The sequence below is a fragment of the Vanellus vanellus genome (genome assembly GCF_965231255.1).
Source record: "Vanellus vanellus genome assembly, chromosome: 7".
NCBI lineage: Eukaryota > Metazoa > Chordata > Aves > Charadriiformes > Charadriidae > Vanellus > Vanellus vanellus.
Window position 1 is genome coordinate 39,259,610 of NC_138912.1, and position 72,089 is coordinate 39,331,698.

A 72,089-nucleotide genomic window follows, 5' to 3' on the forward strand; every position below is an offset into this window, starting at 1 on the left:
CTTGTATAATGTATAGGAAGAGGTACTTCCAGAGGGTGATTTCAAAAAAGCAATTAGGAGCCTAGTGAAGACTTGCCCTGGATCTCTGTGTAACCTCCTGGAGAGGTCTGGCTCCCCCCACTATACAGGGCGACTAGATAGAGGCTTGTAAGTGGGGACCTGACTTTCTTCCACTCAGTCTTCCTGTGTGCCGTTGGGTGTGATGGTGTATTGAGATTGCCACCCTGACCTGGCCTGAGACTCACCGTGAGGTGGAGCTGTGACCTTGCAAGCGCAGCTTCTCCTGTGGGGACAGTCAACAAAACTGGCTGTCACAAGGGGGAAAAATCTTTGTCTTTGTACCTGCCTAGTGTGGGGTCTAGCAGCCCACAAAGTACTGTCTGTGTAAATGCTGTGATGTGTCTCTCTGCCATGATCACACTCAGGCTTCCTAAGATCTAGCTACCACTCTTGTACGCTTCTGTGTAACATCACTCCTATATGTCTCTGTATTTGAGTACAGCAGCATTGCCTACCATTGACTGAAGTGCTGCTGCTGCTGAGCTCCTTCAACATAGATGCATACAATAACATAATTCTATGGGTAGGCTCAAAGAAACTTTCTTGTATGCAAAATTATTGACCTTCCTTTAGATCACGTTTAATTAGCTTTGTATTGCCATTTGCCTGTCTTTTCCTGATGGCCATTGTATCTGGAAATGGTGATGAATGAGGGGCATACCACACACTAGTAGTGTGTAAGGGGTGGGTGTAAAGAGCGGTTGTTTTGTAGAAAATATTCCAGATGTTTGACTGGATCTGTAATTCATGGTGATCTGGGGTTTTAGCAAAGTGTTTCAGTCCTCCTAGGGGGTTGGCTTCATAATGTCTCAATGAAGTGAGTTTTCCTTCATTAGTGGCAGTAGTTTGCTAGACAGAACTAAAGGACTTCTCCATTTTTCAGTGAAAATACTGCAAGTTCTGCGCTATGACCTGAGTCATGGCATAAGGTTACAGTTCACTCCATTATTTCCAGCTGTATAACTGATTTTCATGCAATTTTATTGCTTATATTGAATGTTTTATAATTATAGAGTGAGTTTAGGCAATTCTTCCAGCAATATCTACTTCCACTGATTTGTGTTTTGTATTATGGCATACAAATATCTAAAGGGTGGGTTGAAGGAGGATGGAGCCAGGCTCTTTTCAGTGGTTCCCAGTGACAGGACGAGGGGTAATGGGCACAAGTTAGAACACAGGAAGTTCCGTTCAAATACACGGAAAAACTTCTTTATGGTTCGGGTGACAGAGCACTGGCACAGGCTGCCCAGGGAGGTTGTGGAGTCCCCTTCTCTGGAGATTTTCAAGACCCGCCTGGATGCAGTCCTGAGTAACGTGCTCTGGGCAATCCTGCTTTTGCAGGGGAGTTGGACTAGATGATCTCTAGAGGTCCCTTCCAACTCTGAAAATTCCGTGATTCCGTGTCAAACTTATATAGCTCCCTCTGGTCATTGAATTAACTACAGAATTCTGTGCAGAATTCTCACAAATATTTTCCAGGTTCTCATAGAAAGGTTAATTTTTTTTCATATGCTAATTTAATCAGTTTTTAAAAACTAGTTTTATTAAATTGTTTTTCCTTTGCAGTTCCAATTAACAAAGAGAATGGGGTTTCCTAAAGTAAAGGAGCTAATTTCTTTTTGCCTCTTACCCATTTAGCTATGAGGAATGAAAGAAATAAAAATTTGAACGTTTTTCTGTAAGAAAAAAAGAACAGTAGAACGTAGCAGCATGACAGCGATGCTAATTACAGATGAGGTAGAGAAAGGGGTTGTGTCAAATTAGTCTCAATTGCACGACTTTGAATTTTTCATTTATGTAGAATAGTGCAATAGTGGAAGAAGTATCCTGCAAGAATATTTGTTTCAATCTGCTGCTTGAAAACAAAGCTGAAGCTGTTCAGGAGTGTAACTCAAGTCAGGACTCATCTCTCTGAGATACCACATTATTGTTAGATGTTTTTTATGTGTGATGAGCAGAGTGGAATGTTACAAAGAGCTGTCTTCCACCATCTTTCTCCTCTCTGCACTTTTACGCAGTTATATTTACATACATGGATAATGTGCATGTACAACACACAAGTCCTGCTAAAGTTTCTACAAAAACACGATCACGATCTATTGTGAAAAAGTTTGAATACTATAATTGTATGGAATATAAAAATAAGTCTGAGCCATACATTACAATGTAAGACTCAAATGTCCATAGTTGTATAAGATTAAAATGTTGATAGTACATTATTATTCCTGAGGTAATACGGATTTAATTCTATAATTATTAAGATAACAGCAACATAGCATTAGATGTCTTAAGCATCTGTAATTAACTTTTAGGCTTGTTTGGATTTTTTATATTCTGCCTATATATAATTTATGAGGGACATAGATTATTCTGGTACTCTGGAGATCCTATGATCAATGCAGGTAGAGCTGGAGGGAGCCTCAGGAGGTCAGGTAGTTCAGCCTTCTGCCCCAGCAGGAGCAATTATACCTAAACTATGCCTGACAGTTAATTAGCTAGCCTGTTCTTAAAACCCTCCTGTGATTGAGATTCCACTCTCCCTTGGCAATTGATTTCAGTGCTGAACTATCTTGACAGCTAGAAAGATTTCCCTAATGTCTAAAGTAAATTTCCCTTGCTGCAGTTTAACCCTTCCTGTCCCACCCTGTGAAGAATAGTTTTGTCCCTTTCCCTTGACAGCAACCTTTTGCATAATTGAAAGCTGTTATTATGGAGGGTTCACATCATTTTAAATTAAAAAATCCCAGAATCTTCAGTCTTTTCTTCTAGCTCATGCTTTCTAGCTCACTGATTCTTCTTGTTGCTTTCCTCTTGGCGCTTTCTGAATTACCTGACTTACTGGCCTGCTGTGAAGCCTTAGAGAAGCTATGGCAGTCCTCAGCATGGTGCTGTGTGTGGGGTGGGGAAGTGCCATGGGCTGGTTGGAGCCCCCGCAGACACTCTGGGCTGGGGCTGGGATGGGCACCTCCTGGTTGCGGACAAGCTCAGATGTAAAGACAGTGCCTGTTTGCTGGTACGGCAAGGCAGGCTGTGCAGCACACAGCAGTCCTGTGCCAAGCCATGACACCAGCATGGTCTCCGCTGGCTCCTGCGCCTCTGCACCATGTTTCCCTTTGCAGAAGCAACATGCCCACTTACCTACTTCCTTGGAAGACTTTGAAATCTATAGATGAAATGTACTTTGAGAGGTGTTGTAATTTTTCTCTTACAAAACCATGGGTCTGTAATTTACATCACTTAATGTGACAAGTACAAATCAATCCACATACTGTATATTTTTAAAATGTTCTTGGTTTATAATTTTATATAGTTAGGGCGTATTTCAAAAGCATTTATTAGGACAAAATGCCAGCGGTTAGAAAATGCCAGCCCCACTCTTTGTTTCATCCACATGAAAAGCGGTGAAAGATCAAGATTATTTAAGTAGGACCTTGCTTTGGTGAGGCTGCTTGGTTTACTATCACTGTTTGGATCTGTGGCTTTTCCTTCTGAGCTCTATGTTGAGACCTAAGGACCTTTCTTTCACTGTTTACAGAGCTGAGGTTTTCTAATGGCCTGCTGCAAGCCCACAGAGGTCAGTGGCAATGAGTTTAAGTGATGCTTTTGAGCCCCATCTATTGCTACTTCAGTAAATCAGCTTTGGCCCATTTGTTTCATTTGGAATTGAACAATCCTTGCATGTAGCAGGAACAGAAGCAATTTAGTAGCCTTGACAATCTTTTTCTGATGTTTTTAGTGATTTCTTAAGATTAAAAAATAGATTAAAACCATCTCAAAGACCAAAGGGAGGACTGTCTTCATTGCAGGGTTTGTTTACAATACGTGTTTTTCCAACTTTTCCCACTATTATGCTAAAAGGAGGAGAAACTCAGACTGTCACCACTAGAACCCAAATTTCTTATCAGTTGTTCTCAAAAGCTTGCTGTAAACGCAGTCCCAAGCTGCTTGTCTCAGCAAGCAGGCTACAGGAATTTTGATGAAAGGTGCAGTTGCTAACACCTGTGGTGTTTGCATTTTCTAGAGTGATGCAGTTTTTCAAACAGGTCAGTCAACATCTGAATACTCAGCGTCCACTAAAGTTCCTCTCAGCTTCAACAAATCCTCTGCTGGCAGTTGCATACTTTGTTGTATACATATGAATATATATAAAACAGAATAAAGAGCAAGGAAATGGAGAGGAAAGGGAAAATAAGAACAAAAATGCCTATTCCTTAGTGAAATAATAGGATTAAGCATTGTCTCACTATACATGTTATTTAAATATTACAAAAGACAAGTTTTATATTTTTCATTTTAAATAGATCACAGATTATCTTGCTTTATTCATGTATCTGACACGTAATACTAACAAATATATTAGTAATCCATATTTTAACCTCTGAGTTTCCCAGTCTATCCTTGCATATCTACATTTTTTCAGCACCTCAGCATAATTAAGCACCCCAACTGCATAATGTGCTGTGTTGGGTAAGTGTGAGAGGACATACAGTACGTTTCTTCAGGAACTGAGCTCTCCATTGCTTTTATTGTTCTGTGTCACAATCTTAATGCTTTTTTAATGTAGTTTTCAGAGGGTGAACACCGTCAGCCCATCGTCTGCTATGCTCAGCATAGAGGAATGAGAAGTATATGCTTTATAGAAGCAGGGTAGAAAATTGAGGAAGGATATCATTAAAGTGTGGGAGAAAGTTTTTTGATGAAATGATGATGCTTTCTGTTCACAGGCATGACTTCTGCCAGTTTAGCAGTGATTTAGACCAAAAATATTTTTCATTATGTTCCTACCAGTCAGGTGGCCTGCTGTAAAGACTTGGAACAAAGTCATTCCAGAAAAAACAGTCAAGTAGTTTATGAGTAACTGAAATCACTGCATAACTCATGAATCATTTGGATGATCCCTCTCATTTCACTGCATATTTTCTCACTTAGTTTTCATTGATAGGAAAATCAATGCTGACTTCTAAGGATTCATATGATCTAGAATATTTCACAGGAAGGCCTTATGGAACAAATCTGTTTTTAAATGAAATAATAAATCTGGTTTATTTAGTTCCCTTTCCAGCAAATCACTTAAGCTCTTGACTCCTGTTTGACAACTCATGTATTTAAAGTTCTGCTCAAACTCCTGCGTGTTGCTGGAGTGCTGCCATATTTGGGTGAATAGGTCTGTAATACATGATCGATTCCTTTGTTTTGCCTTTTTCCTTGCTTTTTTTTCTGTTGTTTCTTGTGCGACAAGTCTTGTTCCCATTTTAAGGTTTTTTTTGGTTTCCTGAGCATAATGCTTCTGCCCCTATGTTTGGAACAGCGTTTAACAAAATTAAAAACATTTTACATTGCTCGTATATTAGATACAGGCATGTGGAAGATGAATTTACAGCAATAGGTAAGGGTCAGAATTTCAGGGCACAGCTGTCTGACAAAAAGCTGAAAGTGATTAGATTTGGTACAAAGTGAGCACGAGGTGAGAGAGCAAAACGGATTGCTTTTAATGGCCCCGTGTGATATTTCTAGATTACACTTTAGGAAAATTCACTGCACAAGCTAGCCTTCATAGCTGAAAATCACAGGTTAATTAATCAAACCCAACACACATATGTACAGGCATATCCATAATTCTCATACAAACCTTGACTGGAGAATATAGGAAAATTCCAGTGGTCTTGACTGGGCTTGATAAGTCTGACACATAATTCACTTGTTTGGGCAGTTGTTTGTAACTAGTGATTATTTCACTCTGAATCAAAAACTGACCATCTCTCAAGTGGCATTAACTTCATTGCAAATAATTGCTGCAATGAGGCAGAGCTAGAGAGATTAAGAATATAATTACTTAAAATTTAGATGAGAAAATGAAACGACCTAAAAAAGTTGTACAAGCCTTCAGTTACAGACTGTACATAGTTACCATTTATCCATTACATAGACGAAAGGTTTAATCAATACCAGAACAATGTTACCTGTACTGGGTGGCAATTCTTAAATACGAATTAGGACATTATCTACCCAAGATCTATATTTAAGGATATTGCTCTTATACTAATGAAGAGATGGAAGTTTGCTGGCTAGACGCCTCTCCTCCTCCCCCAAAAGGAATACGGATGGAGAGGAGACAGTAAGTGAAGCAGTGCTGCAGAGGAGAGGTAACAAAATATTCTGCATGTTTGCTGCTCGCAGGACAGGAAGTGTTGGGTTGAAATTGCAACGGGAGAGCTTGGTATTAGGGAAACTAATGCTAGTAGGGATAGTGACCCACAGGAGTGGGCTGGCTAGAGAAGACAGAGAGGACGGAGCACACCTTCAGGCAGGGACCTAGACAAGGTAGCGTCTTAAGATCCACCTCTCTGACCTTTAGGGGCAATTCTTTAACTGAATTCTTTAGGTTGTAACTGCAGTAGGAGCTATGCAGAGAAGATGCAAGTATGTGCACATGCGTGTGAATGGAAATACAAGTGGAACAAGGTTGAGTTTTAGAAATGAAATGACAATTATTTGTTTCATTATGTTAAGTTCGTGGACGCAGCAATTTTATATTTCCACTATTTTCTTGTGTTTGTTGTTACTTTAAATAGAGGAGCCTACCCTTCTCCCCAAGAAGAGTCCCCCCTCAAGAATGAAAAGCTTCTACCCTAACTTAAATACCACTTGAAGCTTTAGAAATGCTAATGCATGAGCATTTTGTGACTAGCTGCATATGTCCATGACTGAAACATGTCGTGAATTGCTTGTTTACCAATCTTGAAACCAGTGTTATTTCTTTCTCCTTATATTCTCTCTGAATAAATAAAAAAAATGCAGATTGCAAGTGCAGGTTCTGGGAAAAAAAACCAAACCACAGTGATGTGGAAGGCCCTGCAAAAGTTTTTCAAAGACATCCTGGAGGCATATGTTGGTGCATACACATATTCTGTGTTTCCTCTCTCATCAATCTTGGTTTCTGTATCTTTTGAAGAAGTACATAGGCATGCCTTTCCTATGACCTTGTTTCCGCTTTTCTGCAAGGAAAAAGAAAATATGGAAGTTATTTCAGCAAGAAGAAATCTCTATGCGGGATATCTTTGTCGATACCTCCTACATCTCTGAAAAGGCTATGGGACCAATTCCTAAACTAGACAAGTCTCTAGTTTGTTTTCTGTAATTGCTTGTTCAGTCTCACCTAACCTAATTATCATCTAACAGCTGGCCTTGGCAAGTGCTCTGGGCTTGCTCAATAATCAATAGAAAAGAATAGGCACCTCCAGAGGATGGCTTATATCATCCTAAGGTAGTTATCTAAAATTGGTGGGCTGAATCACCTCTGGTGGTATTTATCTCTTTCCATCAATTATAGCAAGAGTCCAGATGACTGGCTTAAACTGGGTGATTAAAGAGATGAATCCTGCTCTCAGGTAATGTTACAAGAGGTCTGCTTCCTACAGTGTCTAATTTCTCAGCATTGTGGAAAATCACCTTTCCTGTAGCTCAACAATAGGTTACAGTGGCCTCTTGTATAAGCTTCTTTGAAATGCAGTCCTCCACTCCCAGCTCTGGGTACTGCCAGTTTCCACTCAGTCCTTCCAGCTTGCTGTGAGTTGGCATCCACTTGATCCCTGCGAGCAGTGCCCTGTGTCATTGCAGCTGCTCCCCAGACCTTCAGAGGGGGATGAAAAAGGAGGATGCAGTGTTCCAGCTCCAATCCTGAGATATTGAGATAGAGAGAGAAAATAAGCAACGCCACAAAGCTTCAGTCACATCTGCTTCCCCTTTATTAGTCCCAAATGCTGGAATAGACGTTTCTTTTGCATGGCAGCAAGTTGCGGTGTAACTTAACATCTTCACTGAGCCACTCCTCTGCTGCTTCTGGTGATCTGATTTGATCCTCTATTCTTCCTCCTGGACTCTTTCTTACTTCTCATGGGTTTTGTTTTCAAGCTACTAGTGCAGCTTTTGGATCAAACTTCTCTTAATACTGTAGGTGAATTTATCCCACTTAACAGCAGCTATTTAAAAGTTAGATGCTTGTTTTAAACCAGCAATCTGCGTTCCCTGATAATCAGCAGATATCACCAGAGGACATTCATCTTGTGTCATGGTCTGACTTGCTGGGAATACCAGCCTATCACCTACAGAGCAAGTGGGTTGGCTGAACACCTCTTACATGGCTATTGAGTTGAGAGTGTTGTGCCCTATATGCTGATCCTTCAGGATGGAATGGCCGTACAGAATTCTTTGTCAACCCTCTTGTAAGGCTGTGCTAAGTGCAGAACAGAGGGGTGAGGAAAATGTTTTTCACCTTTTCTGTCCTAATCACAGAGATGCCACAAGTATCTATGGGGAAGCTGCTGCAAGTTGGAGCAGCCACTGATGTTCAGTAAGTTATACCTGTAAGTGTACTGGGGGCTCGCAACAAAGAGGTATGAAAAGGACTTTTGTTCCCTGTGTCTTACATTTTCTGTTCTCCTTCTCTTTCATGCAATTCCCCAAAAAATCGTGAAAGAGCCTAGCTTTCATGTTTCACTGTTCATGAGAGTTATGTTGGAAGGGTAGTTTTTCTGCCCACTGTAGGTTGTCCAGTAGAACACTGTTAATTGTTTTCAGTGACCTATTGTAGACGTAGTGACCCAAAGCAGTATTGTCAAAGGTAAACATCAGTTGTGTTTCTGCTAGAATATATTTCAAAGGTTTGTTCAGATAATTTGTTTCAAATTCAGACGAGGGACAAAATAATCTCAAATGAGTTTTTCCTCACTCTGGGTTTTCTTGCAGATGTTAAAAACTGGGCATGCACATAAAAGTCAAAAGAAGTTACACAGTCCCTGCGGTAGATTTTTATCGTTAAATATTGCCATGCATGGCAGCAATCAGTTCTTACTGGTGTCTTAAAGTTTCTGAATTTACCTGGACTGGAATCATAAAATCAGATTTCTGAATGCATTTTGTTTCCACGTGCATTACATTATAAATCAGTTTCATTTTGTTCTTGATGCTATCCTGCTGCAAAACACAGAGAAAACACTCAATAAATGAAATTGCATCTGTCTGATTCCACAAATATGAGTAATACTAAAGGTCTTCAGCTGAAATATATCTATTTCTGCTAGAAAGGGTTTTCAAACCTTCTTCCCCCAGTAAATTCTGACTGCTATTTTAGCACAGATAAGATAATACTTTCAAAATATGATTGCAAGAAAATCCATGACTGGTATGACAAACCTTGCGTACTTCAAGAAATTATTTTTTTCCAGCAAAAACAAATATACAGTATACTGTATGTCATCCAAATGGCAAGAGGAAGGAATTGTGTTTCATGAAGTAAAAATCTACCATCAGCAAGTTCATATATTTCTTAGTGGCATCATTGGGCTTTGTGAATTTGGAGTTGGGGGATCATAAAACCCCAATGTGTGCACAGTGAATTTTCTACTGAGCAGCACAGCATTCAAATTCTGAATATTTTCACCAGTATGTGTGATAATATATCAGTTTGTAATGTTTTAGTGACTTGGTAAGAAATAAGAGGAGGAGGATTAGCTACTAAACTTGTCAGAAATACATTCTTAGTAAATATTGGGGGGGGGGGGGGGGGGGAATAAATTGAATTTGCTGATTTTCCACAGCAACTGCACAGTGAATTCTATCAGATTTACAACTGCCTTTTCTAATATGGAAGCAAAACTGTTAATCTTATGAAGGAAGGATCTTAGGTAACTTCCACACAGAAGCGTTTTCTGAGCAGCTAGCACTTCAGGTGCATGTTCAGTGACATACTTCACTTTTCTGTTTCTTTTTCAGTAACTTTTTTGTTTGGAAGTCAATTTATATTTATTTAATGTGGCTCATGTATATGTGTGTGTATTAAGACTGCAGTAAGTTGAGAGTTCTTCCTTAATAAAGGCTAAAATTGCCTTCTACTGGCATATTCTTCAAATGCCTTGGTTGTTTGAAGCTGATGCTGTATTTCTAAAGGAAAAGAGTATTTCTGTAAGTTCTCAAAATTTGTCAAAAACCCTGCTTTTACAATCTTAATTTTCTTACATAATTTTGGCTCAGTTTAGGAATAAAAAATAAGTCAGTTATATGTAATTTCTTCAAATGTCATCTAGCTAAATCCCTTTGAGAATTGATGCCATTGCTCTGGGATGCTAAATATAAAAGAAATAAGCAAAAATGCGTAATACTCGTTTGCATATTTCATGTTTCAAAAGAAATAACATTTCTGTTGATGATAAACTCATTTAAGGTAGTATCAAAGGTCCGTGTTGTTTTGTTTTTCAGTTATCAACACTAAGAGCAAAATGAGGCTGTGCTAAGGATGAGTAATTTAGCCATGTAACCATCCTCAGTTGGAAATTTTAAAGGCAGAAGTTCTTCTTCTTATAATCCTGTTAAATCTTCTATATAACTAATGCTGTAGAGTTCATGCAGAACAATAATGGATGTCAAGTAGAAAGAAGAGGAAAAAAAGAGGGACATAAGATAATGTTCAAGCAATTTTGCTTGAAGTTTACTGATAAAGGATAAAATGAACCTAGAAGTAATACTCTTCTAAAAAACTCATATTCCATCTCTTACATAGTTGGACCACAGATACTTGGTCGTGGTTGTCCTCTCTGAGTAGTACATCTTCTGTTTAACTAATGTCTTGAATAGTATATTGTGATTGTTAGGGTCTTCCTAAAAAGTATTTTTCAAAAGTGGCCATTTTTCCAGCCTGTGGTTTATTTCTAGGCTTCCTGGACGGAAAGCCTCCTGTGCATTTCACAGAGATTTCAATAGGTTTGGTATTAAAATCTTCTGCTTTTTGAGTGTTCAGGGTTAATATTCAAATACACAGAGCAAGTAAACCAAAAGCAATAGTAACACATGTTACAAAGCTGTAAAGAAAATACAGACTTCAAATGCAGTGACATTTGCATAGGTATGGAAAGACTCCATCTAGGCTCTGATTAATTCTAGCAAAATTACCCATTGTGCCAATTCCTGCCAATATAATTACTATTCTCTCTCGAGATAGGTTTTCTTATCAGCTATTTTGCTAGGTTAAGGACCTGGGAAAGTCATTGGGGTAAGTTAGATTCAAACTTTTATAAGTGTGCTTCTAAAATCAAATCTTTGCTTTACAGGAGAAAAAAACCCAAAGCACTTCTTGGTCTCTCTTCCTGATCTCTGGCTGTTTCAGGACAAAGCAGGTGCTTTGAATATATATATATATATATATATATATATTTTTTTTTTTTTTTTTAAGATTATAGACAGACCAGCATCTGGACTGTAAGCTGTATTTGCGAGCTGTTCTTTACAAACATTGATTTATACATACTTCTCATTTCTGAGAAAGTTGCTGAAATAGCTTTTCCAGAATGCAGTAGAAGTGCTACACTGACAGAAAATCACAAATCTCACATGGGCAATGGACAGAGAGAATCTTGAAAAAAATAAAATCCTTATTGAAATATTATAAGAAAGTTATGCCTGCACAGGAGAAGCAAGTGAAAATGAGGCTTTTAGCTTTCAAAAACATCCTCAGATTTTCCTGCGAGTTCCATTTTTCAATTTAATAGCTATGTGACATGTACTTGACACATCTATCCTGTAATATAGGATGATCTCCCAACTTTATTTTCTGGGAAATATGTCTCTCTGGTGGAGTTACATTTAAGATAGATGCAATGGAATCTGGATTTGTATAATTTTGCACAAAGAAGGATTGAAAAAATCTGCCTAAAATTCCTTCTGTTAAACATCGCTTGGTGTGCATTATTCTCTTGAAGCATGAAACAAGTTTCTTTTTCAAAGGTGGAATTTATAGCACTCTCTTATGCAGAGAGTGTATTGTGTTCTTTGGAGGGAGCTCAGAAGTGCTGTCTGAGCACAGTTTGGAGAAGAGGTCTTAACGAAGTTGCATCCGCACACACTGTTTCTGAATTTGGCTGTTTCTTCCTGTGTCTGTATTTCTAGATGTTAGTGTTACATTTGGCTAAATTGCCTTCAGGTCTAAGGGTTCCTGCTGCCTGGGAATTGACTTCGTTCCCCTGCAATTCTCTCTCTTCAACTGCAGTGAATAGGCAAAGCCCAGTGATAAATCTGTGCATATACTTAAAGAAATACCAAGTGTGTTTTGGCTGCATTATTATTTTCAGTTGTGTAATACTAACTTAATATTGCCAACATAGCAATGCTTTTTCACAGGAGAAAATAGTACTGAATAGTACAGAATAATTGGTGAATCGCTGAATAATAGCAATAGCAGTTGTAGCTGTGGGGTACTTGGGCCAGAAGTGAGGCCAGTTGTGCAGCAGCAGATCTCCTCTGTTATTAGACCACCTTTGGAGTGATGCATGGTAGTCAGAGGGTCTAGAGATTGTAAATCCTTTGGGGAAAATTCTGTATTAATTGCTTAAGCTTAGGAAGTCGATGTCTCATTAAATCTATCATCTTTTCTTCTTCGGGTTCTGCAGTCTCTGTTTCAAAAGGTACTTTACAATATCTACTGGGTTAGATTAGTTTTCTTACATCCACAGCAGTCAATGTAAAATTACTCATCACACATTACATTCAGCGGAATCAGTGGCATTACCTGAGACAAAACAGTTTTTCATGGGAGTTTAGATAACACCATCTGTTATAGAAGCTCTTTTATGAAATTGTTCCTAGCAAGTGTCTATCATGTATCTATAGGATGTAAGTGTGTTCGCTACTTACTTTATTTTAAGGTTCTTGAGATCTTTTATTTGTAGCCTGGGAAAAAAGGAGATTACAGGTTTTTTTTAATGGTCTTTAAAAAAGTTGAGTAAACAACATATGTAATGACTCTGTAGGGAAATACTGCTTAATTAAAACATAAAGTCATTCTATTAGCATACGCACCTGCTGCTCATGTGGTTCATTTCTTCCAGAAATAACCAAATTACTGAATAGAGATTGTTCTGTAGTTCAACTACCTAGAATGTGTGCTTCAGCGTTTTGTCTTGTCCTCCTGCTGGTGATTCATTGTTGGCTTAAAAATAGTCACACTACATGCAGGCAGAGATCTGCTGGGGCTCAGCAACCAGCTGTGAAAGAATACAGTTTATCTTGACTGTTTAAGGAAAAAAAAAAATCCCCCACAGCCAATATAGTTTTCATAGACGTTATCTGTGGGGGAAACTTGCACTTCAGATTGGACACAAAAGAATATCTACTTCCCTCATGCACTATGCCATCATCCAAAAAGTGTGGGAAACTCTGGAAAAGCTTGAAATTGCTTTGAAAAGTTGTGGCTACTTTATAGGACTAAGGTTTCTTATTACTTAGGGGCCTCACAATGTATTTTGATTAACTTAATTATAGTCTATCTGTCAGACAAAACACTCCTGGAAAATTTGAATATGTCCCAGTATGTGCCAGGAGTGCCTTTTCTGTGCATGTACATGATAGCATTGATCTGTAAAAGAGTTAGACTTGTTCTTGTAATACGATGGGATTTAATTCACATCATCCACTCTTACTTTTTTTTTTCCCCCTCGCAATTTTAAAGTGAATGTAATATGCATAGAAAGGAGCAGACCAATAGGGAATGAAGTTCTCATTTCTTCCATGCTATATAGAGCTGGGTGTATTTGCTTTACATGAGACTCTATCTCCTCTGAAGAGCCTTAAATAAAGAGTACAAGAGGTAGGGCAGGTATGAAGTGATCCTTTCCTGATGCTTCTTTCTGGTTTCTGGTCATCAGAACCGCAGAGGTCTCTGGACCTGGCAGTCACATTTCGAGTACTAGGAGTAATAGCTGTCAGTATATCATCTTCCTTTAAATAGATGCACAAGCTTTCTATAGAAGGTCTTGCTCCTTATTTGTGGCTTTGTCTTCTTTCCATACCGGGGTGCATTAAATATTGTAAAGAGTTTGACTTAGCTGTTCCCTGCAGATTTATACAAGAAAACAGAGACAAAACCCAGCATGCTTAAGGTTCTGGGTTTGGTCAATTTGTATGCCTGTTCATATGCCTCTAGGGTTGTGAAACTATCAGTATGTCAATGTCACTCTTAAAACTTACATTATCAAAGTTTGTATTCTTTCTATCTCATCCTCCATTTACTAAATGGGTCTCTATCTAGTTATGATTACAGTAGCGTGACAGCCAGCTATGAAGAATAAATTGTTTACCTACTGAATGTGGTTTAATATAGGTATGTGGCAGACCTCATTGGGAAATCTATTCTAAGTACAAAATGTAAAAGTGCCTCGTATCCCAGCCAGCCACCCCAGAACTAGATTAACAGTTTAATCCTGGTCCAGAGTGAAGGCCACAGAAAATGTTAGTTTCCTAATCAGGATATAATTTAACACGTCCTTTGTATTTAAAACTCTACATAGCTTTGGTGTGGATTCTTCAAATACTGGCAAGAATAAATGACTTGAGTCATGGTTTACATGACTCCATGCCACAGAATGTATGAACACAGGCTTCCTTTTGATTTCTCATTGGAGGTTGCATAACCCTCCTGATCTATTTTTAAGAGACTTTTCTTCTCTGCTCTTCATTTCTAGAAGAGAGAAAGCAATCAGGAACAGCAGCATGAATTTCGGGTAGCGCTCAGTCCATGACAGCTTCACTCCTCTCCAGTTAGTTAACGCATGCAGTTAAGCCCTTCACATTTCACGTTATCACTAAACTCCACAGTGCTAGTGAAGTATGAGCATATCTCTGGTCCTTCTTCCCCCTTCAGCACCTGAGTTACGTTGGAGTGATGAAGCCAAAATTCCTAGGAAAGGTCCTCTGAAAAGCAGGCTTCCTTGGGAACTAAGACAAAGTTTTCACGTGTGCTGCGAAAATAGATTAGAGCCTCTAAAAATTTGTCTAGAAAGTTGTGCCAAATTTATGCTTACACTTTGGGCTGCAGCCTAGTTAAGAGGAAAAAGCAATGGAAAGGTGGGGCAGACAGTGAGGTATGATAGGGGAAGACCATTTTCATATTCAGAATACTTGCTGCTAGCAGATGATTCAAATCCCCCACATTACTTTTAGATGCATGTTTAAAAAGGACAAATAAATAGACAGATACCTTGCTCTGCAAACATCTTCCAGCCTACCCTTTTTTTAGTTGCGTGGTATGATAGTAACTAAGCCTGTAGTTCCTGGAAAAACATATTTAACAAGTGTGTCTGCCTGTCACACAGAGGGGCCTTGAAGTTCTAGCTTTTAGTTGCAAAAGCAAGCTAAATTTTATTAATTGTACAGGATGCTTTTAATTCACTTTCAAAAGGTTGAGGCATGTCATTGTTTCATTGTTATGAGGTATTAATAAGGACAGGAAAGTTTCTAGAAAAAGAGTAGGAGTCAGAGAAAATGTATTATGCAAATTTGGAGTGTTAAAAGTATCAAGAACAAAAATAATTGAGGGAGAAAAGGGGGACAGGGAGGAATCTGATTTATAGAAAGAAAATAACTAGTAAACTTTTTAATAATACACTTTACTCAACAACAAACTCCACCCCAGGATGATGCTGTACTGCTGAAGTGGAAGGTGTCAGGAAAAGCTCCAACTTGTGATTAAATACCTATGCATGAGCTTTTCTGTGCTTTGCATTCTTTTGTACAGGACCTGGTGCCAAATCTGGTGGGCCTGATTAAAGATTGGAAATCCAAAACAGGTTTCTGTTGTGCTCTCAGGTTATTCATGAGTTCCATTGTGATTTCTGAGGCTTCCTGTTGTTCAGCAGGATTGATGAACGTGGTGTCTCCCTCCCCAGCTAACATCTCATTGTTGAAGCTGTCACATGTGGATAATGTCAACATTAAGCATCCTGACATACCACAAAATATCTGAGTAGTAGTCAATGTTTGCTAACTAGCCAAGTCATCCATTTATCCATGGAAAAAGTGGAATTCTTTAAAACTGCAAGTCATGCTGCACCTTATAATTTTCTTTCTTTTCTACAATTTTTCATCATAAGTGTTTTAAATGAAAATTTCATAGGCTGGATTGTAGAAGCTCCCTTCCTTTGAGGTACCCTGCATATGACTGAAGGCTTTCCTGGATGAAGGAAGAATGATCATGTGCTTCAGATGTGGAAAAGTCTGCTCAGGCATACCAAAATAGGTGGGCGATTGTAGTCTAAGTATGCAGAAATGGCGTGAAGCCTAAACTTGCATTTAGGCCTCCTCATAAGACTGGTTGACTTCCAGCAGGTAGTCCAGCCTACCTCTGTTAGGCATTTTGGAATGTAATTAAGTGACCCTTGGAAGTGCATTCTGTTCATTAGCTTTTGAGGGAGCTTTAACAATTGGCTTGGGGTAGATGCCTAGCTCTTACATGGTAGCGCTAGTTCAGTGAAATTAAATCCACCCTTAAGCTCTCTGTAACTGAGATCTATGTCTGTAAGATAAAGACTATACTTCAGAGACTGTTCATTAATTTTTTCTGAGGTTCTTGGGTGTTATGATCGTGGCGGCATATAAAAATATTATCTTTCAGGTCAAGTAACTTGAAAAATGCCTGGTGAAATCATTGCTTGTGATGGATACCCTAGCAAGAAAATACAGGGACAAGTATGTTTATTGTGTTCTGAAAGAACATGACAACAGAATTGGGTAAAAGATAATCACTTATGATATGTGGTTATCATAAACCACCGAACAGATCCATGCATCATTGTACATGTTAAATTCTTTTAGATGTCTGTATGTTGATTTTGTGGATGCCGCTAAGGCTGTCTTGTTCTGCTGATACTACTATGACTATGCTAGAAATGACTATGTGTCAAAGGAGGAAATGTAGAAAAAGATACTAAAATGACAAAAAGTTAAGGCATAGGTCGTTGTTACAAGGTGGTGGCAGAGGGAGGGAGGAGTTATTTGCTATGCAAACACCAAGTATTCATGCACAGAAAAATCTCTGAGCAGTACCTCTCCCCTTGGCGTTGGCCTTGGGAGCTGGGATGCTCTGAGACAGTGCAAGGTGCCTGTGCCAAGGTGCCAAACCTGCTGAGTCAAGAGAATTATTCTGGTTTATATCTGTCGTATGTCCTCTAAACACACCTTCTCCTCCACAAGGAGTAGGCTGAGTCACCAGCCTGGAGTCTTACCCAAGAATTCATCCCCCAAACACTAGGCGTTTTGGATATAGTCAGCATTTACTTCCTCTTGTGAGGACTCTCTGGGGCAATCTTTGCATTCACTCTTTAAGTCATCTACAGACTTGACTTTTCTATGGTCTTTTGATACATTTGTTTTACGCTCTGCCATAATGAAATTACGGTATAATTTTGAAATATCTAGGGTGGCATTTTAATGCATTCATTACAGACCACGTTTCTTAATGTATTTCCCCCTGCGTTGTGAGGCTAATTCTTACCTGTGACTTTAGAGAGGCCTCATTTGGGGGCACAGACCAATTCTGCACAGTCCTTTTGACCTACAGTATACGTGAACACTGTGAAGATTTGTTCTTTTTCTCCTGCCCCTGTTTATTGTTTCATTTCACTAGCTGTAAAAGCCAGTGGCAGATCAGCGTTTTCCTCTCCTCGCGTAAGAAAGCTGCCCAAGGCAATGTTTTAGTGCTGAAACTGGCCTTACTCTAATATACAGGTTTAATGCTTTATAATGTTCGCAAGAATAAAGTCTATCATCATGCTCCAAACTGCATTGAATTGGAGCTGTATAATGCTGAAACATTTCTTTGTTATTTCACTCTCTGTCATGCTCTCTAAGTTCATGTAGAAGAAAAGTTATCCTTAGTGCCCGAGTTTGTCACGACGGTGCTTTTCTTTCCAAAACAGAGATTGGATAGTTTGTCCTGGTATTTCCATCCTGTATCCTCTTGTGTGCGTGTCTCAGGTTTGGTGGTATAGGTGATGTGCTGAACTAAAAAATGGGAGCAAGGCTGTTTTCTCAAGTGCCATGACAGGTTTCAAAACACCAGAGACAAACTTGACTATGAATTTTTCTCCCCAAACTACATCTGTATTTGTCTGCCACTCAGGAATCGGGTGATATTTTGCAGTCATTCATATACTGAATTTTCACGTGCTGGGGGCTGCACAGAAATGCTTTGTGGATTTTGCTGTTAAATTGCATTGAATAGAAGGCTACTGCTGCTATTAGGGAAAGCTTTTTACTCCAACCCATAGTATTAAGTTTCCCTGTGGCTTTGTCAGTCTGTCATCCAAATACAGTGAGTCCAGCACACCTCTCATTGGTGTCAGAAGTGAAGTGTAATGTACAAGCAGTGGTAGAAGTGGCACAACGTTATTCCTGGAGCAGAGATCCAAGCTCACTTGCGGTAATTAGTTTAAGTTTCTTCCAGTTATTTCAACTAAGCAAGAGGCTGCAGAGGAAAGTGTGTTCCTCAGCATGCAGAGAACTTCAAAACCCATAACAATGTTGAGCATTACATCTGATTTCATTCAGCCGACCTTCTCACCGTTTACTCTAATGTGAGCATTTCAAGCCTTCTGTCAATATTAGATGACTCTGTACAGCATATAATGTCAAATTTTACCTTACTGTAGATATTCAAGGATCCCTGACATACTTGAAAGTATTTTAAGTCAACAGATAAGTATGATTCACCCATTAAGTCTATTTCTCTTAAGTTAATTAATAGAAAAAATATTCTTTCCCTTTGAAAAGGGAAGGCTCAAGTAGTGATTTATGGCATGTTGACTTCACAGTTGTGTAGTTGCAGTATTATCCTTTATTGAGGTAAATGTTGGATTAGAGATACATTTCTTCTCAGAGATGGGAATTACTGATTTGTTTTATGGTTTGTGATGTAGTTGCATACAAAGCAGTCTCAAAAGGTTACATGCTCTGTGTAATAATGCTGCGAAACTGCTTTCCCACACCTTATTTTGGCACTCCCTCTGTCTTGCTGGCTGTGTGCGGAAGGTGATTTGTTTAAAGCCTGTGTTATGAAATGCACATGACAGGAGATAAACCACCTATCAGCCCACATGTCACTTCCAGCAAAAAGATAATCAGTTAGCCAGAACCAGGTTCATATCTGATGCTGTGTGTTACTGGTGTGTCTGCTATGTAGAATAAGAAAGGTTCGCAGGACCTAGGGGTGGGCCCTTCGTTTCCCACCTGTCGGCTAATGAAATCCCTTTCAGCAGCACAGTCATGGTACATGCTAGCTGGTTTTGCAGCAAATCTATAATCTTGTCAAAGTTTTGGGAAGTTGATCAGATTTTTGCTCTGACACATGTTGTCAAGCATCACTTCACCAGTTTGCTGAATGCAGTCTCAGGAATGCATGTTTCTGCAGTTGTCTGCAGCTCTGAGCAGGCAACTCGGCAACTTTTTTTTTTTTTTCTTCAAATATTCTGGTGTTTTCTGGCCATTGGTACAGGTTAATTTTTTTATTAAGAGTTGCAGACAGCTTAGGAGTTTTCTGTAAATAATAGTTTATTTGATTATTTGCTTTTCTCAAAGCATCTGATGGACAGGTTTTCTTAGGTACATATTTCTGATATCTCAGCTGAATGTGGTTGTTTAAACTCATCTGTTTTGAAGGCAAATTCAGAAATTAATTCAGTTCAAAATTGAAAAATTCTTCAGTAATGTCTTGGCTGGAGCATGTGTAGCCCCTCTGATTAAATTAAAGGTTTTTTTTAAAGGTTATGCTTAATTTTAAAGATTATCTTGCCTTCTGCTAGGTTGATTTATTTGGGGACTATGAAGTCTGGAGGCTGCTCTGAAGCCTGTTAAGAGTGGAGAAAAGAGAAGTGCAGTATTTTCCTTTCTCCAGTGCATCCAGGTCTTTGCTTCAAAGAGAAAAACACCTATGAGCTCCATATCAAGAGACGGCAATTGCCACTAAGCTGCTGAGGAGAGAAACATGTAGCTGAGTTGAGTGATATCACGTTAATTGGGTCTGATGGCTTTAATTAGATAGGATTTCTTAAAGTGTCTAAAGCAATCTCAGATCCACTAGTAAGTTTATTTGAAATCTTAATGAGTGGGATTCAGTAAACAAATATGTTGGTAGTCTAGCGACTATCATAAAAGGAGGGAACGGATGAGCAGGAGAAAATTCAGGCTTGTCTGCTTACCTTCAATTCCTGAAAAAATACTGGCATAACTAAACTATTTGTGAGCACCTCGGAGGCAATTAACCTCTGATAGGTGATCAATAAGAGGCAGCATAGTTTTGTCAAAAGCAAATTAAACCACTATTTGATTTCTTTCAATAAAAACGCAGAAGGCCTTCCTAGAGGAAAAGCAAATGAAGTCCTATGCTTAGATTCCAGCAGAGGTGAACCTTTGGCAGTGTTGCATATGGCATTCCCGTAAGGAAAATAAAAGAACATAGATAAATTAATATAAGATGAATGCAGTATCCATACTTGGAGCAGTTGTCAGTGGGTCTTTTCTAAAATGCAAGGCCTCTTATAAGCATGATTCCTCCAGAGTCTAGTCTTGGATCGTTTTCATGAATGACGAGTGTGCTGGAATAGGTAGCACATTTAGGCAGTTGCAGAAAGTGCTAGTTTAAAGGGCCTATAAGATAAAAATTCAGAAGAAACTGAAAGACAAGTTTGAAGAACTGTCTGGCCTTAAATGAGAATAGGATTCAGTGAGAAGTGTAAGCTGTTACACTGCTTGGGCACGAGTAATCATCTACTCAAATTCAGGCGGGGGTAAAACAGGAAGCTACAAATACACAGGAAAGAATTTGGAGGGCATAACAAATCATAAACTCAGCAATGTCAGCCTTTTACAGGAGAGGCAAACATCACGATGGAATGCTCAGACAGGACCGCATAATCTGCAAGACAAGTGACGTGATCTTTTCGTGCTACTCACAGTGTTCATAAGACATCAATCAGCTGAGTGCAGCGCTCAGCTTTGGGCACTGCATGCCAGGGAAAATGGGGCATTTGGAAAAAACAGGAGAATGAGGAAAATGTCAACAAGTTTGGAAGAGTGGTTTGTTTAGTTGGGAGAGGGCTGACAAAAGCCATTATAAGCCATCAAGTATGTAAAAGCTTACTCTAAATGAAATAATCTGTTCTCAGTGTCCACAGTGTGTCAGATTGGTAACAAAGGCTTAAAATGCAGCAAATATGATACAAGTTTGACGTTAGGAAAAAACTTTGAGTGAGAGAGTAATGTAACATTGCAGTAGGCTTGCAAAGTTGTTGGCGAGATCTTCATTACTTCTTCACTGAGAAAAAAAGTCTTCATCAAGATTGTTAGGAACAGGACAGACAAACATTCCTCAGGAGTCATTTGGATTGTGGTCGGTCCAGTCTCAAAGCAGGGGAATGGGCCAAATGGCTTTTCAGGCATCTCCTACATTCCATCCCTTTTAGTTGCACAGCGAAACTCATTTTCAAATACATTATATATATATACACCAAAATAGCTTATTCTAAAATCCATATGATTGCATCCTTTCATCTCTCTTTTGTAAAAGTATAAATTTGGCTGTTAGAGTGAACATTTTTGTTTCACTTTTTATGATGGTGCTAGATGAGTTGTTCTTTTTTCTCTTTTATGCTCTTTGAAATGTATTTTGCCAGTTTCTTTTATGCAGTATTAAAATTGTTAAGTGTTTCTAAAACAGGGGGGGGGGCGGGGGTGTGTGTAATAAGTTTTCTCTGGTAGCTTTATCTGTGCAGGTTCTTTTTTTTACTTCATTTTTTTCCTCTGTCAACTTTTCTGTTCTTCTAGTGGATGTGCATACTGTTTTCAGCTCTGCTGGACTTCCAAAAAGTGGGGGAGCAGAGGAAAGTCATGGTGTAGTAGGGCCGTTTGCCCCATCTCTGTGACTTTAACTGTTTCTCTTCCTTCCCCTTCCTTCCCCCCATGTTATGCTCTGATATGTCTCAAAATGTTTTTTAAAAAAAACAGTGGTGATCATCACAGAGTAAAGGTCTTGGCACTCTGCATTTGCCCAAAGGCTTTCTTATCTCTGAATTGCAATAGTGTGTCTGTCATAAAGAACAAACGTTGCAGAAGTTGCTAGTGTGGTTGTGAACGGTAAATGGGACAGATCCGTAATACTAGCAGTGTGCTGCAGCTGTATTGGTCTTCATACCATATCAGCACGGAAAGAACCCAGCCTTCCTGAACATAAACCATGAAAGACATTCAGATACAATTGCCAAGTTGAGTACAAAATCCTGATCACGTACATACACGCTGAAATACTGTAAATATTATCCTACAAGAAAATTATGACAAATTAACATTTGTACGGACTCACACTGCTACTGTAATGCTTTAATAACAAAAGACTACAGTGCCCACAGTTTTCTTCCCACTGGAAATGGAATAGACTGCAGCACGTGCTTTCACTGATAGAAATTAAAAGTAGCCTGACATTAATTATTAACATTGAAATCACATTTTAAATATTAAATGCAAGAAAAGTCATATTAGTTCCCTGGGAAAGCTGACTGCTTTCCGGGTCTAATGACAATAAAATTAGCCTTCAGTGCTGCTAGCCCTTAGGGCTTCTTTCCCTCCTGGGGCCCCAGAGGCCCTCCGTAGCTGGTAAGGTATCCTGCCTGCAGTGGCACTGGATGGGTTTTAGAGCAATTCAAGCATCTTTATCTCACCTAGAACATTCTAACAGTGGTGATTAGGCAAAGGATGCAAAATGTTCTCCTTTTTAGAAAAGTCAGAATTTAAGATACTCCTGTGGGATATATTTTTTTTGGTGGGGGTATATCTGAGTGTGCTCTCCCATCGCATGCTCTATGGGTCTGCGCGTGCCTGCCATCACACAGGTGAAGAGGCTGCTGAGATGGGGAACACAGTCTTTGGCTTACGTGGATTTTAGTTCAAAGACAATTATTTTGCTTAGTTTAACTTCTTTTTTTTTTTTGGTAATGAAACAACAATACGGTCTGAACCTATACTATTCCTTTCTATATGAATAGAACTCTGTAATTCAGATACTATGGAGGAATGCCTAGTGATTCCCTGAATGATTAAAAGTCATTAGGCCAAACATTTGGCATTTTAGTGCACTGAAGTTAGAGACATTAGATGAGTAGGATTCTAGCTGGTGCGTCACTCTCTGAAAAATCATTATGGGATTAATTGAGATATGTCTACTCACAACTTGAAAAGCAATCAGTCAAAAAAAAAAGGAAAAAAAATCTTGCTTTTGCAATTATTATAAGACGATATATTTAGACATCTGTGAGGATGTAAACAGTGGTTCCAGTTTCCAACAATGCAAGCCTCCTTTTGATTTTTTTGAATTAAGTATAAACTGTAGCAGTAAAATAAAATGTTTCTGTTGGAATTGCTTTCAGGGTAAGCATTTGGTATTCAGATATTTTGTATTTACCGTAACAAGTCATTCACTTATTCATTTCACTCATTCATTTATGAAAGGGCTTTTCTATTCTGTATTTATTATGAGCTCCCTTGGCTCACTTTCCAGTTTTATAAAGGACTCTCAGGAGAGGTTTCAATGGTGGCAAATATCACAAACTGCAAGGGAGCTGTTCCTTGTGTTGCCCTCACTGCAGATAAAAGCCTTTAGAACAGATAAGGACAGAAGCAAGTAAAGATTTATTCACATTGCACAAAACACTAAAACAATGTTTTCCACATCCTCAGCAAATGATAATGGAGTTGTCTTTTAGATGCCATTTTATTTTATAAATAAAAAAATTAGGGTATTTATTGAATTTTCAGTATCAGCACCTAACTTGTTTTGTTTTTTCTCTATATTCAGCTAAAACAATGTTGAGCTTTCTTAGTTTAAAAAAATATTGGGTCTTGCAGCCTACACTTATATCAGATGTTTCTATATGTGGTTTTGGATGGCTGCCTACAATCCATATTCTTCAAAGTGAATTTCCCTTAACTGTAGATACTGGTATGGCTTGCAGTATTATGGAAATATTTCTCCTTTTCTTGCATATTAAGGGAGCTCTTAGAGCCAGCATTACTCCCATTGGGTCTTTACCTGTGCCTTTTTAAAAAGAATGTTTCTTGGACCATTCTGGAGGTCCCCTCCCACCTTAATTGTATTGTGAACCCAAGAGAAATGTTACCTCTGATAGTTTCTGTCAGAGAAGCTAATGAGATTGTTTGGATTGAAATGGTAAGAGGTGTTACTGGCCTCTCAGGTAGCATTGCTGGAGTTGAAGGGTGCTCACGCAGTCACTTTCCTTGGAGCAGAGCATTTTTCTGCACTTCATCACCGTGTTCTCCAAAGGTAACTCTCCAGTTTTAATAGGTACCAGTGTTCAGAGAGGCAGAAGTGCAAAACTGCATTCCAGCTTATACTAATTTAATTAAGTGTATATCAGGTATGTGTTACCCTCACACTGCAAATAAGCTACACTGCAACAAGTAGCAAAGAGCCTTAAGAAAATCACCATTAAAGAGTTTCACGGTGTCTGGCATGGGGTTTGTTGTTTGGTGTATAGAATAAAGCCCTGGATGAATCAGTCATCAATACTATTTTCTCTAATTTTGTTAGATGTATCAGACTGAGCTATAAATACTCAGTGTGAATTCCCCTCGTATTTTATTTCTTTGTTTATCAATTGCTCTAACTATCAGTAAAGGATTAGTAAGTGGAACAGGGACAGTAATCAACATATCAGCGGATCAGTCTCCTTGTTGGGTCTGCTGAGTGTCATACAGTGCAGGCGTTACTACACCTATTTATCCTAGCTTAATCTTGGAGCAAATTTGATGAGAGAAATTCACAGTCCTCCTGTAATTTAAGCTGTAGGCAGGGAGTAGGGCACCTATCTGGGAAGCAGAAGACCAGCGTGTAAGTCCTTGCTCCACAGACTTAAGAGGGCATTTGAACCAGAGGTTTGTGCATGACCTAGATGTCATTAGTCTTATGGAGAGAGTTGAAGTTTCTGTGTTCATAAGACCTTTTCTTTCCAAATTTTTATTGCTGGAATTGAAATTAAATGGGGCTTGGGACAGCAGGGAGGAAGATTGGCTAATCTGCTCTTTCTAGTGTAGGGTTTTTTATGTAAACCTGGAATATTCTTAACTACAGGTGAACCTTAAAAACCATTTATTCACGTAGTTGTAGTTTGAAGGGATTCAAAGTGGGTATTTTCATTTTGCTTAAAGTGAAATATTATATCAGCCCAAGTTCACTGAAAATTTGCTGGAGGTTCATCTGAAAGGTTAATGAACCTTAGCTACTTTGTCAACAAACTTGCCTTGGTTTTCAACCATGTCATACCATTTGACACCAGCAGACTCTTGTATGTGTTTGGAGCAGATAAAAAAAGCTTAACCCCTATGCCCTGGTGTATTAACTGTATTAATTTACTTACTCTGTAAACAAAGATGCTTGTAGGTGATCTTGAAATAGTCCAGCAGAGAATATTCATTAAGTGAAAAAATGGTGATGTAAAATGGGTGGGTGTTTTGAAGGCTTAAACGCTTACAGGTATTTGCATAAAAAAACTATGCAAATCCTACCCTGCAGAGTGTTAGTCTTACATTATTCAAATTACAAATTCAGTGTTAGATTTATTTAAGAAAATGTCTGCATCATCAAAAGCAACAGAGATGACAACAAATGCACAGGTGAAGCAAAGTCTTGTAGAGAGGTGTCATGAGGGGCTGAGACTTGTAACGGGCAGGTCTCGAGGAGCTGCAACACATGAGCAATGAATGTCAAGCAACGCAGCCAGCCTGGCTCACCCGGTACCATTCTTTCTGAACTCAATTTCAGAATCCAAATTGGACAGAAAAATGGGCACACTTAGAGTAAAATGCCAGTAAGTCAAAACTGAAAAGCACCATGGTTTTCTGATATGAACTGTAAATAGCATTACAAGAAACTAGTGAAAGAAAAAATTAGAAATCCATAACGTATGAGAGAAAACCATAACCATGGCTCTGTCTTTTATTCAGGTTTTATGTCAGATTATAAACAACTGATTGCAAGGATTCTTTTTATGGAAAATGACCTTCTTTGCATGAATAACTTAGCAAAAGATAACCCTTTCACTGCTGCCCTTCATCATTCCTTACATTTTGTAGTCCTCAATTGTTTAAGAAGCTGGACCATACTAGGAGTATTTTCCCAAGAAGCTAGCAAGGAGGCTAATGCAATTACTGGACTTAATGATGGAGAATGATCAGCGTAAATTACATGCTTTGGTGAATGTATTGCCAAAAAAATACTCACCCTGATTCTTTATCTAGAACTGGCAATGCTTGACTGTCATGATGTTTTGAATCACTTAAATATTTTTTATTCTTCTAATTTAGAAATGTTAACACTCTAATTTAGAAGAGAACTGCAACTTTCCCATATATAAAAGACATAAATATATATAAATAATGGACTTTTGTTTAGGAGAATACTTAGATCCCTAAAACATATCAAGACATAAATGCTTAACATTTCCATACATGTCAAAATACATTCTCTTGAGTCACTGTCAAATTCTAGTTTCAGTCTTAAAAGAATTTCTGAAGGAAGTTTTTTTATTATTTCTTTATCATAGGTACATTTTTTTTTTCAAAGACAGTTTAATCAAATAGCAGACTTTTTTTTTTAACTTTCAAAAAATGTTCCTGTGCAGATCATAACTATAGCAAATTTGAACAGATGAGGGACCAATTCCTGGATCAGGGCTGTCAGGCATGAACTGGTTTGCATCTTTGCTGTGTAGGGGAAGCAGGCTGTAGAGCAAACTGTCCACATCCACGCTGCGCAGACTTTTGCCCTGGCTCTCCCCGTGTCGTTCGGAGGTAATACTAATTATTATTTTATGTGTGTCTGTACCACTGTGAGATATATGTTGCAGTCTGCCAGGGTGTTCTTACGGCACAATGCCAAGACCGCTTGCTGGCTGCACTGTGGTGCGACCTGAAGACTTGCAGGAATTTTAATGTGTGCAGATCATATTGGAGGACTGTGCAGGGCAGAAGGACTTAAACCTCACGCGTTCCTGCCCGTACCATCTTTTGGGAGTGATCCATAAGTAAACTAACACCTGAATTTGCCTAGGCATTGTGGAGAGGTGGTTGGAACAGCTCAGAGTAGGAGCAGGGGCAAGTCAATCAGTTGCATAGTCAAGCGCTACGGTGTTGTGTTTACTCCTTAGTCCTCCCGTTTTCGTGGTATGGACATATCCATTAAGATTGAGGGGAAAAAAAAGGCTTTCCAAAAGAGTTCCTTCAAACAGAAGAAGTGAGGCAACCTGATAATGTCAATGAAAAAGCTGCTTTAATGTTGTTATCCCTTCCTGAATTATGTGGGATATTTCTACTTTGGAGATTGATGATATGTTTGAGGGTGGATTATAGCTTGCCAGTGTTTAAGCTCCTTGGCTCAGTTAAAGCTTCATGGCTTCTCATGTTTATTGCACACAAAGGAAGGTGGGCACACTGATTTTGAAACAAAATGGTTGGTATCTGCAGATGCTTTTTGCATGTGCCAAAGCAGAAAAGAAATCTGGAGGCATTTTTCAACAGTTTGGCCCATAAACTTTGCAGTTTGTGAAAACCATAGGGAATTGTGAGAGACTCCAGCTTAATTTTAAAAACTTGGTATATGAGATTCAGCTTGCATAAATGTAAAGGTAATGTACGCCGGCAAAAACAATCCAAACCTCTCATGCTGATGAGCTTTACACTTTCCTGTTCCTCTGAGAAAAAGAAATTCTTATTGTCACTGGCAAACTAGCAAAGTAAAAATATCTCCAGAATATGTCAACAGTAGGAAAAAGCAAAAATTAGATCTTCGATTCATTAGGGAAATGGAGAGCGATGCAGAGAAAGTTAAGATTTTATTGTCGCTGACAGTCGTGAGCCTTTGTTTGGAACGTGAATTTCATGTTAAAAAATACAGAAATAATTCTGAAAATATCCAGAGGACAGCAAGGCTAATGTTATGTTTTGAATTGCTTGTAAGCACTTCTCGTGAGTCTTGTCTTAAGCAGAATGAAAGAAAAAACACCGTATTGGAAGAATCAGTCATAATTCTGTATAACTGATGGCAGGTAAAGTAAGATAAATTGAAGAACTATTTCTTTAGACTACATATAGTAAACTTGTGAATTTCATGCCAGATAAGGTGAGCGCTGAACGTTACAGCTGAATGTTATTGCTCTTCTTAGGAGAAGACTAGTTTAATATTTACGGCCAGTAATAATAGCCATAGTCAGGTCTATTAAGACACATGGAGAATCAAACCGAATGTAGTAGACTGTAAGTTGCTTGCCACAAATATCAGCAAATACATTTTTTCCATCTTTCTATACAGGAAACATAACACAAGCTGTCGTTACCACCAAACTGTTTCCCTTTTTTCTTGTTCTCTCTTTTTCCACATCTCTATACCCTCCAAAAACGAGGTTGTTTCTCATAGAAGCTGCAAGTTTTCCCATGTCATGTGATTGCAAGTGTTTTGCCCTATCAAAAATGCATTTGTTCCTTGCCAGTTTTGAAGCCTTCACTCAGTCATACAATTAGGGACAGTTTTGTTCATGTGACAGAAGGATCACCCTTCATTAGGCAAAACTGCCTACATCTCCTGTTGCATCTGTTGTGTCATGGGACACAGAAAAGTGCCCCAGTGACAAACTAGATGTGTATGAGTGTGCCTCATTATGTGACAAGGGGGTATTTACATTTTATTCCCAGATGTGCTTTCTTGGTCACGCAAAGGGGAAGAGGTAGAGAGCACTTGAGAAAGGATCCAAAAGAATCTGTCAAGCCTATTATCTGTTCTTCATTTATGCCAGAGCCAACCACTATAAAAAGGACAGCGAGGAGCGAGTTGCAGGCCAGATGACCCGGTCTGCTGTGTTGGATCCAGACAAGATAGCCCATGTGGTTTCATCGTAACTACTATAATGAACGCTCAGAGCAGTAGTGTATACTGCCATACTAACACATTTTTCTGTGGTGTGAGGGAACAATGACAAGGATAGGTTTGTGTTCATATGGTTGTTTTATTTTGTTTCACATCAAAAATACCTAAAGGCAAAAAGCAAAATCATCTTCCTGAATATGTTTATGGAAGTTGGGCTTTTTGCTCCAGTAAGATTTATCCGACTGTTGGATTTTACCATTGCTGTTCTTATAAGTATTACAAGTTACTGGAGTATAGATTGACTTTCGCACCTTCTTAAGGAATACTTTTTTTCAGCAGTGAAATATGTATATTCAATTATTAAACTTGATGGTTCTAAACTGCTGAACTTTGGGCTTGCTGAGGTTTGAAACAGGTGAAGATTAAGTGGCTTTCAGAAATAATGCCTTCCTACCCCACCATGTCTGTAAACCTGCAGCTCTGGACCTTGTACTTGTTTGCCCATCCCTGGAGGTGTTCAAGGCCAGGCTGGACGTGGCCTTGGGCAGCCTGGTCTAGTGGGAGGTGTCCCTGCCTATGGCAGGGGGGTTGGAACTCGATGATCTTCAAGGTCCTTTCCAACCTAAACCATTCTGTGATTCTATGATTCTATGAACTGAATAAAAGGATGGTGAACAACTAGTAGCATGCTGAATGGTTAAGTCTAGTGACTCAGTTGGTCGCTGACCAGTGACCTTCCTGTCAAAGAGAAATAGAAATGTTTGCGTCTGTGAAAACTGGACACAGTACAGCTTGATTGAGAAAGAATCAGAGTTCTTATTTTGTAGTAATGAATTACTGTATAAATACTGAAAGTCATCTGCTAATGTGATTTCCCCAAAGGTTTCTCCAGCTAAAGCCATAGCTTAAGTAAACATTCCCACAGAAAGTAGGTTTTTCAACCCTTGCCCTCTGCATGCCTCCCTGAATGACTTTATTCGCTATAAGAAATCGCACAGAGCAATGTATTTAAGTAAAATATACCACTGTGTTTGCATTATAACATTAAGATATCATTAAGCACAATAAGCATAATCATAGGATATAATAGAATGATGTGAAAAAAAAGCTGAAGCATTCTGTGGACCTCTGCCATAGTTAACATCATGCATTGGTAACTATTCCAAAACACGCTTAAATTTGGAGCTACAAAACTAAGCATACAGAAAATAAATATTTCAAGGATAGCTGTGTGAAATATAATTAAACTGAGCTGGTGAGCACACATTGAAACATGGAAAATACCATGAAACAAAATGAAATTTGTTGCGTTTTAGCATTTAGTATCGCCCATTAATATTTTGGTGTATTTCTCTAGATTTTAAATTGTACTGAGCCATAATTACTGTTTAAATACATATTTAAGCTGAATTGACTTTGGAACAAGCTTTGGCTAAGAAATCTTCAAGCTTGAGATAAATTGAGCATATGAGCACTTACTGCAGTGCAAAGAAATTCATCATTTTGTTTGACTAAATGTCAATTCTTTTTGAAGGATTAAAGTGGTTTTAAGTTGAAGTCATAAAATTATGAGAGTGATTAAAAGATTTGCTGTCATCAAATCAAAATTTAGAGAAATGATTTAATCTGAGGAATATATTTCAGGTCAACGAACGGGGAATGGTTGGATACTTCTCCATTCGAGTACAATTAGTATTTACGAATTATTAATTCAATCAATTTGTTTATTGCGTATTAATTTGAAGAATTATGTGGAAAGACACACATTTCCTGCTTCATATGATGTGAAGGCCACTGAAAAGTGGGTACTTGTCCAGGAAGATACTTTAGCAAGGAACAAAGCCCATGGATACTTTTCTAGTTCAACGCCAAAAATAAAGAGAAGGAGGCGCTGTTAGAAGTCCCTAGTAAGTACATGACCCCTTGAATAACATTAAGCTTTTCTTTTACCCCTTTTTTCCCCCTTCAGCAGAGCAATTCTAGCCTGCAGCCTTGCAGGTTGCGTGATTTCTTTCTATTCTTGTGGCCCAGTCATTGGGAAGACACACCAGGCAGAACCAAAAAAGGGGTAATGGCAGCAACCGCTGCATCTTCAAGTGCGCAGGAACCCCACTGTTTTGCAATTCAGATAGTTAAAGCAGTCTTTTTTCTTACAGAAATACTAGGTTAGCTAATTTTGTTTTGTGATCGTTAATTTGGAATACAGCCTCAATGTCTTATTATCTTTGGTGGAAAATGTTTCAGTGTCTTATGTATTGCTCTGTGGAGTAGGAAAGCCTCCATCCAATCCTGCAGCCAAAAGGCTGAGAGCGTGCGAGCACCAGGAGTCCATGATGCTGGAAAAGAGGGAGGGGGATCCGTGTATTTGACCATCAGCATCTTTTTCAAGATGAGATCTGGGCTTCTTCCTCTTGCACTGAGAGTTGTCAGCCTGTTTCTATGGTGATCTGCAAGACACTGATGGATTTGCTGTGGTTATATAACATGTTCAAAAAAAATCAGCTTAACCACTAGGATCTTTGAATGCTGTCAGTATTTTTGAGTGTAGCCTGGACATTATGACAGTCAATGGATTTCATCTGCCCAAATGTGAGCGGGTATTTAAAAAGAGAGAGGGGAAGGCGATCTGTCTGAGGTAGGCTTTCACCAGGCATACATGTCATCTGGTGACTGCTGCCTCTGGGCTTATCAACTGTAACTTGTCCTGCTGAAAGTTTCGCTGCAAATCTGCGTGGAGATTTTCTGGAAAGTGCAGCTCACGCACATTTTCTGTGATGGATGTGAACCATGGAGTGCATAATCCCCGAGTACTCCATTTTACCTGGCTATCTGATTCTTTTTTCCTTGCTGGATCCAGAGAGTTACACCCAAATCACACAGATTATGTTCCAGCGTTCTCCCTATACCTTTGTCAGAGGATTATTTCCTTCCCTCTCTTCCCTTCATTTTACGGATACTTGTAATTTGATTGTAGTTTGCTCTGTATTTGGGGCAGGTACTTTTTTTAAACCATGCTTTCCTTCCTCCACCTCCCTCCCTGCTCATACACACCATCTGCCATTCCTGGGTTTATTTGGTTTCATGAAAATGTCATCTTTCATTTTAAGCAGGCGGACCTCTCTGATTCAGGTGGATACTGCTCTGAATTAAATGCCAGGGAGGGGAAGCATGCTGTGCATCCATGGGGATGTGGCCGCATCTTGCCATGTGGCAATACATGCCGCACCGATCAATGCTATTGAAGGGGGCACTTTGCAAAGTCTCCTTGTCTCCTGTTGGTAACTCCTTGTTTCCCTGGTCCTAGCGGTGACAGAGGAAAAGCTCAGAGAATTCAAACCATCAGTAGTTGTTGTCACGATCTAAATTGTAGGCTAAATGCTTGGATTTTGGCTGTCTTTGAGGCTTTTTGCTTCCAAAATGCTTGCTTGCTTTGCATGTTGCCCTGAGAAGGACTGACTGCATGTGTGAAGTAAAGGGCTTGTTTTATATTAAAAATACAAATTCATCAGTGGTCATTAGGACACATACTTGGCACACTAATGAACAGTGTGGCATATTACTATTTTTAGCTGTATTTAGAACTTCTTAACGTGGATCTACTTCTATCAAACTATTAATGTGTGTTCCTACATTGAATGACCAGTCCTTTGAAAAGAGAACAAAGCAAGATCTGAGAGGAAATACAGATGGACAGATAAGACAGGCATATGTTTCCTTAAAATACAGAGCTCTATGAATGTGCGGCTGGGTTAGATAGCCCGTAGCCTTACTAAATACAGCTGCTCTTGTATTCTTACTTTCTTAGCAGATGCTGTATTCAGAATAGTAATGGTATTTCTGCCCCTTCTTCCTTACATGTATGTTTAAATACAGCTTCAAGACCATTGTTACCAATAGCATTGTGTGGCTGCCATGATGTGCCATCATAGTTTAACTTTCTAAAATTTTTTTTGACGTTTAATTGAATAATCTTTTCCCTAATTGCCTAAGAGTAAATAATGCTGTACCTCTGACACAAAAGGGCAATTAATACAGGGCCAGAAAATAATTTCATATTCCACATCACCTGCATGAAACATGCAGTCTTAAAGTAATCTCTACGCAGCCTCCATAGGCAGTGGAAGAGTAACTTTTCGACAGGACAATTCATCCAACATTAAAATTGTCTCTAAATCAGGTGAGTTGAGTTGCCCTTTCCATTCAGCAGTGAGCAAGTCTGAGTGAGTAGTTTTGACTGAATGTTTGATCTATGGATGGCTAAAGTAAGGCAGAACGGACCTGCTTGCGGAAAGGAGTGAGATTCATACGAACGTACAATTGAACCCTCGTACGCCTCTTTCTGGGTAAGCGTTGACCTGTGATAGTGGCTGGGGAACTGTTAAAAAAAGGAAAGTCACGCTGGCATCACTGCGGTATGGACAGAGAACCTCCTCCTCCACTGCTGGAAACAAGGGGTGCAGGGAAGGGGTAGGAGCTGTGGGCCACAAGCAGCTCATGCGAGGTGAGGAAGAGCTGAGTGCCAGGCAGTGTAGAAGTGCAGAGGAGCGGGGAAGTGTGAGAGAGGCTTTCCACCCCTCACAGGTATGTGCCAGGGCAGGGAATAGCCACAGCCAAATGCCATTTCCCCTGTCCTGTCCTGTCAAACTTCCTGGTGCCTTTTTCCTCTGTACCCCACACGCTCTGCTTTTTGTACACAGAAAGATGACGGTTGCCTGAACTTCTCATGCTTCTCACTGAGCTTGCCTGTCTTACCAAGATGAGTGCCATTAGCAGAGGGAAATGCTAATTTTCCATGGAAACCAGTGGAAAAGGAAGCAGGTTTCAAAATAATCTCTCCACATACACTTGCGGTATCTTAGTGCCTGTTGTGTTTGTTTTAGAGATGGGAAACCAAGCACAGCATGCTCAAATGACATGCTTGGTGTCATGCAGTATTGAGAGCAGGAAGCTGAGGGCTTGAATCTATGCCTGTTGTCTTAGTCACAGCTGCTTCTTCGTATTTTTGTGGTTTTCAATTGAATTTTTTAGATGTGTGTGGTTTTTTCTTTGCAGTATATGCTTCAGCCTGTGTTGTGGTTTTTCATGTGAATGATATGCACGCATCCATGAATAATAAAATTACTCATTATTTCACAGGTAACTAGATCATGTATTGAAATGGGGAAATGGAGAAGGATTTAGGGAATTTAGCATATTGTCAGATACTGTTTTTTATCATAAAGGAGAAAATGAAGCTTTGTCAAAACTCAGGTCCTGTCTAGACTGGAAAATATTTCTCTGGGTGTACCCAAACAGGATGCATTTTGCCCATAATGGCAAAATGGTATAAATACTTCACCTGGTCAAAGAGTACTTTGCTAACTTGGAGTATGCGTGCTAGCTGGGCCAGTTCTTTCCACATGAACGCTGCTGTGTTGGTGTCAAAAGGCTCGTACTCCTCTTCAGGCAGTGAAAAAGTCATCCCTCTTAACTCACATTCTGTGTTGGAAAATGTACCTACCCCATGCAGACCAGGTCTTAGCTTTACTCAGAGACTGCATTTTGGAGTGGCTTTCCCCAAATCCTACTCACTCTAATGCTGCAGCCGCTCTTCTCAGTGTTTTCAGCTTTTCTACTAATGATATTCAACAAAGAAATAGGTAGTTCTTTCTACAAACTGATGTTGAACTTTAAATTGGTCCTGGGTAATTATATAATGGATTTTTTTCATACGGCATACTTAACAAAGTGCAGAGCAGTGAGACAGAGGGAAAGAAGATGGTGTTTTATTTATGTTGTAACTTTGTCGCTACATTGGAGGATAAAAACGATGGTGCTGTACATCCAACACTGTAAACAACTTTCACAGCTTGTTAAATGCTGAAGAGAAGCTCGAGAGTTTAATCGTTTACAAAAGCAGATAAAATATTTCCTGCTACAGAACACACTGAAAGTGCTCGTTTTCATAATATGCTATTTCAGAACCAGTAAGTTGCAGCTCCATCATTTGATGTTATTACAGTGATGCAGAACTTTTACTGCGAACACAAACCTTTGTCACTAACCCAACTCCAGATTGTTGTAATTGCTTTTTGTGTGATGGCATTGCCTATCCATGTCACAGCGATAAGGTCTATGTGTGCACAACAACCAGTGGAGGAAGATGCAGGCTCTGACTGATTTTTTTTTTTCCCCCAAAGGGGGAAATCAATACCAATTAAATATATAAAAGCTTAATTTCAGCAGTGCAGATTGCATTAGTGCAAAGGCAAAGTGGGTTGTAATTAGTCACTTGAAAATAAGCACAATGGTTATGCCAGGGCGATTAACTCAGAGGTACTAGGTAACAGTTGCAGTGATTGGAGAAAAAAAAAAAAACATGATTATGTGCATTGAGAAATCTCAACTGACCAAATTCTGAAGTGGCATTTACTTTTATTCTTGTTGGTAATAATCCCTCTAATCCTCTGCTAAAAAGGACTTGTTTTCATTTTTGATGTAGGTGTGGTCAAAACTCATTACACTGTAGCCTTTGACGCTGTGGCTGGCTTTTCTTAGTGCCGGAGAATCTGGTAGTCTGTGTTTGAGCAGCTTCCCTCTGATTTAGTTTCTTCAGATGTTTCATAGAGTTGGTGCAGGTTTAGTGTTTAGGCCACTTTCTGTTATTCCTCCAGTTAACATTGATTTCTTTATTTTCTTGCTCACTTAAGACTGATTATTTTATCTCCTGCCATTATCACAGAACAGCTTTTTCAGTGTCTGATTGAATCTTGTTATTGATCCAAGTTGAAAGAATAATTTTGATAGTCTCATCTAAATTTTTTGTATAATCTTGCTTTTACTGAAGTTAGGAATGTTAATCCATCTGTCATTTCAAGGTTGCATTGGAAATGTTTCTCTCCACCAATATCCTTATCCCCATGTAAACTTAATGATGTGTAGATACTACATTGCAGCAACTCTCTCCCCTGCTTTTCCAGTTGACAAGTGCCCTGAAATGCATATGTCCCCAGTTCTCAGGGAGGTCAGCAAAACTGGTCAGGTTCACAGCGTACGACAGGAAGTGTTTCACACTTCAAAGTAACTAACAATTCTGGGAGCAATGCAGGACACTGTTTCCTGTGGATTCGTGTTTTCAGGACAAGCTTCTATATCAGTGAGGAGCATTAGTGTCATCTTTTTCTTCTACCTGACTCCATATTTGCATAAAATTTGTACAAACCTTAATGTCTTTTGAGTCTCAACTTCTCTTTCAGTTTGATTGAAATCGGATGATAGATTTTAAAATAATCAGGTAGGAAATGCCAGCACATGCACCATATGCCATGACACAAGCTTTGCTTCCAAGCTGAGCTAAAAATGACTACTGAAGGGTAATGAGACATAATTACAAATCTGAGTGAGCTCTGTCTGCATTGTTTCACTATGAATGTGGTTACCACTAATGCATGTCTGTTTGTCTCTAATGTGGATACTATTACTAGGAAACTTCCTGTAGCTAACTACAGCTAAACTATGCGTTCACTGAGAATTGCAACGAGTGTGGGTTTTTATTGTTCAATATAATCCACCATCAAGGTAATTTGGCTTTTTTCTGCAAGTCATTAGCATAATAAATTGCCTAATATGCATCTTTTATTGTGAACTAATTCATCCTTTGAGGGGGAAAAAAAGGCAATTGCTAGTGTCAAATCCTAAATTACAATAAGCTGGGGAACATATTTGGCAAGATAATGCTGATGAAAGTGAGAATCTGAACTCCAACTAAAAAATCATTAGCTGAGCTGCAGCATTTACAATAAATAAGCATACTGCTTATAAACTGCCTTGTTGCACTGTTCAAGTAATGAACAGTTTTGTTTTTCAGGTTCAATACCATGGTCTCTTTGCACTTGTTGAACTGTTTTTCTCATAAGTCATTTTCTTGTCAGTCTGCACAAATCTGATCTTAAACGAGGTGAGCAGTGAGGCTGTGACGTGGCATACAGCCTCTGCTCGGCTGGGCAGTTCCATCATCTTTATCAAATATACGCGTACCTATTAAAAGTAAGCGGCAGTGGTAAGACCAAACCAATATTTGATCACCCTTACAATTGGCAGTGCATCGCTTTAATTAATAAGAAGCCTTTCCTCCTCTGTTAATCTTACCTTCCACCTTCAAAAGCTCAGCTGAGCAGCACTATCTAATGGAATACATAATAACTCAATCACAGGGAGAGAGCTATCTCCACGGCTGCTTTGCAGCATCTGTCACTACTTTGCTTGATATTTGAAAATGTAAGAATACATTATAAGTGGTTGAGATGTCTCATGAAAGAAATCATCATGTACAAAGCTATTAGAACTTGTAAATAGAAGTTTTTTCTAAAGTGCTCCCTGTCCTGCATTCCCTCTCGAAGAGGGAATTAACACTCGTGGAAAAGCTATTTTAGCTCTTCAATTGAATGCTTCTTCCTGGGGGATTGTTCATAATTCCACACCTAAAGACATTCTCTTCTACCAGAGAAAACAAAATATTTTGATGCCCCACAGAAAAGTGGAAACTCTTCTTCATCCATTCATATTTTTAAAAATTTCTGCACAAAAGCTTGCTTTTTACTTAAGTGCTAAGCAATAATTCCTGTCATATAATAACCATCTCATGACTGTGTAACATACCCAAAAAGCCCAGGAACCCCAGGTGCTTCAGGTTCAAGTTCATGCCACCTTTTCAACCATAAAAAGGTACGCCCTTCCTGCTGTGTCTCCTTTTGAAGGTATATCAAAATGCAAGACTTATGCCCAGGACAATTAGATGTTTCTCATCCTGCTGGCCCTCATATTGTATAAAGAAACACTGACATAGCCAACTGCCTCAGGTACTTTTAACACTGTATGCATTCCTCTCTAGATGTCTGGGGGCTATGGAATAATAAACCTTTTATTTCTCTTGTCTTCCCACAGGAGGAAAAAAAAATCTTGATTAATAGCTTTCTTTTGAACTGAAAGTTCTTTAAATGTGTTACCTGCATAGATAACAATCTCTCATTTAAAATACCAAAAAAAAAGTCCAGCTTTTACTTACAATAATCCCTTTCAGATTCCCCCGAAAAGCAACAGAAAGGGTTTCAATGAGAATATTACCTTTTTCACCAGTACATCCAGCCTTTGGAGGATTTGGGGGTGTGGAATGTGGGGGGAATTGCTGCTTTGCTTCTATTCTAACCTGATTGTTTACTAGTTAAGTAAAGTTAAGCATTTTTTAAGGAACTCACAGATGATGGTTAGTCTACAACAGCATTACTCTTCCAATGCACTTAAGTGACTCCTCCAACTTTGCATTTTGGAGGAGAAAAGATCACTCTTCTCATCCATTTCCACTTAGTGAGTCACCCAACTGTTACGCTTCTATACATAAAATGAGAAGATGGGAAGGAAAAGCAAAAGCAAAATCTGTGTGCAAGATCTGTTTGCGAGTTATACTGTTTAATAGAATGACCTTCACACAGACAGAAGAAACACAATGTAGAGATTATCATTAAAAAGCTTCATTAATAGAACCGACCGTGCCTGCAAAGTGTTTATGAAGGTGTTCAGATGAGTTCCTGGAACTCACACTGCACCACTGCTTTTCCTACATGTAATTTTTCAAGGCATCTGTTCATCCAGCCTGTCTGGCTTTGGTCTCCTCTGAGTCCTCTCAGCTGATTATTCCAGCTGGGAGGGCCTTCACTTTTCTCAGTATTTTTGTCAATGAAGCTGAAGGCTTTCAGGACAGGTAGTTTGTTTAACAAGACAGTTTAACAGTGATGTCTTGCTTAAACCTGCCTCGCAGCTCTTTTGTTAGTCTTTACTTATCCAGAGTAAGTTTTACAGGCAGTCACTTCAAGATTGTTGTGCAAGTAAGTTCTTCAGCTGCTTTTACAAACTCTTTACAATAACAAAGGTTATTTTTTGTTGTAGTTTGTTTTCTTCCCCGAGTTTCAGGTTTTTCCCTGAGTGACTAGTCTTCATCTTGTCCTATGCAAGATTTGTCCCTGTACATATGTATAACTCTGTATACACACTATACATACAGTGTGTCTGTGTATCTGTGTACTATATATACACATCTGCTAGTCAACAACCTGCCAGACTATGAGGACTAGAGTGCATAATGCAAGTACTCTGGTCCCTGAATTTAAAGGAGCACAAGCAAATTGAACTGACGCCAAAGGAAAATTTAATTTGAAAGAGGAAGAAAATCCTGTAATACTCTAAATTATTTCATTCATCCAATTTCCATTCCCTGCAATGAAATTCATGTTGACAAATTACCCTGTACATAAAAAAATATTTTGTCAATTAAGTATTGGTCACTCACCCTTTAATCGCAGTTGGTTCTCTCTGTATAAGAAAAATTGGATACATCAGCTTTTGTAACCAGCCTTAACTCATTCCTTTTTTTTGAAAAAAGCGTCCTTTAGCTACAGAAAGGCAGGTATTTAAGCATTGATATAAGTGCACTCTTCCTTTCAAAAAATCTAATCCTGACTATACAGTACATGACCTTCAAATTAATTATGCCGTCCTTATACTGAGTAACTATTTCCCAAATTTCATTGAGAGCTGATGTGAATATGTGATGAGACTGGCTGTATTACCGTAGAGCAGAGAGAAGTCCTCCCCTGTCTTGCTGGGAAAAGAGCATGCATCCAGGCAGGAGTGCATTGCTGTTTGGAGGAATGAAACTGGATTTGTCCCTGAGAGAGATGGAGAAAAGTATGGGATGCCGTGACTGCTGTGAACTTCTCTCTCTGTCTCTCTCTTTAATACGCTTCCTTCTGCAGGTACTCAGTCTGTTGAATTGTGTAAGGAAGCAGAGCCTAAATCCATCCTGTTAAAACCTGTCACATCCCAAATACAGTGGACTATTAGACTATCAAACTTCCCTGTCCCAGGATGAGAGGCTTTCGGTTCTGCAGCAGTGGCTGAAATCTACTTTTATTTTTTGAAAACAAGTGGGTTTTTGTAACAGGGGGGTTATTTTAGCAGGTGCATGGAGAATTGTGAGGTGCTTTGTAGTTTGTGTCTCAGCAAGGGAATGGGATCTTCCACAGGAGAAGACAAAGGTAGCTGTAGTACTACTGACCTGTACAAATTCTTTGATATAATTATATTTGTGTAATTACTGAAACAGTGCTAAATTTATATTTTTAACAAGAACGGAAGCAAATTAAGGTATTTATCACTGTGCTGTGGAAAATGATGACAGCTCAGATTAAAAAACATTTGTTAGGAAAGGTTTTCATTGGCAGGACACGGGAGGGAGAAGTCTCTATCCAACATTTTGACTTAATTTAAAGGAAAGCTAATTCAGTGTTAGTTTTACTCATAGTGATCTAAGGTAACGGTTAATCCGTTGTGGCACACAGTGTAGGACAAAGTTTCTTGGTGACAGTGGCTGGTGTCATATTCCAGTTTCTAGTACCCAGTGCTGTGCAGCAGGTCCCTGCATAATTTGTGGCTAAAGTTTCCAGTGTTGCGCGTTTCTGCTGCAGGACCTGGAGGTGGTGTAGCAGGTGATGGGTGTCTGCTAGAGGGCTGTCCCGTGTTCAAGGCCATTGAATGCTGCCTCTGGAGTGGGTTTCCAGCCTTTGTCAGAGACGTGAGTAGGTGAGATTAGAAATCTGAGAGAGGGTTGCGGATCACTTGTTCCCGATCGCCTGGTGCCTGCCTTGAACCCCTGGGGCCTGATTGGCAAAGTCACCGTGCTCTCGCAGTTGAAAATGAGCTGTTTAGATGTTACAATTTGTATATTATAATGGTTTATGAAGCAGCAGGTGTTCCCCAAAATCAAGACCCCGGTGCCAAATTGTGTACAATACACCGGTGGCTACTATCTGTCCTTATTTCAGTGTGTTTCAGTTTCTACATGCGAAAACTGAGGTGACAGTGGACTGCAACAACCTGTCTACCTGCTTATAGAGAGCAAGGTGGAGTGCTTTTCAGCTCAGGGTAGGATTCACACTCTGCTTTCTTTTGGCTGAGGGTTAATTTTTCACAAAACTCAAGCAAGTCTCAAGCAAAACAGCCTTCTTAGCACAGCTCCACACCCTTAAAACAGCCACTTCTTTCCTTATTCTCCCAGCTGAAGGCTCTCGTCTCGTCTATCTCACTCAACCCTTTATAGAGGGCACCTCATGGTTTCCTGGCTGGAGCTGGTAAGGTTGTTAAAAGGCTGACTGCTGCCCAGTCTGAAACAAGCTACCTTCTTACATATCACATCATCTCACAGGCATGTTGTGCAAACAGATGCCATTAATATTTGAGAAGTTCTCAGATACTACATTGTCAGTGCCAGAGAAAACCCTTTGAAAAAAATGAATAATTCTGTCTTCAGAGCAGCACACAGTAAATAAGGCATAGAGCAGCACACTGGACCTCTAGGAGAAGGTGAAAATACGGAATTGCTGCTTGTTCAGGGAGCATTGTCCGTTCAGAGAGACAGATGGATCCTGTAGGACAAAGTGAATATTCATGTCATGAAGACTCTCCTGGACTGCATATATGCAGGAGGCAGAGGCCAATTGTCATCCTATACAAACAAGCTGAATTCTGTCATTTCCTAGCATTTTCAGGGCTTAGATTCACTGCCTTAATAATGCTATTTTATTACTGTTTGTTTGTAGGCCATGTGCATTTGGTTCCCTTTGTGCTTTTTGGTTTCTACAATGTAGTTTTGATGGAACCGTATGAGAGAACCATTCTCTCTCCTGTGAGCCCTGGTGGAGCCACACTTATTATAAATGTATTTACATAATGAATAAAGTTACTTTGGTTTGGATTAAAAAAAAGGTTTTCTGTATCCTCAAACCATTCTAGGCAGATGCTGTGGTACATCTGAGGAGCAGTTTCATGGTACAAAACACCATTCACATGCAAAGTTATAATTGAGGCTGTTCTGTCAGTCCTGCAGTCACATCGTGTGATCATATTTCAGGGCTTTATAACTGTCGCAGTTTTACATCTAATTGCTCAGGTCTCTGTAGACTTAAACACCGCAACATAATTAAGGGACAAATGCAACCCTTGGAGCGAAATAGCGGTGCAGCGTGCTAACCAGCTGTATCGCTGGTGTGGGAAGCCTCCTGCCAGCGCAGGGCAGCTGCAGAGCAAGGAGCTCTTCTGCTGGCTCACTGCCTTTGGTAACTTTTGCTCTTGCTCGAAGAAGGCGTGCTAACAGGCTGATGAGCGCAACACGCTGCACTTCCAGCGCTCTTAACCCCCAGGAGAAAGTTGATATGTATCCTGCAGATGTAGCTTTGCTCTGTGCCAAGTGCAGTCTGGAGATAGAGCTATTCTGCGAAGCTGCTTTTGTGGAAAGCAAAGGCATTTTGTGCTCTCCCCCCCCCCCGTTGCAGCAGTACTGCAACACTGTGGTTCACTGTAATTTCAGGTACGGTTTTGTCTTTTTCAGGGCCTTTCTGTATCTTTGCCCTGGCTATGTATCTTACGTTTTGAATCTCATCATTAATTGTGCTTTACTTTCCATTTTACCAAATTCATCCTGATCTTCTCTGTCAAAAGCCATCTGTATTTGCTCTGTATTTCAGGCTGAAGGGTTTCTGCCTGCTGAGACTGGCCCAGGCTAATCACATTCCACATAGGGGAATTTGGATTCGCATTATAAAGCAGCACTGGTGTATCTGTTTCAAACACTAAACCCCGAAGAAGAGGTTGAGATGTCTCTTCCAAAGGAGCGGATTCTGAAACACCTACTTGTAAAGTTTAACTTTGCTGAACAAGTGCGCGGGTAAAAGAGGCAAGTGAGTGAAACGTCTCGTGCAGTACAAGGACTGTAAGAGTACTGAGCACTCGAGCTCAGTAGAGTTAGAGAAATCCCTAGTGCTTGGGGCATGTTTTAATAATTTAGGCACCACGTGATGTTTACTACATTAAGGTAAATTTTAAGATTGATTGTCCTTCACAGTAAATAGCAGCCTAAAGTTTGCCTCAGTAACTATTCAGCTTACATGTTCACCAAACCGAGAAATCGCTACATGTATTTTAGAAATACTCTCACAGTGTTAAGTCACAAGCATGTAGCTATTCTGCTACAGGATTTAAGTAGTATAATGGATTTTACCTAGTCTGAGATCCAGGAGAAAATTACTGTTCGCCTTCTGAGATGCGGTTTATATCTTTCCCTTGATTTATCTGCAAAAGCCATCATGTATTTTTCCTTTTCTGTGACCAGACTAATTAAAGCTGTGTTTCCCTCTCTAATATTGCTAATCTCTGTGGAGATGAAAAGGAGACTGAATAATATCGCTTGATTATTTTTGGCCATTGGTGTGGCAGGATTTTACTCCAGAAAGAAACCACCCCCATTTCTTCACAGTTGCATTTATTAACTGGAGAAGGAAAGCAAGAACAGTGTAGTCACATCTCCTGTAAATCTGGCACACTCAACATAGAAAAAAGTTATATCGATGCATCCTGATCTTGAGAAGTAGCAATATTGTCATTTGGTTTGTCTCTGAAATTACTTTAACTCAATATTCATTGCTGTCTGCAGTCATTTAGACTTGCGGTATTACAAGGTTAATGTAATTTGAGTAGTACCTGCGAGACTTCAGTACCAGATTCATGAATCAGTGAAATAAGAAAAACTCTATTCTAAAAAGTCATCAAGATACTATATTTCCTTAGGTACATCAGGCTGAATTTCCATGGGCTTGTATAGCCATTTTTGACCTCTGCCAAGTGAGGATAAAACTTATCCTTTCAGGCCTTATATGTGAACTTTTGTTTTTACTTGATGAACAATTTTGATATATGTTTGTAGTTTAATAGGACAAATGCACGAGGCTAATACTAAGTGGGTAAGACTGTGGGACAGGAGAGTGGCCGTGGTCGAGTTCTGTGAGTATTGCTTAAAGAGTGAGGCACTGGAGTAGTACATACGCCTTGCTTATGGCAGCATCACTTGAGCTAATAACCTGGAGTAGGTTTTTTTACTTTTGTTGTGAAATTGCTCAGTCTAAGACTGTGCATGAGTGCATTTGTACATCTCTCTCTCTGGTGCCTGTGAATACTATGTTAAAGTTGGGGTTTAATACTGTCTGTTCTTTCTATTAGCTACTTTTTAAGTTTTTAGTATTCCGTAAGCAAGACTTGAAAAGAGAGAGCAGGAGGAAGCGCTTTGTCAGGAAAGGCTCCTCAGAAGGTGAGTGCAGCATGCAGGAGTACGTGTTGTCGCTCATATGATTAAAGAACTCATTTAAACCTCCCAGGAAGAAAGAAGGCAGCTTTCACAGTTTAAAAACATCAAAAATAAAAAGAACAAAGGAGGATTAGGAAATAAAGCTAGAAGGGTGTAATAAACAGATTAAAAAAGCATAAACTTTTAGCAACCAGAGAATTGCCAGGGAAACAAACAGAAACAATGAGATTATTTTAAGTGATCTGTGTGAAAACACACAGTGGCCAGCGGAGAAGTGTGTGTGTGTGTTGCAGTGGGTAAGTGAAGAGGAGAATGAAGAGAGAGAGAAATGAGAAATTGAAATGAGCTTCTCTGTGTAACTCTTGTGGCCTTTAATCTTTAACGCCCAGCTTTTCAATAATGTATGAATAGCCACCGGATACTTTTAAAATATACCCTATTATCTCCCTATTAGGAAAAGGATAAAACTGTAATATAAATCCACAAAAATAAAAAAAAAAAAAAAAGAAAAAGGAGCAGCTACTACCTTACACAATCTCCTGTCTCATTCCAGTGACAGCCATTGGACAACACTGCCAAATACAGTGCCATACATGATTTTAAATTCTCCTCGTTTAAATTTCTCTCAAAAATAAGGCAGATAAATGTTAATGAAGGGCACATTCTGTGCTAGAAAGATAGTATTTTCCTAAATTAGGAATCTTATAACAAGAGAGAATTAACAGAAACATATCTTTGTTTATCTTAATACAAGATTGGTACAGGGCTTCTGCATATGACAGAGTGCTCAGAGTTGATAGGTATAAATGGGTATCATTTAATGATTTCTTTCTCCTCTGAGCAGGCCCAGAGGAAAGGGAGAGTATCTCAAAACCCTGGTGACTGCTCACCTCTTCAGGAAGCTTGCTAAGCCCTGCGCTTACTTTAATTGAGCTTTAATATGGTGGTGGCTAAAAAAAGCTCAGCTTGTGTGCCAGGGCACAGAGACAAATACTAATGAGATGCACGCTTTGCTTTGCAGCTCAAGCTTTGTTTTTTTTTTTTCTACTTTGAGTCCTTTGTCTTCACAATAAGTCTAAATAGCACAGGCACAGATCTCGTTTCCCCTGTAACTACGATCTAACAGTTTCCTGTATGTACAGACAATTTCCTTCTGTCTCATATCATCTTCTTCAAGAGAGCGGGGAAAAAAATGGGGTAGTAACTAGAGAAATGGTGCTGTTAAGTTTCTGTGTAGAAATTCTGTGGACAGTCATGCTCTCACTTGCTCTGTGCAGTAGAGGTAGCCCAGCACATCATAGTCTTTTTTTTGGGTGGGTTCAACAAGAAGCCTCAGATTTGGTGTGTGTGCTCTCAGATGTGTTCTTTAATCATTAATGACTGTAGGGAGTTAAAGCACAAGAAGTGTAAAATTGTGTGGGGTTCCCCCTACTGTTGTGTGTCTCTCTGTTGTTGTAATGTCATAGTTTGATGAAATAATCACCGGTTTTCTTAGACCTGGCAGAAAGGAAAATGTGCAAAAGCTAGTTTTTCACCAAAGACATAATGCCTGTAAAAGGGCAGGTGGCTGGTCATTATCAAGATGACCTGAATGCCTTCTTTGCTTCAGTCTTTACTGCTGAGGCCAGCCCTCAGGAATCCCAGACTCTGGAGGTAAGAGAGAGAGCCTGGAGAAAGGAAGACTCTCCCTTGATCGAAGAGGATTGGGTTAGAGATCATTAAGGCAAACTTGACATCCACAAATCCATGGGCCTGATGGGATGCACCAAAGAGTGTTGAGGGAGCTGGCAGATGTTATTGCGAAGCCGCTGTCCATCATCTTTGAACGGACATGGAGAACAGGAGAGGTGCCTGAGGACTGGAGGAAAGCTAATGTCACGCCAGTCTTCAAAAAGAGCAAGAAGGAGGACGTGGGAAACTATAGGCCGGTCAGCCTCACCTCCATCCCAGGAAAGGTGATGGAACAGCTCATCCAGGATGTCATCTCTAAGCATGTAGAGGAAAAGGTTATTGGGAGTGGTCAAAATAGGTTCACCAAAGGGAAGTCGTGCTTGACCAATCTGATAGCCTTCTATGACAGCATGATGGATGAGGGGAGAGCAGGGCGTTTGACATAACATCCTCATAGATAAGCTTAGGAAGTGTGGGTTAGATGAGTGGACAGTGAGGTGGATTGAGAACTGTCTGAATGGCAGAGCTCACAGGGTTGTGATCAGTGATGCAGAGTCTAGTTGGAGGCCTGTGACTAGTGGTGTTCCCCAAGGGTCAATACTAGGACTGGTCTTGTTCAACATATTCATCAATCACCTGGATGAGGGGAGAGAGAGTGTACTCTCAGCAGGTTTGCTGATGACACAAAACTGGGAGGAGCTGCTGACACACCAGAAGGCTGTGCTGCCATACAGCAAGACTTGGACAGGCTGGAGAGTTGGTCGGAGAGGAACCTAATGAAGATCAGGAAGGGCAAGCATAGAGTCCTGAACTTGGGGAGGAATAATCCCATGCATCAGTACAGGTTGGGAGCTGACCTGCTGGAAAGCAGGTCTGCAGAGAGGGACCTGGAAGTCCTGGTGGACAACAGGATGCCCTTGAGCCAGCAATGTGCCCTTGAGGCCAAGAAGGCCAATGGTTTCCTGGGGTGCATTAAAAAGACCATGGCCACTAGGTCGAGGGAGGTCATTCTCCCCCTCTACTCTGCCCTGGTGAGGCCGCATCTGGAGTACTGTGTCCAGTGCTGGGCTCCCCAGTTCAAGAAGTACAGGGAACTGCTGGAGAGAGTCCAGTGGAGGGCTACAAAGAAGATCAAGGGAATGGAGCACCTCTGTTATGAGGAAAGGCTGAGAGCCCTGGGGCTGTTTAGCCTGGAGAAGACTTGAGAGGGCATCTCATCAATGCCTATCAATATCTAAAGGGCAGGTGGCAAGAGGATGGGGCCAGACTCTTTTCAGTGGTGCCCAGCGACAGGACAAGTGGCAACAGGCACAAACTGGAACACAGGAAATTCCCTCTGAACATAAGGAAAAACTCCTTTACCTTGAGGGTGGCAGAGCACTGGCACAGGCTGCCCAGAGAAGTTGTGGAGTCTCCTTCTCTGGAGATACTCCAAACCCACCTGGATGCGTTCCTGTGCAACCTGCTGTAGGTGAACCTTCTTTGGCAGGGTGGTTGGACTAGATGATCTCTGAAGGTCTCTTCTCACCCCTGCCGTTCTGTGATTCTGTGTAGATACTCATTCTTTTTTCTCAGTTATCTTAACCACATTCCAGGTGGGTTTCTTCAGTGTGACAAAGTCCTGAACCTTTATTGCCAACAGAGTTGCTTTTACTTGTAGAAACTCTGGTGGTAACAATAATATCCTGATTTGTCTTCTCCTCCTCCTCACTGTGCACCTTTTTGCCAGGACATTTCACATGAAAAAAGCATTTAGCCATGCAACAGGCTCTCTTGCCCTTCCAGCTTGACACCAGCCATGCTTTGGCTAAAGCATCATTTAGTACATGGTGAATGCTGCTGAAGCTACAGCTGGAATTAGGTCTTTCACGGGTTTCTTTACTAGCTCTTATTGAATGTTGGGGAAGGTGGCAGAGTGAAATTTTGCAAGTTCAGAAGAGCTCCTTCACTCCATATTACATCTTTGTCCTTATGAAATAGTCATTAGAGCTGATACATTGACATCTGTTGAACTGAACTTCTAGTAATTAGATATCTCTGCTCTAGTGGTGCCCCCAAAAACACACAAGGTGCTTCATTCCTTTTAGCAAATTATTGGAAAGCCAGCTTTCAATGACCATCAATTGCACTAGCCTCTTTGAAGTGTAATTATATGACATTTCTGACTCATTATGAGATAGATGTAGTGCAGATCGCAGATAAAAAAGAGGAAGGAGAGAAAGGCTTAATACAGAGTGGCGGGAGCACAAGATCATCTTAAATTTTCACCTCTCAGGCTATTGTTTGAGGCTCTAATACAGCTATTTTCCACCTTGAAGACTAGGGCTGCCTTTCTTATCTGCAGTCCCATGTTCATTGATTTGAATCGTGTCCCGATTAAAACCCTTGTGACCCTATTGACTCCAGTCCACCCCCATCAGAACTTTCTGCATCCACTTTCTAGAGGATCGAAATGTGGCTTTTCTTACTTTACACAGCAGTTACTTCTTTTTAAAATGTTACACCATCTTACACAGTCAGCAAGTTCCACTCCTAAACTAATTAGGCTCCGAACTTGGTGCTACCGGCAGGGTTTTGGGTTTTTTGATCACGGCCCAATTTACAGAACACCAGGCCTGCTGGCAGCAGATGGGAAAAGCCTGTCTCACAGGGGGAAAAGGGTTCTTGGAGTAGAGTCAGCAGGGCTCATTGATAGAGCTTTACACTAGATTTGAAGGGGGGTGGGCATGTAACTGGGCTCAATAGAGAGGCGCCTGGGGGTAGTAGCTCAGTACTTGTGGGGCAGAGTTGCTAGTATTTTTGAGGGTTGGAAGGCCCACCACCCCTCAAGGGCAAAAACTATACATTCATTGGCTTTTCTGAAATGCCTATACACCAATGCACGCAGCATGGGGAATAAACAAGAGGAGTTAGAGATCTGCGTGCGGTCACAGGACCATGATCTCATTGCAATTACTGAGGCATAGTGGTGGGATAGCTCACATGACTGGAACGCTGTCATGGAGGGCTATGTTCTCTTTAGGAAAGATAGGCCAGCGAGGCGAGGTGGTGGAGTCGCTCTTTATGTGAGAGAGCAACTGGAATGTATCGAGCTCTCCCTGGGAGCAGACGAAGAGCAAGTTGAGAGCTTGTGGGTAAGGATTAAGGAGCAGGGTAATATGAGAGATACTCTTGTGGGTGTCTATTACAGGCCACCTGATCAGGATGGGGAAGTTGATGAGGCCTTCTACAAACAGGTGAGAATCGCCTCACAATTGCAGGCCTTGATTCTCATGGGTGTCTTCAACTACCCTAATATCTGCTGGGAAGGCCACACAGCTGGGCATGTACAGTCCAGGAGGTTCTTCCAATGCATTGATGATAACTTTTTGACTCAGGTGGTGGAGGAGCCCACCAGGAGAGGTGTACTACTGGACCTAGTACTGACAAACAAAGAAGGACTGGTGGAGGATGTTAAGGTTAGGGGCAGACTAGGCTGCAGTGATCGTGAGAAGATTGAGTTCAGGATTAAGTGCAGTATACACAAAATGACACAAGTAAGGTTGAAACTTTAAACTTCAGGAGGGCTAACTTTGATCGCTTCAAGGAATTGCTTGGATAAATCCCATGGGCTCTAGAGGGTAAGGGGGCTCAAGAGAGCTGGCTGCTATTTAAGCATCACTTCCTTCAAGCTCAGGATCGGTGCATCCCGAAGAGCAAGAAATTAGACAAGGGAAGAGGGAGACCTTCATGGCTGAGTAGGGACCATCTGTAAAAGCTCAGGGGGAAGAAGGGAATTTACAATAGGTGGAAAAAGGAGCTGACTGCTTGGGAAGAGTATAAGAATGCTGTCAGGGTATGCAGGGAGGAAACAAGGAGACCCAAGGCAGCCTTGGAATTGAACCTGACAAGGGATGTCAAGGCCAATAGGAAGGGTTTCTTTAAGTATATAGGAGACAAAAGGAAAACTAGGGAAAATGTGGGCCCACTGTTGAACAAGACAGGTGCCGTGGTGACAGATGATGCAGAGAAGGCGGAGCTGCTGAATGCCTTCTTTGCTTCTATCTTGACTGCTCAGGCCAGTCCTCGGGAGACCCACAGTTTGCGGGTAACAGAGAAAGTCTGGAGGAAGCAAGACTTTCCCTTGGTTAATGAGGAACAAGTTAGAGATCAGTTAGATAAACCGGATATCCACAAGTCCATGGAGCCCGATGGGATTCACCCTCAAGTGCTGAGGAAGCTGGGGGAAGTCATTGCTGGGCCACTCTCCATCATCTTTGAAAGGTCCTGGAGAACAGGTGAGGTCCCTGAAGATTGGAGGAAAGCAAATGTCACTCCAGTCTTCAAAAAGGGCAAGAAGGATGACCTGGGAAACTACAGGCTGGTCAGCCTTGCGTCCATCCCTGGAAAGAAGATGGAACAGCTTGTTCTGGGTGTCATCTCAAAGCACCTGGAAGAAAAGAAGGTTATCAGAAGTAGTCAACACGGATTCACCAAGGGGAAGTCGTGTCTGACTAATCTGATAGCCTTCTATGATGGGGTGACTGGATGGGTGGATGCGGGGAGGGCACTGGATGTTGTCTACCTTGACTTCAGCAAGGCTTTTGACACTGTCTCCCACATCATCCTCATAGGCAAGCTTAGGAAGTGTGGGTTAGATGAATGGACAGTGGGGTGGATTGAGAACTGACAGATAGAGCTCAGAGGGTTGTGGTTAGTGGTGCAGAGTCTAGTTGGAGGTCAGTAACGAGTGATGTCCCTCAGGGGTCAGTACTGGATCGAGTCCTGTTCAATATATTTATCAATGACCTGGATGAAGGGATAGAGTGTACCATCAGCAAGTTTGCTGATGACACTAAACTGGGAGGAGTGGCTGACACGCCAGAAGGCTGTGCCACCTTATAGTGTGACCTGGACAGGCTGGAGAGTTGGGCAGAGAGAAACCTTATGAAATTCAACAAGAGCAAGTGTAGGGTACTGCATCTGGGGAGGAATAACCCCACGCATCAGTACAGGTTGGGGGCTGACCTCCTGGAGAGCAGCTCTGTGGAAAGGGACCTGGGAGTCCTGGTGGACAACAGGATGACCATGAGCCAGCAATGTGCCCTGGTGGCCAAGAAGGCGAATGGCATCCTGGGGTGCATCAAGAAGAGTGTGGCTAGCAGGTCGAGGGAGGTCATCCTCCCCCTCTACTCTGCCTTGGTGAGGCCACATCTGGAGTACTGTGCCCAGTGCTGGGCTCCCCAGTTCAAGAAGGACAGGGAACTGCTGGAGAGGGTCCAGCAAAGGGCTACAAAGATGATTAGGGGATTAGAACATCTCTCCTCTGAGGAAAGGCTAAGGTACTTGGGTCTTTTTAGTCTAGAGAAAAGAAGATTGAGGGGGGGGTCTTATTAATGCTTACAAATCCTTAAAGGGAGGATTCCAGGGGGATGGGAACAGTCTTTTTTCAGTGGTGCCTAGTGATAGGACAAGAGGTAATGGGCACAAATTTGAACATAGGAAGTTCCATCTAAACATGAGGAGGAACTTCTTTTGTGTGAGGGTGTCAGAGCACTGGCACAGGCTGCCCAGAGAGGTTGTGGAGTCTCCCACTCTGGAGATGTTCCAAACCCGCCTGGATGCCGTCCTGTGCAACCTGCTCTAGGTGACCCTGCTCTGGCAGGGGGGTTGGACTAGATGATCTCCAGAGGTCCCTTCCAACCCTGACCATTCTGTGATTCTGTAATTAACCTCCAGCCATTCTCATACTCATGTTTGCTCAGGTAAAACCCAGCAGGCTTTTCTGTCTCACTGCTCCAGTTTTCCAGCGTAAGGAGTTTCCTTTGTTGTGTCTCTTCTCTGATGTTTTATACCTGTGAGGTATATGATTTTGTTTCTGTTCAGATTTATATTTCTGAATAGACTGGCAGCTGTCTGTAGAGATTTTTACCACATCGCTCATCCAGATTACAGTTGAGATTAATAATCTAAATAGAAACCAAAGTGATGTAAAGAAAGTGGTAAACCTGCTCTAAGTGGTTTAGTGGACTATTTGTTATCAGTTGTTGGTCCAAGTCCTGGTAGACTGGTGTCCAAATACTAAAGTAGAGCAAAAGATGTTCTGTTTGGTGGTAAATATAACTCAGGCTATGGGACTTTAAAACCATCTCTGGACAAAGTTGTCTTGCTCTTACGAGCCCTGACCCAGTTCAGCATAGCTGTTTGGCAGAGCATTCAGCTCTTACGGAGCAATGTTATTTTCTGTACCACTCTGAAGAGCTGCAACACGGTATTTACTTTCATGATAACAGCAAAACTCCTCGCTTAGGTGCTGATGATTGAAAGATTAAACTGGACAGTAGTGGCATTACCAGGACTACTAAGGAGAGTTTCTCTCATACAGTCCCTTGTTGCCATAGGCATTAATTGAGAATGGTAGAGAAGTAAGAGATTCTAGGACCACACCAGGGAATCTTCTTTTTTCACTGAGATTATAATGTTGGTACCAAATTACTCTCTTTCACTTTGACACAGTGCAGTCTAAGGAATGATTTTGGAATGCTCTTACATGAGCAAACAGGCAGAAAATGCAGAGGAAACAAGCTGTAGAAAAAGTATTTTTTTATTCAGGCAATGTCTATAAAGTCATTGCATAATTAGCTAGATTACTCTCCCAGGTTTGTTTTATTTTTCTTACAGGAAGATAAATTGTCTACTTATGCTACGAGGAGCCCCCTCATAACTCACATTAGCCTAGAAAGGCTTTAATTTCCCTTCTGGCTCACTTAATGTTCTCTGTCCTGTCCCTTTCCCATGTTACGGCACAGTCATTAGTTTCCATAACTCTCCTTAGGCCAGCGTCTTCACCCATTTCCTTTGCTCTTTGCTTATTTTCTGTGACAGTCCGTTCTGCAAAAGCTCAGCAAACCTCCTTCAGGAGCTGGGCAGCCACGAGATCTACCGAGCGCTGCACGTTTGCAAGTCTCTGGGCTGATCTATCAGAGTCAAGAACTATAGCAAGATTAAGTGCTTTGTGCAAACACCTGAGCTGGGATTACCCTAGCTCTTTGGTGCTTATTAAATATTATAGTAAACAGATGTTGTTGAAATTATTTCAGAGAGTAACAAAGGGGAGAGCTGTAATATTCTTGTGGATTTTCAAACTGGTTTTCCTTCTGTCTTCTTCCTTGCTTTTGTTAATATTAACATTTAATTCAAACCAACTATGTAACTGCTCTTTTATGTTCTTTTTCTCAGCACTTTCTAAATACCTGATTGTTTAGAAATTAAATATTTACTCTTTTGGGGAGGTTACAAACTTTGGAACGGTTTCCAAAATTGATTACTGTTTTTCTTCCTGAACATGACTTTAAACGTTGAAGACCACAGCCTTCAGCTGTCAAGTTTATCTATCCTTTACCTTCAACATAGAATCTAATATACTGATTTTTCATTCAAGTTTAAGGAGCCAGCATTTAAAAAATATTTCTTTGGATATTAGAGTAAATAACTGAGACGGGAACCAAGTTACTTAGTGATCAGACAGCATGAAATCTGGATTAGCAAACTGCTAGTTCTAGAACGAGAAGAGATGCGATATTTACCATTTTCCTAATTGCTGTCTTTTAGTGTTTCACCACATTCACTCGCAACACAGCATGCTTCAGTTTGTTACTGAGGGAAGCATAATGACAAACTAGCTGTTATTAGATTCTTCCTGATGATACTCTGTTGAAATCAGTATAGTAGCAACAGGGACAAATATGGCTCAGTGGGAGAGAGAAGGAAAATTGCTTTTCCCAAGAACATGTCTCTGCTAATGCAAAATTCTAAACTCTGGAAAAGTGTCTCTCTTCTTCTCTTTTTGTCAAGTTAAAAATTGTTCTCCTTATTTGTGATGCTTCAGTTAAATTATGTACACATTTATCTTCTCCACTTACTTACTCTAAGCAGGCTTTAACTCACTGTTTAATATATTCAGTGGCATTCTTTTTTTGAGTTGCACATCGAGCTCTTGCTCAGCTTTTCTGAGTGAGACGTTTTCCAGCACGTAACAAAAAGACAATCCCTGCTGCAGCCAGACTTTATGTATCCCTTAAATTACCCAGAATTTTCTATGTAGTTTCTTTGTGTGTGTATTTGCCTTTAAGCAGCTAATGGCAGAACTCTTGTTCAGCCTTTGCACGAGTATTACAGCATTGCCTCTGGACTCTGGCTCAGACTGAGATCCTGCTAAACAAGGCGGTGCCAGTACATAGGAAAGACAAGTGGTTTGCAAGGAAGGCTGCTGTACAGTAAGTATCGCTGCTCTGCCCTGACAACTGTATCAGGGCAGAACACAAAGGAGGGAGGTTCACGGATGAAAAGTGGAACCGCTGAACTTCACACCTTTTCTGCTTTTTTGGGTTTTTTGCTGACCAACCAGATACAGGATTTCCAGCATGACGTATTAACTGCCTTTTTTGCTCCAGCATCTCTTGTGCAAGACAACATTGCCTTAGTCACTGGGTTCTGGGGATTTAAATGGCAAGCTTTGTCAGCATGGAGATCGCATGCTTATGTGGGATTTCCTGTGATCCCTCCTTTTCAGTTCATGTTATCAGACATCGCAGAAGAGGCTACTGCTCCCTTAGTCTCGCTCAATAGCTGTTATATCTCACTCCTGTTAAGAGCAAAACATTCCAAAACCTTGAACCTGGGACCAGACCTTCTTAGAAACATTTTTAAACTAGCTATTTAGACACCTCGCTACTGCATAATGATGCCAGAGAAACCTCTTTTCCCTTTTTAAACATGGTGACTGTGGTTTTTATCCACAAAACTAAAAGTACAATTGACATTATGTGAAAGGAAGCCTTGTGTATGCATATCCAGTGTGTGACACCTCGTCAATCGAACCACAAATTAGATTGTTGTTCAAATTGTCTTCAGTGAAGACAAAATGAAGAGCAATTTTGCTGGTTAGGATAGAGAACATTTTTTGAAAACACCAGTTTAACTTTATTTTAGTACCTGGAATAGCTGCAAATACTTTCACTTCTTAACCACATTCCGAGTTTATTTCATGTAATTTTTCTCATGTAAATGCTTAAGAATGGTTCATGTTCTTTTGATGGATATATAGTTATTTTTTGAAATGATGCACAGGCAGTCATTGGTGCTGCTTCACATGCAGTAGCAGTGTACAGTGAAGATGAGGATCTGAGTTAACCCAGCAGGTAGTCAAAAAGAGGAGACTGGTGGCAGTGAGCTTAGATCCTACAGAAGGGAGCAACTGTTGTCATGTTCTACCCAATACACAATCACTACAAACAGACAGATTCTGGAAAGCAGTTTCGCCTCTGCATGTTTGAAGAGGTTTGTTACTGCTGTGGTCTCTGATAAGATCAGAGAGAAGGAAAAAGGTCAGTAACCAAGGAGAGGGAAGAGACAGGGAATAGGAATGAGAAGAAATACTGAGATAATAAAGTAAGCTGCAGTAGGGCATAGGTTGATCAGAAGACAGGCACCAGCGTAGCTGGGGGCAGGCATTGGTTTTCATATTGACTGGTCAGGTGAACAGCCCCAGTGCCCCAGCTTCTGTAACCTGCACTGAGCAAATGATTTTACATAGATAACTCCAAGGGTTTTAGTAAAGCAGTTCATCTGAAGAGGTAGTAAAGTGCAAAGGCTAAAGAACCAGATCCAAGGTTAGCTGGGGAGTGGCATGAATTGTACCTTTCAAGCAGATAATGTAATACAGGTTTGATTTGCCCTAACCCTGAGGGCTTTCCCTGCCAGGCGTAACGTTACCTGCCCAAGAGCTGGTTGTTAACACGAGTCCTGGGTGGCTCTGCACCAAGGAGAGAGAGGTGGTAGATCCCCAAAGGGTGTGCAGGCGGGTGCAGAAGGAGCCACAGCTGGCTTCAGTGAGGGGTTTCAGGATTAACAATTCTGCAAGGCCTAAGGCAATACACCCAGGAGCTTTGAGCAACCAGCAAATGGGATTTTTTATTCTCTTTGTCATTTTCTGTAAGAAGAGAGATATTTTTGCAAAGGGAATGAGAAAGAGCACTCTGCAAGCAAACTTCTTTTTAATGTTGTGACATCATTTTAAAAAACAATGTGTTCTCACGGTTTGTTTTTTGCAAAAACAAAAAATAGCAAGTCCCAGCAATTGGCAGATCCCTGCTGTCAGTATTTGGTGACGCCAGCACTAGCTGCAGCAGATGGAGAGATGCAAACATTCTGGAAACTTGGACAAACTGATTTTCTTGAGCTTGAGAATGCAGCACTTTAAAATGCTTCTTCCTCCTCAAGTGTAAGCTTTCTTAATAAATAACACTTTCTGAGGAAAGGAAGTTGGGATGTGATGGTGCTTTTGGGACCAAGCCAGCTTTCTATCCAGCAAGCTGCTCTCTCTGTTGACGGTGGCTATTTAGGAAGCATATGCCATGAACATTGCAAAGGCGGCAGCAGAAGTCAGTTTGCTTATCGTAAAGGGAAGGAGTGTGTTTGCTTATTCTCTTGCTTTAGTAATTATAATAATTGCAGAATCTCAAAAAACATGGAGTCTGAAGCTGGATAAGCATTAGGAATTACAAAGCTGAGGATATACAAGCACAGTAGCTGGATGAGAGGCACCTACATCATCAACGAATCGCTGATATTCATGTTTTACCACCTTAATACCACTGACATTTGCTGGTGAATTTAGAGGTGTCACAGAGGTCTCACTGTACCAGCAAATGTCAAGGATGTAACCACAAACCTCTGGTGCCTCAAATTGGTACCACTTAAGGGTGAAATGAATGTTTATGAATTAACATGTAAAAGACAGCCTGAGTAGTCTCTAAAAAACACATGCTCTTAAGATCTTCCTGTAGTACCATCCTGACTTCCTGGGAAGTTGACTGTCATTTCTGTAAGATAGCAAGTATGGTGAGGGTGTCTGGAAACTCCTTCACAAAGCTTGTAGCGCTACTTCGTTTGCTCTGTAGACCCCCAAAGAGCTAACTCCAAAGCCCAGGTGATTTTTGGGTTGCTTAGGGTGACTTGTTGAGCTGGAATGGAACATAATACAGGACTAATGGAGCTTGATAGATCAGACCACTGGTTACAGGATCTGCAACGTTACGTGGAGAGTCCCCTATCACAAGGAAGCAAGGTCCTCTAATCCCAGATGTTAGCAATAGGAACAACGAGCAGAAGGTGCTCAGATCAAACTAAGGTGGAAATACATAAGATCCTACTCATCCTTACTAATTGCAAGTGGCTAATGGCACTAGTAAGACAGTATCAGCAACCTCCGTAATATATGCATGGGGTTGTCTTATTCTGTGCTGTGCAATCCACTGGCTCATCTTTCTTTGGAACATAAGTAAGTGAAGACAGAGTAAAAAATCAGAGGAAAACAAATCAGAGCTGAGAAATACTTGACTTTTCAGTCATGCCCTAACAGAAGTGATGGAAGCCCTTAAAACTCGATCACTAATAAAGCTTTTCTCCAATATCCAGGCTGTTCATTTCTCTGTGTCTGGAAAAAGTGGTAGTGGTTTTAAAATGCAGCAAAGTTTGTCTCCCCCTTTCCTCTATATCTTAATTTCCTCACCCAGCAGGGTTCTGACTCCATGAGGAAAATGAAATTCCTTGCGCTGGGTAACCAGCCAGCAGCTACAAGAGGATATGTGAAGGATGCACAGACTTATCTAGTCATTGCTTTCTCTTTGAGGGACCAGTCATGCTGCATATATATGGGGGGGGCATTATGTGTAATTTTGATATTATTGCCTAAAACTCAGTTTGGAGTTTGAATACAGGCTGAATAAAAGAAATATTTAAATGATCATTATTAAAGGAGATTGTTGCTGCTTATACAAAGCTGTTATTGCTTTCTGTTGTATAATTTATCTATGTGATGGTTCTTGTCTAAACTAAGCCATGATCCCCGCCTGTGTTTTAGTTCCCACAGACACCAGTGACAGCTGGGGAAGCTCTTCTGGTTTGTGCTGCTGTCCCTACAGCCACTCCTGAACGTGCACCGGAACAGCTGTTTGCAGGGCAACCTGAGGAACCAGACACAGGACCTGGAGAGAACCAGAAATGATCTGTCCTTTTTAAGGTTGGTTTTAACACAGAGCAGTGATGGCTAGTACTGCTGTGGGAATAATACCTGAGTTCATCGGGGTGGAATATGGACCTTTCAGTGAGCACGATACTCGCTCTTTCTATTTCTCCCTGGTTGTATTTGTGGGATTCTCATTACTGAGCTATCTGTTACATGATTCTGTATTGCAGAGAAGACGAAGAAATTATGCGTTTAAATGAAACCTACATATAGAAATAATATATGTGTATCATGCCTTTTCATTAACTTTGAAAAGCTTATTCTCTTCTTTGTTGGAGGAAACAGTGGGTTAGGCAGGATCTGTCATGAACTGCTGTATGTGAGTAAGATTGCTGTGGAGGAGCAGTGAAAGAGTTGACAGCTAATTATTATAGAGTTTTGGTGAATACTGGCCAAGGTGAATATAGCTTGATTGGATCTTGAAGCAAAAAAAAAAGGTTGTAGGTGAGCTGGCTTGATGTGTCAGGGCAGAACAGGCAAAGCCACAGTCCTAGGGCACTGTCAGTGCATTATGCTGCCAATACTTCTGTCTGCTTTGTGCTTTTCTCCTGTTCTAACCTAATGTTTTAACTTAATAGGTGCCAGTGACGAGTACTGTGGGAAGTCTGTGCTGAGACTTCCTCTGTTTAACAGGAGGTGAGGAAGCGCATTCCCATCGTAATTGTGAATGACAACAAACTGGGGGGTGGAGAGGTTTTACATCCTTCATAGTTCTCAGGATTTGAGTGGATAAGGCCCTGAGCAGCCTGCTCTGGACCCTGAGCTGGCCTGCCTTGAGCAGGCGATTGGACTGGTGGCCTCCTTAGGTCATCTCCAACCTAAGTTATCCTATGAGCCTGTGTCTCTAGATGCAGTGCTCCTGCCTTTCTAAAAAGGCTGTTCTGTGCCCCTACAAATTTCCGCTGTTTTCCTGTGGCTCGGTGTTTTGAACTGCAGCAATGTGTCCTGTGGTGCTGAAGTCAGGAGTAAGTCGTAAAGTAGGAGTACTGAAAGGCTTTGCTTGTCTGACATGGAAAGCCAAAGCACAGCATTCAGAAAGGTATGCTCCCCAGGAGACAGGCCAAAGCTGAAATATCCTTCCTGGGTCCTTGATAAGTAGGTTTCACAGTCTCATCTGATGCTGGCATGGGTAAAAACGCATTTTTTTATTTTATCCAGGGTTATGTTCCCACAGTCAGGAGCTTTTCTTAGAGCATTTTCTGCCTCCTGCCCTCTGGGGTCTGTAGCTGCATTTTTGATGCACATAGTGTCCCCAAACACTGGAGCTGTCATGGTACAAGAATGTCAAGAGGTTTAGAGAAAATTATCACAGCCTTGTTCTCAAGGGTTTCAAAAACAGGCGGTGAGAAGAGGCAGGGCCAAGATAGCAGGAGTGAGAACCAGCACACCAACACTTGATAGATAAAAATAGATTTATGGTTTATTTTACCGAAGAGTTGGGGAACCATAGAGTATGAAGCTTGCAACTTTTTTGTGATTCTGTTCTTTAGTTTAATAGCTTCTTTGGCTTTTCCTAATGAGTTTTTCTAATTAAGATCCAGTCTTAGGCTATTTTAACTTATCTTGTAGTCTCTTGTACTATTAGGTATTCTTGGTTTTGTTTGATGTTTTCTAGTATTAATGGTGAAGGTGATGTCTCATGGTAGCAGTGAGATAAAACAGTATCAAGATCTCAATTGTTAGTTTCTTTTTTAAATACTTTGTGAATAAACATTCGTCAAGGATGGAGAAGAGCTGTACTGTGTCAGTTTCGAGCAATAAACATAAGCCGCTTTGCCTTCAGAACTTCAGCTGATGTGAATCCGTGGTGTTTATCATGTTATTGCCCTCCAGTGGGTTCTCCCCAAGACATGGGAATTGCAAACTGGACAAGGCCAGAGTTCCCCTAATCTGTCTCAAATGGCAGCTGATAGCAGGCTCTGCAGAGGGACACTGGGAAAATCTCTTACACACGGTTCTGGAAAAACATCTACCTGGAGGCTGTTTACTTCTGGTCTGAAATAGGGGGCGAGTTATTAGACAGACTAAAATGAAGGGAGCTTGTGGATAGTTGATGGTAGTGTTGTGTCTGTAGAAATGTGATGAAGAGAAGGAAAAGAAGATGGGAAGTATAATTTTGTGTTATGTGGGGAACAGAGCAGCATATCTTGGTGCCGAGCGGCAATGTTAAAAAATAAGCTACTCATATAATTCAACATCTCTAGGGAAAATATTATAGAGCGTGAAGACTTCTCAAGGCTTGGGCTAGTTTTCAGCATTGTCTTGAGTCACCATAAATACTTTGTGTCCATCTATATTAATTTAAAAATATTCTTTTTCATATTCTTGGAGAATTTGCATTGAATGGACTCCTCTGACATACATGTTCATCCTTATCTGTTTGCATGGCTTTTGGTGCGTGCAAGCAAGTTGTCTGCTGTGGCTGTATAGATTTTTATATCATCTGGAAGACTTGCTCTCTATGAGCCATGGCCCTCGGGGAGGGAACGGAGCACATGTTTGTGTAAACAGATTTGTATAGAGCTACCTCTTTCTTCTGTTGTTCAGCACTTTATCCATCTCATGTTGATAATAATGGCTGGTTTTAAAATGTTACAAGTTCACAAGCAATTAGGACAAAGTCATATCAACAAGAGTGACTTTTTTCTGTGTTACAAATTAGTTACAATTCAAACCAAAAACCACCAGAGAGAATTGAAAGTGTTGGGAACGTGATTCTGGTTGCTCTTCTTCAAAGCTATTATGAAGTCTGGTTTATTTCAACTGTTGAGTGTGGTAGGACTGTTTACCAGTGGCAGAATCACAAGCAAAATGAGCTTCTAAAAATGCTGATTTTAAATGCATGCAGTAATTAGGAGAACAGGGAACTCTTGGGCAGATAACAAATCATGGCACATCCATTATTTCACACCTATTTGGTGAGGTACTAATGAGATCTGAACACTGCACAGGTCTGGTTCTGGCCTCTGCACCAAGTCAGACAAACACTTCAGAAACATTTATACAGTAGCTATTTTAGTTCTCTGTGATATCAGTTACTCTTTTAATAATGCATCTTTATGTTTATTGTACTGGATAGCAGACTTGCTTCTGCATGCAGAATCTTTTCTCTTGCTGTTTTTTCTGTCGGCAGGCCAACTTATCTGGTGCTAGTACATCACCAGCCACCTGCTGTGGGCTATGTATCTGTTTTCTTAATTGCAATGAAATCATTTATGCCAAATAATGCCACATTACAACAGCATAATTTAATTTGGAGGTGTTCATTATAGTTCTATTACCCTTCGGCTTTGGCACCCTCCCAGAAAAGGACCCGTGAGTAGCAGGTTAGACAGTTTCCTGAAGTGATAAAAATGCACCCCACACAGCTCACTGCCAGGTCTTTTCTGCTGTAGAATTCTGGCATAATTGCGTTTCTTGGGTTCCACTTGTGTCATGCTAAAAAATAATAATAATAGTGGGTTTTTTTTCTTAGACTTTTCAAGTCTAGATTACAATCTCTTGCTGTTTGAACTTAATGATGCTGTACTCTGAAAAATAAGGGGTTCTAAGATGCATTACAAACATTGCTTATGTTTAAACAGTGGAGCTTTTAACTTAAAACCTGTACAGAATTATGCACTACATTAATAGATGCCAAGGCTAGAAGAAATTCAGTGTGCCTCACAATTATTCTCTAATGAGAATAGTAATGAAAGTTGAACTTGTGAGCATTTGGCTTTTTGTAGTACTTTGAATTTAATGTACATGGTTTAAGGCATTTACTCCATTATAATTTAAGGTATTACCATGCAGAATGTAGTTTATTAACCATTCCACTGTTTCTCTTAAAGTATTTATAGTAAACTTCTTACAAGTAATCAAAAGCAGACATTGTAAAAACGAAAATCAGATTTATTGCCAAGATCGTAAATGTCAAGTATACTGTTATGCAGGCTTTGTATTACTTTAGTTGCAACTTTAAAGAACATTTTAAGTGATTGGAAAAAGGAAGTTTATTAAAGGCTCAGCAGGTCTTCTCTGCACTCTACTGTTATTAATGTAAATCATTGCATCATGTGACAGAGGAGCAGGCAACATGGCAGGAGCAGTTTTTAATCAGGTTTTCTCTGTGACTACCAATACCTTCAGGAAGAACTTAAAACATAGACCACCCTCTTTCTTCTGACAAACAAATGCAATGAGATTTCAGAAAAAAGAAAGGATAGTGCAAGCCATCCAGGGTAGTTAATTGCTGATTTTGTCTTTGAATATATCCCCATATCTTTGGGTAACAGCTGGATGGGTAAAATATACAGACAGGTTTCCCATTCACAGGCAAAATTCAGCAATGCATTTCTTCCCTATAGATAGTGTCTTCAGATGGGGAAATCTCTAGAGATCTTATCAGAGATTTTGCGCATTGTTCTTTTGGCAGTAGAGTTTTGCTCTGTCTGTGGAGAAAACATTGGCCCATACTGAGAATGGCTATTGCAGCAGTTCCTCAGAGCTGCTGAGGAGCACTCGTGAAAAGGCAAAAGCTTCACCTGCAGAAAATGTGTGATGCCCATGGACCTGAATGAACAGCTATATTTCTCCCCCCTGCCCCATACTGTAAGGATTGCAGTTTGATACAGTTGAGTGCTGTGAAGTGCATCTATGAATAAACCACACAGATCGAAACACAGTGCAGTGAACTGGAGAGCAGTCCTTTGCAAGGACTACAGGTTCGGAGAAAATGTCTGAGAGAGAGGGAGCACTGGCTGCCTAACAGAAAAGCAGTTTGTGGCATAATTTGGTAATAAGCCTTGTGATCTGCATGGGTATTAAAGGCTGTAGAAAAGAACTACGACTCTGGGAGACAAAGGCAATAGTTAGAAGGTAAGCTAAGACAGTTAAATGATTTTGGTCCATGATCTAAACTTGAATTCTGATTGGTAGATTTGATTGCTTCTGGCATGATGGAGACGTGATGAGGCCTCAGACATGACCAGAGCACAGAAGGCCCTGGGCTGAGATTCTGGTGCTGGCCTCAGCTTATCCATGTTTCATTTTACATGTCTGAGAAATGTGGATGAGGGCTGGTATCTGCTTTGCAAACTATTTTGGCACTGGTAGATTAAAAATGTCACTGAAGAAAAGGACATTGTTTTACTCTTAATATGCACTTAATGAAGCTATATAGAATGCAGAAGAAATAAGGGAACATGTTTTCCTCCATTTTTGTGGTTGTGACTTTTAAGCAGGGAAGACTTGGGATAGGTATAGAGGGACAGAGAAGTACAGTAGTACCTCTCCTGTGGACATTTTGAAATCTTTGTCTTTGAAGCTCTTTAAAACTATCACTGTCTGAGAAATGTGTATAGAGGATGCTGTTTTAAAGCTGGGAATGGACTGATGTATTCTTGAGGTTGGTTTTAGTCCAGCAGTTACATGAAATACAAAGTAAGGTAAGAAGGTAAGCTAAGGAAAACAGATAAGGTAAGGAAGAAAGAGGAAATACTTAGATTAAAGGCAAAGCTATAATTTCAAATGTTTGATTCCTATATTACTCTCTGTTTTCAAAATATTGTAGTCTATAAGATGTAAACATGATTTTAAGTGCCTTTCTGCTTTGGAAAGCTACTGATCACTTGCATTGAAGCATTAGACTCGGTTATTTCATTATCTGAGAAGCTTTATTGCCGAGAGGTGTTAACTAACACTAAGAAGTTAGCAGGGAAATCAAATTGAAGCTGGAGTGAACAGGACACATGCAAACAATACAGAATATTCAGAGCGCATTTACTATTGATTAAGCTGGTAGGAAAAGCTGCTAACAGGTCAGGGGAGTGAAATGGGTGTTTTACAGATATTTTGCCTGTTAGAGAAAAAATTCTGGCAAATGGTACATGAAGTAGTTTATGACACTGTCATGAGAAGTCCTAGTGTGCAAGCGATGGCTGACCTGCACAGCTGGGAACTCCTCCTACTTGCAAAAGCTCCAAAGCCTGACCAAACCTGTGTCTGACTTAGCAGGTCTTGCCAAGGTGTTCACTGCTTTCTCAAACACACGCAGAGCACTGCTTACAAACCAACATTGCCAGGGACTTAAATAAAACCAGCCCCGTGGAACAGATCCATTCCTGGGACACCACTTGGTTGATTTTCTAATTGGTGAATACCCATATCGGCATTTGACTGTACTTGGAGTGATGCTTAATCAGCAAGGAGGGGTTTGATTGTGGCTTTCCACAGAGTCAGCCCACACCCCACTAACTCACCTGCGTAGTCACTTTTTTAATCTCTAAATGGAAAGATATTAACAGGTTAGGTTTTAATCTGAAAAAAAAAAACCTGATTTCTTCATAATTCTACCTCTTTAAGATGATATTTAGAAGATTTAATTGCTACTCTGAAATGGAAAGCATTAAAATTTTCAGAATTGCCCTGGAATAAAACTACAGCCCTGCAGCAAGGCCTTAGCTTTGGCCCTTCCTTCTCCTTCCGTTCCTACAAGGAACTGTACTTCAGTTGAATTCTCCTTGATACTTGTCTTGCGGTGAGAAGGCTTGAAATGGCTTACTGGATTCCAGTTGTGGGAAAATGGGACAATTTGGACTTTCAGTCCTTCAAGAAGTCTGTAGCGTTTCAGCATCTCTTTTCATGTAAATTGACCTCAACTTCTGTGTGTGCTGGGGCAGTTGATGTCACACCTAACTGAAGCTGACTTCCAGTTTTCTCCTGGCTTTTCCCTGTAGGTCTGCTGACTATAGTCAAATTACCTACAAAGCGAGGTGTCAGCTGAGATAAGTAGAATTGGAAGAAAATTACTCTCGTTGTCTAAGGTACTCTGCAATATTTGCAATCTGTGGATAAGCAGCAATCAGCAAAACTCACAATAAGCGGTAAGTGCTCTAAATGTCGTAATGAGCTCAGTCATTGAAATCTGAATGCCATTTATGTTGCCCTTTGATAATAATTTGTGATTGCCACTCAAGAAAGCAATCATGTATCCAGTACAGCTAAAAATTAGATGCAGAACCCAGGCTTTCCATTACAGTCTGAACTGTTGTAAAGTATGCTAAAAGGATCTTTGACTGCATTCATGTTTGGATGGCTTACATCCATGTCACGTATTAAAAGAGAAGGGAATCTTAAATAGCAGAATTTATTTGGGGAAAATGTGTAGATTACCGGTATTCTTTGGAGAACTCTACAGATAATGTTCTAGCTCATAAAATACATATTATGATGCTGACATCTGGTCTCCTTCGTGCTCACATTCGTATGTTTTGAAGATGTTGCTAATCCAGATCTGTCATACTAAGTACCTCATTTGGGGGATTGCTTTTTTCTTCTTCTTTTTTTCCCCTTCCTCCTTTGTTTTTTTATTTATTTATGGCTGAATGCTGAGGTATTATGGCTTGATTTTCAAGACTATGACATCTTTTGTTTCCTTTCTGCCTCTGGACAGAACAATGTTTTGGTATTTCCTGATCTGCAAAATTTCTTGACAGGAAGTAATGCTATGAGACTCTTTTTAGCTGCTTTTTCTCCTTGCGTGAAAATGCCAATTTAATCACAAATGTAATATAAAACCATGTTTGATACTAATGGGCAGGTAAAAACATGGTGGTGTTGGCAGAGAGGAGAGTACATACTTTCTTCTTCAACATAAAGGAGAAAGACAGGAATAAGAGATTGGATGTAGCTCATCTAGTACATGTTCCAGTGTTAACATGAATTATGCCACTGGATATTGGTAGGTAGCACACCCTGTGCATGACACCCTAACTTGATCACATGCCACTTTATCTGGTGGTAATGATAACCAACTGGTAATTAAGCTTAGCATTTGGGGGACTTTAGTAAACTTAAGACAGAGCAAGTCCTCTAGAGAGGTGTGCAGAACCAAATTACTGCACTGATTGCTCCACAGATGCAAAGAGAGGATGTGAGCCTAACGTTCACACTGCAGAACTACCCCAGTCCCCCACAGTAAATGGCTAAATACTGTTTCCAGGCCTAAATTTAAGACTTCCTCAAAGTGTGTGCAGACAGTTTGCTCAAGTGTGTCTTCTCTAACGAGTTCCTTCTCTGTTTTTTGCATCATGCTGTGCTGGGATCTTGGAAAGAGCTATCCATCTACCCTTGACTCCTTTTATCCTGCAAGAGCACCACCACATCGACAAAGAACCTGCTGAACTGAAGAACTTGCACACTTCAATGTTGCAATACCGTGTATTCAATTCTTAGAGCCACTGTATGAAATATAGGAACATAAAGACCCACCATACAATTCATACCAACAAGATACTTAGCACAATAACCTGCGTCCAACAATAGCTGTGATTCAACAGACCCAGGATACCTGGAGTACCTTCCTAACTGTTAAGTACTTTTCGCTTAGGGGATCTCTTCTAGGGTCCTCTAACCAGTGGCTTCTTGAAATAGCCAGTGTCAGAGTGAGAAAATTCCATCTTTCCTAGTGTAACAGTTTATCAGGAGCTTTGAAAGTCCCCCAGTAGCACTGTATCTCCTGTCCTGCTGCTTCTCTCTTCCCAACTGCTCTTCATCATCAGGTAGTGGAGTTTGGCCTCTGTAAAAATTCTTTTGGGTTTTGGACTTCTTGCTGTTAGTTATCCAAGAAGAAAACTTCCCAAGATCTTGGAGAATGATTGGCAAGATGATTGTCAGCCTTGCATTGTTTGGGAGTCTTCAGTACTTTTAGTAATACTTCATTACTACTTTTAGGTATCTGTTGCTCTCTAAGACTATGCTAAAAGTTACAGAGTGAAGAGGTAGCAAGCAAGAAGGGGATGCCAAAGCAGCAGAAGAAAACTGTTAGCAAGGCTAAATCATCTCCATAGGAAACAACTTGCCGTGGCTGTGAGATTTTCCCTTTAATGGTCTGTTGCTTCTCTGAGTGGTAAGTGTGGGCATGTGGTACCCCAGGGGTCAGAAGGAAACCCTTCAGTGCAGAAATCAGGAGTTCTTTCTGTGCAATTACAGTAAACATTTCCATCTTTGTCACTGGCAGGTTAGATGCTGTAGATAGCCTTCTGTGCCCTGGTTCATCTTAAGGCTATAAGGAAGTATCAGTAGATGGATAAATTTCAGACAATTCTGAAATGCTTCCAAGGAATGATGAAGGTGATTCTGAAGTCCTGAGTTTGATGGAGTTGATCTTCTGGAACGAGTGCAGACAGATGAGCGTTTCCTCTGTTAGTAGCAGTACTGTGCTGTATTTGGCTGATCAGTCCCCCGCACCCTGACACATGTCAGAAAAAAGTCAAAAGTAAGATTTGTAGAGGCTGGAAACAACAAGAACTGGACTCCAGAGGAGTAACACATATATACTGTTTGCATTTGAACACAAAGACTGATAGCTCATTCAAATGATTTCAAAAAGCCTACTCCTATCTTTGAAGTTACTCATTTGCTTACCATATTTGCCAGTTGTTTATTGCTAGCATGACTGGGTTTCAATTTTTTCATCACAAAACTTTGCATAGAAAGCAGTCACTACACTAGAACAGCAAAAAGAAATTGCGTGTGAAAATAGGACACCAAGCTCAGAGACAGAAATTTCTTCCCAGGCCACAAGGCTCTGGCACGGAGTAAACCTTATTTCATACTCTCTGGATTTTGCAAGCAGCCTTAGAAAAAAATCTGTATTCAGTAAGGGTGTATAAAGTGTGCATCAAATCAGGTAATCATAAGCCACCTACATCAGAGCAGCTTTCCAGCATGCCTCTGCTATAGTGGCTCTTACATATGCTGTATATATTATCTAATAATTGAGACATTGCTCAACAGGTGAGGTAGACGTAGAAAATAGAACTTGGGTACTAAATACGACCATTTGCTGATGAACTTTGTGGACTTTTCATCCCGATTATTGCAGCAAACCTCAAAAGAGGCTGAATAAAGTAATTCTATGTGATACTGAAAGAGAAGTTTGCTGCAGTAAGGAACTATTGAAAGTGAGCTTGTAATTGTGTTTGCCCAGAGGTTTGAAAGATGCAAGATTTATAGGAAGAGATACCGAGTATCTTTTATTAGACCAGCTGATTATATCTGGAAAAAGTAGATGAGCTTTGGGTCACACTCTCTCCTCATCAGACAAAACAGCGGCAAACTTCAAGCCAAGTGCTGACTGAGACAAATTTGATAGGAAAAAGATAGCTGGCTCTTGTGATAGAAAGAAACTGTTAACTGTGGAAGAAGTGTTGAGTTGTCTCTCTAATTAGTATATGGGGAATAGACAGGTGTTATTAGGGGCTAAAGAATGAAGTTTGTAGTATTATAAAACTCATATTACTTTTTATCGCGATTGATTGATTATTTTTTTTTTAATCCATCTGTAATTCCTGGGCTTCTGAAGGTGTTTCATTGGCCTCCTTTAAAGGTAGGATCTGAGACGGCAGACAGAAAGGTAGTGACTTTGTGAAAACGTTCTCCAGCTGGTATGTGGGAGTTTCTGGTTTTAGACAATAAGTGTTCCTTCTGGTTCTGCCTAGCTGTTTGTTTGCACCTATGTGCTTTCCAGGGAGGTGAGGTAGAAAAGCTAGACAAGAAAATGCGCTGAGATGAAGATTTTGGAAATCTACAGGTAACAAACCAGGGCCTGTCCACCTCTGAGATGAGGCAGTAACTGTCCGCAGAGAACAGGAGGAGCAAATTGACAGTAAAAAGGATACTGATACTCAGATTTGTGGCTTAAAATCTGGGTCTTACTGGAATAGTTTTGGTTGTCTGGGATCAAGTAAATAAGTCTGAGTTACCTTCTTTTTTTAATCGTTGTTAATCAGATTTCCAAATAATTTGGGGTTTTTACAGAAAAAAAACACCCTTTGGAACAGTTTCTAAGAATGAAGAATCCAGGTGTGAGAGAAATTGCCTCTGGCCCACTTGATAGGGTACATCCTTTGGATGTAAAATATTGAAGGGGATAGAGCAGGAACTCAAATATTCGTCTTCCATATGCCAGACAAACTTATCATTTATGTACTCAACAGTAGTTACTAACTTAATCTATTTTTTGAGAGAAAACATGCTGTGAAGACTCAGGATTACAGGTAGCATTTGTCCCACAAGAAAAAATCACTCAGGGAAGAAAAATTTTTGTTGTTTTTTGTTTTGTTTTGTTTTGGGTTTGTTTTGTAATAAAAGCAATGAATTTGCTTTTTTTCTTTACTACTAACATGGTAGATAATAGCACTAGGACTTCCCAGCCACAGTGCTCCCAGGAAGGAGATTGGTAGCACAGCAGTGATGTGTTAAAGAGGTGCCTCTCCAGTGGTATCTTGGCTTCTGACAGTCCAGACAGGCTTCAAAGAAGCTATTAGAAGACAAATACTTATTAGAAAGTAAAGAATTGTTTATTATTTGATAGTGTGTTTCAGAGATATATTTTTTTAGTAGTTCATATTTCTGTCTGCTGAACATGTATGTATTTGCAACAGCCCAAATTTGGAACTTTTTCTTGTTCCTGTTCATAGTCTGGTGTCCAGCCCCACAAGTGTCTGCTTTCACTTTGCTGCCAGCTTTGACATATCAGTTACATATGCGTTACACACAGCGTTAAATTCTACCTTTGGGGATTTCAGAATACACATATTTTCAAGTGTAGCGCATGAAAGCCTTTGCCTTCAGTGATAAAGACCGAATGTTCAACTCCAAGGGAGTCAAACAGGGAGCAGGGCTTTCGGAAGCTTTGCTGAGACTCTCTCACCTGTTATTCAAGACAAGGGAGGCATTGTGGTCTTTAAAGTCAGATCGTATATTTTCATTTTTTCCAAGCCCTTAACCACAAGGTTCCAGACTTGTCAGTTAATTTTCAGTTAATTTAAATTATTTATTTGGTAGTCTAAGAGAGGAAAGGTTTGAAAACATCTAAAGGACCTTTAGGAAATTTGTATCTTTTTTTTTCTCCCAGAGTAATTCCAGCAACTTTAATCTGCTGTAGATGTTTGTTGTTAAATGTCTCATAGTCATACAGAGAAAATGACCAAGGCGGGGAATTCATACCATGATGCCTAATATGGCAAGGGACACTAGCTTAAAAATTGATCTCCTAAGCCTATTTATGATACAACTAGTAAAAAAGAAAAGAAAACACAATGAGAAAACACCAAACCAAAAATACTTTTTACTCTTTATCAATGATTCTGCCTTCAGCATTTAATTTTTCACTTTGGAATCCTTTCCTCCTTCCATACTACAATTTAAATTGATTTGTCTCTACACAGAGTAGCCTTTTTTTTACCTTTTTTTTTTTACGTTAATACAGCAGTCATGTGGAATTCTTTTTTAATTTATTTGATGTAACTGTCCTGTAGACTGCAGTTATGAGTTGTCAAGTAGTCAGTCTGAATCAACAGGTGAATAACACTGAAATATATTGGGAGGAGCTAAGTGTGTTTTCACTGCTGGGTATGTCAAGCTGATGCTGTGACTTTTCTCTCCAACGTGATCAGCTGTACAGATTCCCTTAGGGAGGTTGGTGATCTGAAAGTCAAGGCTTCTGTCAGGTAACCTGGGAGATATCCCTCTAAAACTATCTGTGTGTCACAGAGACCCTAAATGCTTTGCTTTCTTTTCCATTTTTCTTCTCCATTCCAGTCTGGATTTAAATATAAGGGGAACACTGGAATGGTCTAATTGATATAAATTACTAAAATGTCACTGTCTCCTGGTTATGGAAACTTTTTCACTTGTAACTGTCTCTCTAAAATGGTGAATTGCATTTTGATACTGAGTAATAAGATGCACAGCTTATCTTTGTGAATCTTCATCATCCTAGAAATCCATGTAAATCATTAAAGTCTTGAATTTTTTGTGTAAGGTCTGTATCCTATAAACTATTTAGTAATGAAAGCATCTAAGGACTGGAATATATAAACTGGAAATTCTACTGGACTTTAAGGTCTTTTGATTAAAAATACATATCAGGATGAAATATTAATAAATCTGTGGAGTGCTGGATACACTGTGTGTGTCCTGGTGTTCAAATGGGCTGAGTATCCAGAGGACCTGTTGGATTCAGTTTGTGTGGTAGATGCTCATCACGTCTGAAACTTAAGCCCTGTCCTCATCTGCTCACAGGAGCGCGGATTTGGCTGTGGTACCACTATCCTGGATATCCCCCAAAAAGACACAGCCCGTAGTGAGATGCAGAAGTTACAGATCTTCCTTTGAGTACTATATTCAATGCTTACTTCCACTTAAGTTCAAGACTACAGCTTGGACTGATTCCTACTGTTCTAACTTCAGGTCCATAAGCTGACAGAGTTGACTCTTTCCAAGCAGACTTTGTCAGCCTCTAGTAGAGCCATACCTAGTGAGTATTTAATATAGTGTTGTCAAGGCATTAAATAAATAGACAAGAATGATAACAGCAAAGTACTACTGCAAGAGGATGGGAGAGTTTGCAGTATTATGTTGTGTATTTACATGAAAGAAAAAGCTAACCTTATTCCCTGGATGTTCTTTTCAGGTTCTCCCTCAAATGTTTTCTTTACTTGTTTTTGCTTATTTTATTGTCATTCTGGTGGTGCAGGACCACCTAACAGAGCTGTTGAGTGTACTGACCTGGGTGGTCCCTCATGCTGAGAACCTGTTGTTGAGTTTCAGTTTGATTTTTGTTTTCCGCTAGCCCAAATTCTACCTTCCAAATGGTAGGAAGATCAAAAATAGTAGAAAACAAAACCTCTGTGCCGGAAGGCTTACAGATGAAACAGAAATGCTTGTGAGCCCGCTGTAGTTATTTGATAGTAATGAAGTTTGGCAGAGGAGGAGAAGGGGATGAGGGGAGACAGGTAAAGCAGTAGGGTGCTGTAGATCCAAGTATTTTGGTCTGTGTTATATATCTGGGTCTATAGCGTGCGGTTTTTGCTAGTTTTCCTCCTCAACCTGTTTGTATCTACAGCCAGTGTGGAACGAATTATTTTTTAAACTGGGAACATGTGATTTTCTATGATGGCAGTTAATAACACACAGTAACTCCCACTTTTTCTCCTCCAAGACATTTCATTGGTATTAGACAACCATGTTGCCTGCAGGGGCTGTGGATCTTCCTTCATTCATTATTTAAGTCCTCCTCTTCCTGGCTTGTGTATTCATGGCTGTACTGGTTCAGTCTGGCCTGTTCCACACATTTCAAATTTTCTTTATGTTGTATTAGAGCAGTATATGTATGAGATAATAAAGCTAAGTTTGCATCTACTGCTCCACATCCCCTGGATTTCCTTCCATCTTTGCTCTCTCTCTACACAATCAGCCTCTGTTTTTTTTAATATTTTTTTTCTTCTTCTTCTCTCTCCAAACAGTTCCTCACAGAAAGTGCTGATGTGAAATGGAACTGAGAAAAGTCCAGAGCTGTCAGGATGTGAAAGCTTGCAGATATGTGCCTATTCACT